The sequence below is a fragment of the Pan paniscus genome, chromosome 1 (assembly GCF_029289425.2).
Source record: "Pan paniscus chromosome 1, NHGRI_mPanPan1-v2.0_pri, whole genome shotgun sequence".
NCBI lineage: Eukaryota > Metazoa > Chordata > Mammalia > Primates > Hominidae > Pan > Pan paniscus.
In genome coordinates this window covers 120288958-120361046 of record NC_073249.2, presented here as the reverse complement: position 1 = coordinate 120361046, position 72089 = coordinate 120288958, and the positions used below count along the sequence as shown (strand labels likewise).

The following is a 72089-nucleotide window of genomic DNA, read 5'->3' as shown; positions in this document are numbered from 1 at the left end:
TGGAGAATGAAACAAATCAAGTGACAGCAAGTGTAGGGGAAATAAGAGACCAACCCTTTGGAATATAAGATTTATCTCCTTTTTGTGGGATGTTGGAATGAACTAAAAGATAAAAGTGCCAAGGTTAGCCAGCAGCTCCAGGGGTTCTTTCCCAGGTTGGCCAGCCTAGGATAATTACCCTCACACAGGAAAATTACCTATTTTGTCCCTCGGGCACAGAGACAAAATAAATCAAAGCAGTTGCAAGGCTTAGGTTTGTCATGCTGCCACTTTTTTTTTTCAGTGTTTCATATTCTCTGAGTGGTTTATTTATCTGTGTAAATTTTGAAAGTAATTCATTAATTACTTGACCTTTAGTGGGAGAGGGCTTTGGAATACAGAGGACTGCTCATTAATGTATTCAGTATTTCCTCTCCACCCTCCCAAAAGCTTCATTATATTCTGATCCGAATTTCTCAGATCTGGGGCGGTGAGGGGGGTGGGTCACTGAGATGTTATGAAATTTAATCTCCAATCCTCAGTGAAATTTGAGAACTACATATGAGAGAAATGCTTATACAGAGTATTAGACTTAATTTTTCATAAGTTATTTTGTATCTTGAAAAACTTCAAAGAACATAAAAATGAAGGCAGAGAAACTATCAGAAGAGGCTAGAGGGCTAAGGAACTGACTGGAATACAACCTCCAGGTTTCCATCTCTGACCCTGACATCCAATTTACTCCAAGTCAAATTGTTTAATCCTTATTGTTCCAGAAATTTTTTCTATATACTGAAAACAAAGTTAAACTTACATTATTGAAACACGGAATTTTGGAACTAAAACAAAGGATGCAGTTAACCCCACAAGGTCATCATTTTATGAAAGAAACACTAGACACCCTGGGCTTTTGTAAAGTCATATGACTAATTTTTGAATGATGGAGTGCAAAAGTCCAGGTATCTGGCATTCCTACGTGAGGTGCTTTTCTGTTACCCTATATTGGCCATCAGCCCAAACAGCCCATGAGGAATTTATGATGACAAAAAATAAATGTAGGCCGGGTGTGGTGGCTCATGCCTATAATCCCAGCACTTTGGGAGGCCAAGGTGGGTGGATCATGAGGTCAAGAGATCGAGATCATCCTGGCAATCATGGTGAAGCCCTGTCTCTACTAAAAATACAAAAAATTATCTGGGCGTGGTGGCACGCACCTGTAGTCCCAGCTACTCGGGAGGCTGACGCAAGAGAATCGCTTGAATCCAGGAGCCAGAGGTTGCAGTGAGCCAAGGTCATGCCACTGAACTCCAGCCTGGAGACAGAGTGAGAGTCCGTCTCAAAAATAAATAAATAAAAATAAAAATAAATAAATGTAGCTTTTTTATGAAAAATTGGGGGCTCTTTTCTTCATATTTCAGAGCTTCTATTTCCCTAACTAGAAAATCAGGAGGCTAAATTAGCAGTAATGATATAAAAACTAACATCTATCCAGCTCTGACTGTATATTAAGCCCATTGTTTTTGTCTTTTACATATATTATCATACATTATTATTATGAGAAATCCAGTGACAGGGACACTCATTGCTCTCATTGGATAGATGAAGAACTGAAGCATAGAAATGTTGGATAATCTTCATTGGCCTTTCTCAATTCCCAAGCTCCATGAGCACCCTCATTGGTGAAGCCCAGGCAATTCTGCTTCCTATGGATGAGCTCATTAAAATTGACAATGACTCAGCAAGATAAGTACTTTGTCATCCACATTCTACAGAAAGAAAACATACATGGCACCTATTATGTGGCAGAAACTGCTCGCAGCACTGTCCACATATACTTAACCTTCTCTGCCACCCTATGAGGGGGAGTTCATTCTACTATGCTTAATTTGTAGCTTAAAAAACAAAAACTGAGGCACAACGAGGTTTTATAACTTGTCCAATGTCGCATAGCCAGGGGGTGGTGGAGTTTGAACCCAGGCACTCTGGCTACAGAGTCAGTGTTCTTCACCACCCTACTGTATTACCTCTTTAGTAGAAAGAGACAATTATGCTATGAATTCTTCATACAAATATTTTTCAAATCCAGTGACCATTCAGAAAAACCAGCAATGCAACAGCAACAAAATATATGTGACAGCCGAGTGGGAAGCCCAGTTGGAAAGTCCAATAATTTTACTAAGGACACCCGGCAAATTATGAAAGAAAAGTTCATCTTCTCTAAAGGAAGCAACATATGGAGTTCAGGACCTAAAGCCGGGTTTTCTAAAATTAGTGCTTGTCTTATGAAATGTTCTGTAAAAAAGAGGGCTCCATAATTAAATATCTAAGGCTGGACACACAGCATAATATATATAGCACTTTACAGAGGTTGCATGATAGCTGAATACTTTAAAGGCAATAAGAAATCCAGAGTAAAGAAGTCTGTTTATCCATGCTTAATACAGCATTTATTGAGCAGAAATAAACCCAAAATTCTTTTAATTCATGAACTATTAATATGTTGTAGAATGGTTCCTTATAACATATATTGGGAAACCCTGGCCCAAAGCCAGGCCGCAGAAGATCCAACATTGCCCATAACCTCAGCCCTTTGCTCAGTTCAAGGCATCTCCTTATCCCTAGACCTATACTCCACAACCATTCTTCTTCAGGTCTCTGTCAGTTCTTGCCTTAGGGTTTCAGGGTTGAGGGCTGTGTCCTGAACTCCTTTCCTCTTTGTGAGTTAGGGTAAAACTTAGAGCCAGACAGAAAGAGATGGGAGAACTCTTGGTACCAAGGGGCAAAGGAGCTGTAGGTAACCAGTTGTCCAGTCTGCACAATGAAAGGGGGCTGGATTAACAATTACACCAGTACAAAAGTTATAAACCAGAAGCATCCTCAGGCGAGACAGTATGTGTGATCAAATTATGAGGGAGAGTTTCTTATTGCTCCAGTGGTGACTTTGAGACTGCCACAATCCCACCAGTCACCACAGGGCACTTTGAATACCAATTATCTCATTACTTCAATAGGCTTCACCTTTTTTTTTTTTTTTTTTTTTGAGAAAGAGTCTCACTCTGTCACCCAGGCTGGAGTGCAGTGGTGTGATCTCAGCTCACTGCAACCTCTGCCTCCTGGGTTCAAGCGGTTTTTATGCCTCATTCTCATGCCTCAGCCTCCCCGAGTAGCTGGGACTACAAGTGTGCTCCACCACACTCAGCTATTATTTTAATTTATTTATTTTTGGTAGAGATGGGGTTTCACTATGTTGGCCAGGCTGGTCTCAAACTCCTGACGTCAGGTGATCCACCTGCCTTGGCCTCCCGAAGTGCTGGGATTACAGGCATGAGCCACCAGGCCCCCAGCTGCTTCTTTCTTTCTCCTGATATAAAGCTATCAGTGTTTCTAGTGAGAATTCATTGCTTCTTTTTCGAGGTTTCCTCAGATCTTTGTTTATACGTATTTTATGTATGTAAGTATATATCTATATATACACACACAAATATATATATATGTATCTCCCTGTTTTATAGCAGTAATTTGCATATCTTCCTTTCCAGTGAGACTGAAAACTGCTGTAAGGTAGAGTTTCTATCTTATTAATCACTGTTTCCTCCTTAGAACTCTGCACATAGTAGGAGCTCACCAAATGTTTATTGAATGAACAGATGAATAATAAATGAAAGAATGATTAAAGCACAGCTTCTAGATTAACCAGCAATTGTGACTCTCTGAATTTTTGGTTTTCACCATTTAGGTTTCAGGGCTATAAACTTAGCAACAATTATTTAATATCCCCTTGCAGATCCTGTTTCTAACCTTCACTCTTCAAACCGCTTTATTCTAATCCACACCCAAACCTTTTCTTTGAGCTCTGTGATCCCTTGATGCTCAAGAAAACCCTGAGATATCACTTTGAAATTTTTAAAAAATAGAATACTTGCACAAAAGGAAAGAAAAGTGCTTTAGCTCCAAGCACTTTAGTAACAGAGGTGATGAGAATTCACAGGAAAACTGACCCACAAATGATATACACAGCTGAGTTGTGTTGATCAAGAGGAGGAAAGAGACACATCTCCCCTTCTGAGGACAAACACGCCTAGCTCTTTAACATCAAGGACAAACAAGGTGGAGGAGAGCAAAAAGCAAAGGCCAAGATGGTTAAGTGACAAGATTAATGATATTCATGAAATTGATGGAGGCCTGTGGGCTTGAAGTGATTGTAATAGCTCACATGAAGCCCAAGGACGTAAATATTTAACAAATAATTACTTCTTGGTCTCATATCCACCACGGGGCCAGAAAGTATAAGTAGAGACTATTTTCTCTTTGAGGACTCAGTTATTTAACAATTAGAGGAAGGGGGAAACAAAGCCAAAAAGATTTTCCCTTTACCTTATTTCTCTCCAAAACTACACTCAGTCCATTCAAGGCTTGGGAAATAAAGATTCTCATCACTTTGCTTTTCTGTATGCCATAGGCTTTAGGATATTTCTGGTAACTAGTTCCTCCTGTTTAAATTAGACTCTATACGATCTTCCCTCCCTTGACTGAGACTTTTTGGTAAATTGGCTTGCAACCTCAGGCTCACATCTCTCATTGCATTTAATTGCTATTGTCAAACCTATTTGGTTTTTCTTCCTTTTTTGGGACAAGTTTCAGCAAGGAGGGCATTTCCTCAGTGTCAACCTGGGTAATCTTCACAGATCTCACCTATCCATTGTTAATACTGTGCTCTCAGCCAATTTGGTCAACTTTCCTTCATCCTCATTCTAGTCGCTCCACTTGTAATCACCTGACAATTTCTTTCTGTCCGTTCCACAGACAAAACCAATTCACTGAGATCATGGTATTGCAGTAAAGAAAGAGTTTAATTAACACAGAACTACCCAAGCAGTTGGACTGCAGTTATTACTCAAATCAGCCACCCTAAGAACTCAGAGGCTAGGGTTTTACGGATAATTTTGTGGGCAGGGGGCCAGGGAATGGTGCTGTCGATCGATTGGGGGAGGAAATCATAGGGATGTGGAAAATGATCCTCGTGCACTGAGTTTACCTCTAGATGGAGACTCCAGTACTGGCTGAGTCATAAGTCCCGGGTCTGGCAATCAGTTGATTGCCAGACTGCCAAAGTCTGAAAAACATCTCAAAAGACCAATCTTAGTTTCTACAATAATGATGTTACCTATAGGTCCAATTAGGGAAGTCACAAATCTTGTAACCTCTGGCCACGTGACTCCCAAACAGCAAGGGATTATAGAAAGGCAAGCCAGGGACAATGGCTGGGTTTGTTTACTCCTACATTTTAGCAGAATTCAGATTTATCCCATAATCCTAAGCTTGTGGCCTTTCATTAGTCTTACAAAGGCAGTTTTGGTCTCTGAGCAAAGAGGGGCTTCGTTTTAGGGAGGAACTATTATCATTGTTGCTTCAAAGTTAAACTATACACTAAATTTCTCCCATGGATAGCTTGGCCTATGCCTAGGAATGAGCAAGGACAGCCAGCCTGTGAGGCTAAAGGCAAGATACAGTCAGCCATGTTAGACTTATTTTGCTGTTGTAATCTTTCAAAGGCTGTTCCACACTTAGGCCAAAGCAACAGTGGCACTGTTAGAAATATTGTTAAGTTTATTCCTGCTAGGAAGAAGAGAGAGTGACATTGCTCACTTTGGAAAGGTAAATCAACTTCACAAAATGTACCATCAGTTTAATAAGAGTCTATATTTATTGAACACTAATTATGGGCCAAGCACTGCACTGAGTGATTTACAAACATTATTTCATTAAACTATCACTACAGCTTTATGAAGTAGGTATTTTTATTATTCCCCAGGTTACAAATGATGTAACTAAGATTTAGAGAGGTTATGTAACTTGTTCAAGGTCACAAAGCTAGGAAGTGGATGAGCAAAGATTATATTCCATATCTGTCTAGCTCCCAGAGCTTGTCCTTTAATTAATATATTACAATGCCTCACATATTAGTGCATTAAAAGAGACAAAGCACTAAATAAATGACAGTCAATTTTTAAAAGATGAACAAGGTACTTTCAAAATTGCATGATGATTGAATGTTTAAAAGGACTCTGAAATCTCCAGAGGAGAAACGTATTACTATAATAGTGATCTTGATTTTGTGAGTTTTTCTTAAGGATCGCACTGTGCGGACATCTTCATGGGAATATGGAATGGGATAATAGCCAAAGCCAATAAAAGTCAGTTGAAGTAACTAACATTCAAGTTGGTTTTGAAGGGGCACTCTCCTACAGGATAGTTAATGCACTCAATATTTGTCCCTGTCTATATTTGCTTGGCTTCTCTGTTCCCATCTACCCAGTCCTTAATAAGATCTGGGCATACAGGATCCCTCTCCCTCCAGTCTTGTTAGCACCATATGTCATCCACTCCTTCTGCTGACTCTTCTGGCATCTGGGGTCTCTCAGGAATTCTCTATACTGTATCTCTTTTCCTTAGGATCTCTTAACTCAGTATCTCTTTTCTTCTGAACGTAAGCCCTTCCCCTCATATTCCTCCTCTAGACCCCATTTAAATACCTCTCCTTCTGTTAGAACTTGTTATTAAATGTGAGTCTCCAAACTTCATTGAAACAAGAATCTGTGTTATGAAAGATGTATTAAAAACAAAATTAAATGTAATTGTCTGGATCAAAAGTCAACATTCAATACTTTAAAAATTCCACCCTAGGTAGTTAATTATGATAGTAAGTTTTAAATTAAATATCATTTATTCAGTTGAATAAATAATTATCAATTAGGTAAATATTAACACATGTTAAGAGACACGATATCACGATGTTTAAGAATGTAGGCTCTGGAGGCAGACAGGATCCAATGGCTGTCTCTGCCACTTGTAGCCATGTGAACTTGAGAAAACTGCTTCATTGTGTTGTGTCTTAGTTTTCTTATCTGTAAAATGGGAATAATTAGGTCAACTAATTAATAGGATTGTGGTGAATAGAAAATATATTAATGTATGAAAAACATTTAGAGAATAGTTGGTATATGGTTAAACACTCAAAGATGTAATAATTATTACTATATATCTTCACAATGTCAACAGAACTGCTCTAATAAACTCCCAAAAAATGACTGATAGATTTGTTTAGGCCGAGCCAGCAAACTTATGCCTAGAGCCATAAAAAAAATATGTGCTTAAGATTTGTACCCCACTCTATGCAGTATGTCTGGTCTTATCTAGGAAAAAAAAAAAGAAAACATAGAAGCATATTTGCAAATACCTGCCCAAGAATAGAAGAGAAAAAAGAGAAACTATATATTTTAAGATTTTATTGTGGTAGGAGGATCATGGGATTTGACATCAGAAGAATTATTTTCCACCTCTAAGGTTCTCATTTATGAGCTTCAAGAACTTCTAAGCCTCTATATTTCTGATTTCAAAAATAATACTGCTAACCATAGTGACTTCCCGAAGTTATTATGACAATAAATGAGATAAAATTATGAATATACCATTTTTATATTCTATTGGTTATATTTAGTCATAGGATCACAACTGCGGCAAGATGAGCTAGAAAGTGTAATGGCTAGATGATCACTCACTCTCAGGAACACATTTTCCCACTATAGTAAGCAGGGAAGCAAATATTAGCCTTAGTTACCAGAGTATGCTACATATCATAAGTGATAGGGATTTAGTAATTCCCTAAAAAAAAACCTTTGGAGCCAGCTGGGTTTTAGATTATAGGAAGATAATAAAAAAAAATTTTAGATAGAAGATTTAAAAAAAAATTTAGATTGTAGGAAGATAATACAGTCCCTGCACCATGTTATATATAACACCCACATTAGAGTCTAGAAAAGATCCCTATATTCAAACATAGCAATATTTCTGCAGTGAAACAAATTAATTTTCACAATAATGTGATACAGAAATAATTAATATATATAATAAATGAAAATATAAGTAGTGTCACATCAATTGAAGCTACAAAAGGGGCTTTCCAAAGACATACAGTGATGAACAAACTTTCAGTTTGAACTGCTAATAAGAAATTGTGAACCTACATCAAGACACAAACATCATTCAACAAAATCATAAGAGAAGGACTTGGATGCTGCTAGCAGCATGTAGAAGAGCTCTCACTCAAGTGAAAGGAGGTCAAATGTGCCTGGTCAGTAACTATGTGCTTTAACTCCTTAACAACTTAAATGTTTTGATCTTTTTGTATTTCTAAATGCAAAGGTTTATTAGGCCAAGTGATAGAATAAGTACTAAATCATTTGTTACTCATATAAGAACAGCTGTTTCATAGCATTTTCTCTCCATTTACAAAACTAAATAGATGAACTGACACTTTGAAAATGATAATCAAAATGTCCTTCCCACTAAGCTCTAGTCATTGCCAACAGGCACTTTTAAATGAGCCATAAACCTTTTAGCCCGGAAGCAGAGCAGCTTAGCCTAGCTTTGGGGTATAGCCATTCCATTTTTGTCTCTTTTTCACATTCAAAATGAGATAGAGTTAAAGGTGATAGAGTTAAAGTGAAATCACATGGCCGGGCCAGATGTTATTAGGAGAGCTGAGAGAGCTCCTGTCAGTGGTCTGGGGCTGGGTTTAACTATATGGTAGACACGTGTTTGGTGGATCATTATGTGTTGTCATATAGGTAAAGGCTTACTAGTAGTGTAAAGACAGAGGCCTGAATAAGGGCTATGGTGAATTTGAGGATGGTCATTATGGTTAGAATAATGAGAGCAATTGAATCTGTGAGAAGACTGATAGTTGATAGTACTCATGTTCCTCCAATTAAATGCATTCGTAGGTGTCTGGCTGTAGTGGTGGCTGTTAATCATACAGCTAATGCCATTGGTTGAATGAATAGGCTAATAGTTTCAAGGATCACTGGTATAGGGATAAGTGGTATAGGTGTGTCTTGTGGTAAAAAATGAGCTAAGGAGGTTTTTGTCTCAAAGTGGAAGCCTATATTTACTGCTCCTGCTCATAGGGGGATTGCTATACCTAGGTTTATTGACAATTGGGTAGTTGGTGTAAATGAATGGGGTAGAAGCCCGAGGAGATTGGTTGAGGCAATGAAGAGAATTAGGGAGATCAGTATAAGGGATCGAGTTCATCCTTTAATGTTACAGGTAACTATTGTTTTACTACAAGATGAATTAGTCATTGTTGAATGGAAATCAATTGGTTACTAATTAGATGACTGGAGGTTGGAAATAGTATCGTGGGGAAATAAAATGACTAATACTACTGCAGGTAGAAATAGAATTGTTGGGGTATTAAAGAGGTGAATAGATTTTCGTTCATTTTAATTCTCAGGGGGTTTTATGGTTTTGCGTTTTGATTATTTTTGGTGTAGGGGCGTATAATAAATGAAATTTGATAATTTTAACTGGATGATGGAGAATAAAGTTATGATTATTGACAGAATGACAATGGATCATGTGGAAGTATCTAGTTGAGGCATTCATTGTGCAGAGATGCAGATCCCCTCAGTCTTTAACTTAAAAAGTTAATGCTGGATGGCTTTGCAGTGATATTATAGATCAGACATGGATCAAGTTTTGAAGCATTTTAAAAGGATTAATTCTAGGACAATAGGTATAAAACTGTGGTTAGACCCACACATTTCTGAGCACCATCCATAATAAAGGCCTGCTTGTGTAGCGGTTAAGGTAGTTTAAGAGTCCGGGGATTGCATCTGTTTTGAGGCCCAGTGAGGGGATAGTTCATGAGTTCAGGACATCTTCGGATGAGATTAATATACAGATGGGGATCTCTATTGGGAGAATTGTTCGGTTATCAACTCTGAGGAGTCAAAGTTCTCCTACGTTTAAGTTTGCTGTTGGGACTAAATAGGAATCGAAGTCTAATTCTTCATAATCTGTATATTCGTAGTTTCAATATCATTGGTGGCCAATTGTTTTGATGGTAAGAGAAGGGTTGTTAAGCTCATATGTTATGTACAGAATACGTAGGGGTGGGGGGGAATTAAGATAATGGCAGGTAAGACAGTTCAGACAGTCTCGATTTCTTGAGCATGTTTGGTGCTAGTATGAGTTAATTTTGTTGTGAGTATTAAGGAAATAATGTATAGGACCAGGGAACTAATTAGGAAAATAATTATAAGAGCATGGTCATGGAAAGTGAGTAGTTCTTCTATAATAGAGATGTAGCATCTTGAAGGCCTAATTGAACTACATCAGCCATTAAGACATATAGAGTTTAACCTATAAATTAACTTTGACAAAGTTATGTAATAATTTCACTAACATCTTATCAAGAGAGAGTCGTACAGGTTATGGGATTGGCTTGAAACCAGTTTCTGGAGGTTCAATTCCTTCCTTTGTCATTTAGGTTTTCACGTAGGTTGGCTCTTGGAATGTGTGGTAAGGTGGTGGACAGCCATAAAGCCACTCTAAATTAGTAGATGATTGTTCGATTGTTAGTACTTTTCGTTTTGAAGCAAAAGCTTCTCAGGTTATAAAGATTGTTAGTATAACTGCTGTTGGTGAGATAAATGAGCCTACAGATGAAATAACATTTCATCCGGCATACACATCAGGATAATCAGAGTAACATTGAGGCATACTGGATAGGCCAAGGAAGTGCTATGGAAAAAAAGGTTAAATTAACACCTATGAATATAATGGTGAAGTGGATTTGATCAAGTGGATTTGATCAGCGTAGGTCTGATTAAGTGTATAACCTGAAAATAGAGGGAATAAGTGGACAAAGCCTCCTATAATGGCGAATACTGCTCCTATTGATAGGACGTAGTGGAAATGGGCTACAACATAATATGTGTCATGTAAGACAACGTCTAGTGATGAGTTAGCTAGTACGATGCCGTTTAAACTTCCTACTTTGAAAAGAAAAATGAATCCTAGGGCTCAGAATATTGCAGGAGGTCATTTGATATTACCACCATGCAGTGTAGCTAATTAGCTGTAGACCTTGACGCCAGTAGGGATAGCAATAATTATGGTAGTGGAGGTGAAGTATGATCGTGTGTCTACACCTATTCCTACTGTAAATATATGGTGGGTTCATATTATAAATCCCAAGAAGCCAATTGATATTATGACTACTACTATACCCATGTACCCAAATGGTTACTTTTGTTTCCAGAATAATATGTTATGATGTGGAAGATTATCCTGAAGCCTGGTAGGATAAGGATATAGACTTCAGGGTGACCAAAGAATCAGAATAAATGTTGGTACAAGATTGGTACCAGACAAAGTCACCCCCACCAGCAGGGTCAAAAAAAGTAGTGTTGAGGTTACAGTCAGTTAATAGTATAGTAATGACGGTAGCTAGGACTGGGGGGAAAAGAAGTAGAAGGACTGTGGTAATGAGGATTGATCAGACAAAAAGGGATGCTTGATACTGGGATATGGCTGGGGGTTTTATGTTAATAATTGTGGCAATAAAGTTAATGGCCCCTAAAATAGAAGAAACACCTGCTAAGTGGAGCAAGAAGATGATCAGATCCACAGAGGCTCCTGCATGTGCTAGGTTTCCTGCTAAAGGGGGATAAACTGTTTAGCTGATTCAAGCGCCAGCTTCTACTATTGAGGACGCAAGTAGGAGTAGAAAAGATGGGGGGGAGAACTCAGAAGCTCATATTATTTATCCAGGGAATGCCATATCGGGTGCACCAATTATCAGAGGGACTAGGCAGTTGCCAAAACCCCAATCGTGATTGGTATTACTATAAAGAAGATTATAATGAATGTGTGGGCAGCAACAATAACATTGTAGATCTGATCATCTTCTAGCAGAGTCGCTGGTTGGCCCAATTCTGCTCGAATTAGAAGGCTTAAGGTGATGGCCTACTATCCCCGCTCATGAGCCAAATAGCAGGTATAGTGTTCCGATATCTTTGTGGTTAGTTGAAAACAATCAACTATTGATGAACCTAAGTGGGGAGAAAGGTTAAATGGCTGAGTAAGCATTAGACTGTAAATCTGTGTATTTATGCGCTTCATTTATTCTTTTTTTAAACTGCCTTTAAAGCTAAGCAATCCCAACACTCTCTGTGACCCAGGACATTTCCAAAGCCAAATTTTTTGAGCCAGGTGCTAAATGCAGATGACCACACAGATACATTATATTGTGTCAAAATTATGAATTTTAATCTTTAGTGACTGAAGTCTGATAATGGCTAAATCTGGTGATATGACCTTGATGTTAATATTTTTAAATTATATGTATCTTTTCAAATATATGCCAGTTAACATCCTCATGATGTAAGCTATGTTTTCCAATCTCCTGGGTTCTAGCAAAGGCACTAACCTCAGGCAATTTGCAAAAAGATTTGTTGCATGATAATGAGAAATTGAATAGCACATACAAAAACCTGGTATTGTTTAAATAGCATCATGAATTTAAAAACCTGATAGACTGTAATATTCATCTCATGACAACAGACTACTTGAAAATGCTGCAAAATCTAAAAATAATGCATTTTAATTTTCCTAACAGCTTGAAGCAAAATTGGATGTTTTAAAATTAAAAACATATAGGGCATTGACTGGTAGGTCTTAATTCAAATAATGAGGATTTATGTGATATAGTATTTCATATTAAATCCAATTCATGAGCCCAGATATTTTGTGGAATAAAAAGTGGATTATGACAACTTATGTAGTCCTCCCTCAATGGTTATCAAACCCTTTGCTAGAGAAGTGACAATATCTTACATAGATGAGATGCATTTTTTTTTTTTTTACTGGTAGCCTGAAGATTCTTGACTGCATCTGAAGCAGATATAAAACACAAGACTGCCCAAAACTGGCTGAGATGTCTCTTGGAAGATAGGTCTTATAATACCAATGCTGACCATATGGGTGACTTTGGGCAAATGACCTCTTTTCTCACTGGTAACCCATAGGGATTGAAGTTACTGATATCAAGTATCCATCTCAAATCTAACATTCTCTAGTTTCAAATAAAATTATTTTAAGAATAGAAATGTATTTTACTAGAAGGGGTATAAACAGGATTTTCTGGCTTCCAACTTAAGTCACGCACATGCTGTGAACCCTTTCTTCCTGAGTGTCTTCATTACAGTTGTCATGTCCTGGTTTTTCTGATTCCACCATACCTGTGGCATATGGGCCAAAGTAAAATTGCACCAGATAGGTTAAACATTGAAGAATATTTTACTTAAGGCTATTGCAATAGATGAGAGAGATTAACCTCACTCTGCTAAAACAAAGAACAGAAGGATTTTTAATTACTGGGATTAATGGAAAAGCAGTAGAGGATGTTAGGAAGAAGTTGGTCAAAGTGATTAGGCCATCTGCATTTGCTAATTGTAACTTATCAAAGTTAGGATTTTGCCGTTCCACAGAGACTGAAAGATAGGGACCCTATCTTTCTTGATTGTATTTCAAAGAGATGGCTCCAGGTCCTTAAGAAAGACATTCCTGAGTTATAGAAGATTCACATCTCAAATAGGTAGAGAAAGAATTACAACTGCAAGTTTTCTAAAGCAAGTGCTTTAAGAAAGATAAGGTCAGGATACTATAGTCCTAAAGAAACCTGTTGAAAATTTGGTTAAGCTGAGGAAAATGTTAAGGCCATCTTGATGATTGTGTCTTTGTAAACAAAACATTTTGGTTTAGAGGAGGCCAAACAGTATCCTCAGAGGAAAATAAGACCTGAAATTGAAGTTTAACAATGTCCAAATGCTCAAAGATACTATGGAGCACTTGACTTAAGCACCTTACAAGCAGATTATTTACCACCATTTCTCTAGCGCCCATCAGGTGCCAGTCACACAGTCATAATTCCATAAAAGCAGTATTTAACATGCAAAACCTGTTCCTTCATCTTCTGACCTCCACCAACAGATAATTCCTTACTGTATACAAGTATGTCAGGCTGCCACCAAGACATTCATCTCCAAACCACAATCGTCTCAAAAGCAACAATTTATTACCTTTTTCTCCAGAATCTATGGCTAAGATCATGAGCTATAGAGTCAGAGAGCTTAGTATAAGTTTCAGCTCTGTTGTACAGTGACTGGTTGATCTTGAGTAAGTTTCATAACCTTCAGGAAGCTCAGCTTTCAAATCGTTACAAAAGAAATAATACCAGCACCTACCTCATGGGACTGTGAGAAAGAAAACACTTAGCAAAGTACCTCACACAGAGTAAGCCTCTAATAATTACTGGCTTGCTTTACATTGTTAGTGTTTTTCATATAAGAAGCTTGCTAATAGCATGTTGAATTAATAAGTGAAAAAATTAATAGTTACCAAAACAGCTAGGTGATATTTTAACTATATTATTGCTTCTATCCTGAATATTTAAACTATAGACAGAAAATCAGAAATTTCTGCTATATTAGTCTGTTCTCCCACTGCTATGAAGAAATACCCAATACTGTGTAATTTATAAAGCAAAGAGGTTTAACTGACTCACATTTCTGAATGGATGTGGAGGCCTCAGAAAACTTACAATCATGGCAGAAGACACCTCTTCACAGGGTGGCAAGAGAGAGAATGAAGGCCAAGCAAAGGAGAAAGCCCCTTATAAGACCATCAGATCATGTGAGAATTCATTCACTATCATGAGGGCAGCAGCATGGGGGTAACTGCCCCTATGATTCAATTATCTCCACCTCATCTCACCCTTGATATGTAGGAATTATTACAATTCAAGGTGAGATTTGGGCAGGGACACAGAGCTAAACCATATCATTCCAAATCAGCCCCTCTCAATCTTATTCCAGATCAGCCCCTCTCAAATCTTATGTCCTCACATTTCAAAACACGATCATGCCCTTCCGACATCCCCAAGACTTAACTCATTCCAGCATTAACCCAGAAGTACAAGTTCAAAGTCTCATCAAGACAAGGCGAGTCTCTTTTGCCTATGAAACCATAAAATCAAAAGCAAGTTAGTTACTTCTTACATAAATTGGAGGTACAGACATTGGGTAAATACAACCATTCCAAATGTGAGAAACTGGCCAAAATAAAGGGGCTACAGGCCCCATGAAAGTCCCAAATCCAGTAGGGCAGTCACTAAACATTAAAGTTCCAAAATGATCTCCTTTGACTCCATGTCTCACAACCAGGTCACACTGATGCAAGAGGTAGACTCCCATAGCCTTGGGAAGCTCCATCTCTGTGGCTTTGCAGGGTACAGCCCCCCTCCCAGCTTCCTTCATGGGCTGATGTTGAGTGTCTGTGGCTTCCCCAGGGGCATGGTGCAAACTGTCAGTAGATCTACTATTCTGGGGTCTGGAGGATAGTGGCCTTCTTCTCACAACTCCACTAGGCAATGTCCCAGTGTAGACTCTGTCTGGGGGTTCCAACCCCACATTTTCCTTCTGCACTGCCCTAGCAGCGGTTCTCCATGAGGGCCTTGTCCCTGCAGCAAACTTCTGCCTGGACATCCAGGCATTTCCATACATCCTCTGAAATCTAGGCAGAAGTTCTCAAACCTCAATTATTGACTTCTGTGCACCTGTAGGCTCAACACTACATGGAAGCTGCCAAGGCTTGGGGTTTGCACCCTCTGAAGCCATGGCCCCAGCTGTACCTTGGCCCCTTTTAGCTATGGCTGGGACACAGGGGACCAAGTCCTGAGAATGCACAAAGCAGCAAGGCCCTGGGCCCAGCCCATGGAATCATTTTTCCCTCCTAGTCCTCCATGCCTGTGATGGGAGGAGCTGCCATGGAGATCTCTGATATGCCCTGGAGACATTTTCCCCATTGTCTTGGCAATTAACATTTGGATCCTGATATGGTTTGGCTCTGTGTCCCCACCAAAATCTCATCTTGTAGCTCCCCTAATTCCCATGTGTTGTGGGAGGAACCAGGTGGAAAATGATTGAATCATCAGGGTGGTCTTTCCCATGCTGTCCTCATGATAGTAAATGGGTCTCATGATATCTGATGGTTTTAAAAATGGGAGTTTCTCTGCACAAACTCTCTTTTTGCCTGCTGCCATCCACATGTGACTTGCTCTTCCTTGCCTTCCACCATGATTGTGAGGCCTCCCAGCCATGTGGAACTGTAACTCCAATTAAACCTCTTTTTTTTTTTTGTAAATTGCCTAGTCCCAGGTATGTCTTTATCAGCAGCATGTAAACCGACTAATACAGCTCCTCGTTATTTATGCAAATTTCTGCATCAGGCTTGAATTTCTCCTCAGAACATGGATTTTTCTTTTCTAACAAATTGTCAAGCTGCAAATTTTCTAAACTTTTATGCTCTACTTCCTATTAAATGCTTTGCCACTTATAAGTGTCTCCCACCAGATACACTAAATTATCTCTCTCAAGTTTTAAAATTCCACAGATCTCTAGAGCAGGGGCAATATGCTGCCAGTCTCTTTGCTAAAGCATAACAAGAGTCATCTTTTCTCCAGTTTCCAACAAGTTCCTTATCTCCATCTGAAACCACCTCAGCCTGGACTTCATCTTCCATGTCACTATCAGCATTTTGGTCAAAGTCATTCAACAAGTCTCCAGGAAGTTCCAACTTTCCCACATCCTCCTGTCTTCTGAGCTTTTTAAGTCACTAGGAAGTTTCAAACTTTTGCACATCCTCCTGTTTTCTCCTGGGCCCTCCAAACTGTTCCAATCTCTACCTTTTACCCAATTCCAAAGTCGCTTTCACATTTTCATATATCCTTCCTTATAGCAGCACCCTGTTCCTTTGGTACCAATTTACAGTATTATTTCATTCTCATGGTAATATGAAAAAATGCCCAAGACTGGGTAATTTATAAAGGAAAGAGGTTTAACTGACTAACAGTTCCACATGGTTTTGGAGGCCTCGGGAAACTTACAATCATGGCAGATGGCACCTCTTCATAGGGTGGCAGGAGAGAGAATAAGTGTTAAGAGGGAAGAGCCCCTTATAAAACCATCAGATCTCATGAGAACTCACTCGCTATCATGAGAACAGCATGGTGGAAACCACCCCCATGATTCAATTATCTCCACTTGGTCCCGCTGTTGACATGTGGGGATTACTACAATTCAAGGTGAGATTTGGGTGGGAACACAGAACCAAACCATATCATCTGCCTTCACTAAACAGGCATAATATAGTCAAATATGTCAAGGAGTTCATCTCTAATTAATTAATTCTTCCAATTAAAAATAAAGTACATGGAATAAATATTTATTTTCAAAGGAGAAACATAAAAAGAAACAACAAATACAATTTCTCACCTTTATGAAATAATTACATGAACATAAAGCAATTCTATTTAATTGAAAAATTTCCCACTTTTAAGCATTTTTTTTTGCTTAGTTGTTTGAAATATGACACTACTAAAATTTACATTACTTTTCTGTTTCCATCTACCAAATAAGAATAATGAAACTCGGTAAGGTACATTGACCTCCTCTCAGTTGAAAGGCATTTGTTAGTAATAAGCAGGGTTCATTGACCTTGTAAACATGAGGTACCAGATCCTTCCCATCGTCCAATGTGTCTTTGGCAAGATCTCCAAAAAGACAACCATTCACTTGGATGATAATTTTGGGGTGGGGATGATACAGTAATTTATGGTAATTGCTCCATTCAAAAAAAGAATCTGAATGAAAAAATAGAAGGCATCTCTATTTAGCAGGCATTCTACCTCAACAATCCAATAAGCCTGACTATGGAAATGTGTTAATGAATCAAAAAAGGAAAAAGAACAGTAATTTGTTTGAGCAAGCATGACAACTATAGTTCTGTCTATATTTTATTCAGAGAAACTGAATGTCCCACACCTTATGTTCAGTTTTTCTTACTTAATGATGTATGGCTTCTCAATAAGTTATACATTATTCCCATGAATAAGTTAGAAAAAGATATATATTCTGATTGAGACTACAATTGACTAAAAATGACATGATGGTTCGGAAGATCAATCCAAAAATAAGCAATCATGTCAACCTTGTGAGAAGGCAACATATTCAAGCTTGTCTTAGATTGGAATTACTTGCATTTGTATCTTTCTCAATCTTGAGAATACTGGACTTCCTTCTGAAAAAAACATTTTAGTTTCTCTCTGAAGGTATAAAGGAGATTCATACACTGGAGAATATTTTTAACTAGGAATGTATGCTTTTTATGAATATATTTACATGAATAAGTGCTGTGAACATACAAAAAAATAAACATATGGTGTCTGTTCTTGAGAGATTTAAATTGCTGCCCATTTCTCTACTTCAGTCTATGGAAAAAAATTGAAGAGTAGTCTATGACAACAGTCTCCAGTTCAGTTTATTTTTTTCTGCCTATTCTTTCTCGAACCCAATTCAACTAGGCTTTTACTCCAACAACCACAAAAACTGCTCTTATCACGATCACTAAAGGCATCTATGTTCTTAAATCCCATGATCAGTTCTCAAATAATTTGACCTATTCGCAACATCTGTCTCTCCACCTTAAAATGCGTTCTTTGTGTGACTTCCAGGATATCAACTTTACATTTTCCCCCTACCTCTATGAACATGTCTTATTCTCCTTACCTGGTTCTCCTTTATTTCCTAAACCTCTCAATGTTAGAGAGACAATGGGCTAAGTCTTTGTGTGTCTTCCCTTTTCTAACTATATGCATTATTTTGACATTGAGAATTGCAAAAAAAAACTTCAACTTTTATCTTGATAGTGGTATAGATGTATCAATTCTAAAACTATTTTGTGTGTATTTAATTTTGAGCCAATGAGTAAATATGTTGATCTTCATCAATAAGTGAATGAATAAAGACAATTTGTTGTATATACACAATGGAATGCTATTCAGTCTTAAGAAAGAAATTTTGTCATATGCAATGACATGAATGAAACTTGAGAACATTGTGTTAAGCAAAATAAACCAGGGACAGAAAAACAAATACTGTATCATCTCACTTATATGTATAATCTAAAAATAGATGAACTCATAGAAGTAGAGAGTAGAATGTTGGTTACCAGAGGCTGGGAAGATTTGGGGTTTGGAGAGATAAAGTCAAGGGATACAAAATTTCAGTTAGAACTTATTCTGAGGAGTAAGTTCAAGAGATCTATTGTACAACATGGTGGCAGTAGTTAATAATAGTGTATTGCATTTTGAAAATCACTAAGATAATAGATTTCGACTGTTCTCACCGCAAATAAAAGATGTGAGATAATGCATACATTAATTAGCTTGATAGAGCCATTCCACAATATATACATATTTGAAAACATCAAATGTACACAATAAATGTTTAGTTTTTATTTGTCAATTAAATAAAAATTAAAAACCTATACTTTATCATTTGACCAAGAAATCTTACTACTAGGAATTTTTCTGAAGATATAGCTCTAATATGAGAAATATATATGCAGAAGGTTTTTCATTGTTGCATTTTTTTGTTACTACAAAATATTAAGAACAAAAAAACTAAACATAAAAATTAATTGAGTAAGCTATGAGTCATGCACCCAATGGAGTACCTGAATCTCTACAGAAGAATGGAGAGAAGCTCTATAAAGGGATATAGAATGATTTTCAGTGTGTATTATTAAGTTATAAAGCAATGTACAATGGTGTGTGTATAATTTACTGTGTCTTGGATAAGAAAAAGTAGGAGGAGGCATATACATGTATTAGCTTATTTTTGCAAAAAGAAATACGGGATAATACACTCAACATTAATTTAATTGGCTACCTCTAGGGAGTAAATGGGAATTAGATGGTAGGAAGCAGCACTTCTCTTAGAATGGTCCTTTGTGTACGTTTGACTTTAAATATCACATTATCATTTTATATATTCAAAAAACAAATCAAAATTAACTGACACAAACTAAATTTAAATACAAATAAACAAAAATAAGTTACACTGTGTATGAAATGGATTATATAACCACATCAGAAAAAATATAATCCAAATAATATTTTGTAAACATTACTTTGATTATATACCTTTAGTCTAAAGACAATGAGAATTGCAAAAAAAATCTTCAACTTTTATCTTGATAGTGGCATAGATGTATCAATTCTAAAACTATTTTGTGTGTATTTAATTTTGAGCCAATGAGTAAATATGCTGATCTTTTTGGGGGCCCTTACTTCTCACTATGGGAGAAGGAAACACAAACTGAGAATGTGAAAAGGCAAAAAAACCTCTGTGGTTGGAATTTTTAAAAAAAGTTTCAGTAGGTACTCATGACATTTTTAAAAAGGTAATAATAATCTGTTTCTTGTTCATTGAAATAGCTCAGTAGCAATAAGTATGCCTAGTGTCCAGATCTTGATTTCTACATACCCTTCTCCATTAACAGAAGCCAAGGATCCTGGTTCTAGGATCTGATCATTGATCCCAGGGCTCAGACAAAGAAAGTACTAATGAATTAATATACAGTTTTACCTTCTAGGCTCAGACTACTTCTTTCCTCTTTAACTACTTGGATAATTAGAGTAGTTTTCTGAGTTGTTTCCCTGCTTCTACTCATGCCCCATACATTCCATTCTCAACAGAGCAGTCACAGTAATCCTATTAAAATGCAAGTTCAATCATGTCAATCATAAAGCCCCCATGTATTTCCAGATCTGTTAGAGTAAAAGCCAAACTCTTTGAGAACCTATAAATCTCTGCAGAATCAGGTACCCCATTATTTCTCTAGCTCAATTACTTCCAGACACATTGACAACCCTTTGCTTCTTAAACACACGAAGAGCACTCTAAACTTAAGTCCTTTGCACATACTGCTTTAGTTAACTTAGAATGCCCTTCCTGCAGATATCCACATGGCTCTCCCCTCTTTTCCATCATTTCTTTACTCAACCATCATTTTCTTAATGAAGTCCTTTTCGGTCACTCTATCTAAAACCTCTAACCCCTAACACTCCTTCCCATCCTTCTTCATCATTATATTTCTTCTCTTCTTTAGGTATCATTTTCTAAGGAATCATTTAACTTATATTTATTTTTAAACTACTACTTCATTAAGCAAGTAACAGAGTAACCAAACACAAAAGCAAGTGTAAGCAAAACAAACCAAAAAAGCAAAATCAAATGCCATGTAAATGTACTTTATTATACAATACACATTATATAATACCATATATATAAATGGTATTAAAATAAAATGAATTCATGAGTTTGTATAAAGAAAATAATATTACATAGATAAGGTGACAATGGAAGTATAAAATTTAGCTTGCGCTTGACTAAGAGGAACTAGGAGAAAAATAAAGAAGGTTGACGGTAAAGGAATACTATATTGAAGATTCACTTTCGCATCTTCAAAAAATTTGATTATTTTCAAAATGTGATCCTTAAAAGATATTAATTTTCAAATAGATTGAAAATGATCCTATCAATATCCTTCTCACCCTTGAATCATCCAAACCATCATTACTATACCTTATGAACAATGAGAACACATGGACACAGGAAGGGGAACATCACACTCTGGGGACTGTTGTGGGGTGGGGGGAGGGGGAGGGATAGCATTAGGAGATATACCTAATGCTAAATGACGAGTTAATGGGTGCAGCACACCAGCATGGCACATGTATACATATGTAACAAACCTGCACATTGTGCACATGTACCCTAAAACTTAAAGTATAATAATAATAAAATAAAAAAAGAAAAATAAAATAAAATAAAATAAACAAGGAAAAACAGAAAATACTCACTTAGGCCAAAGACATTGAATGATCACTACTTTTTTGTAAGTATCCAACCTGGAAAATTAATTTAAATCAAAAATCTATAATTTCATAAGTATTCTCTACATGGTTGATAAATTTTGTCAAAGCAAAAGGCATTTTCTGATGTCATGTCATTTTTTTTTTCTCTTTGTAGGTCTGATCAATGCATTCTTTTTCTCACAACATTGATAAAAAATTAGGAATCATGTCACTACCTCCTCTGCACTTCTGTAGAATTTTAAACACTGATCTGGGAGAACTTTGGTAAAATACCTTTTGAAGGATATGAGAGCACCTTATCACTCACTATGCAATTAATAATTTTTTTCTCTTTCAAGAAAAAAATGAAATTAAGGAAGTGTGATTATTACATACTATTATTAAGAGAGTTACTGTGTACGTCTGCAAAACAGATTATACATATTGCAGATAACATTTGAACAATTCTAAGAATTCCCTTTTATTAAACAGTGAAGGAACTCCTGGGTAAAGCTCACTCAGTAGCTGTTATGAAGATGTGATGAGCTTGCATTATGGTGCACTATCTCTGTCTCAGAAGTGATAAAATCAGGGCATATTTCTACCTATCCAGAAGTCATCCAGTCATGCACAGAGCTTGGCTGTGGTTGTGATAAAATACCTCTGTATCACTCCTCTACCTTCAAGTAAACTCTGCCAGCAAGAAATCTTGAATTGCTCGGATATATAACTCTGGCATAGGGCTGAAAATCAATGGCTGATATCTAAAGTTGTTAACATCGTCTTATAGATAGAGAATGAGCATACAATACACTAACTTTTTTAACTGGCTTATTTCTCTTAGTAGCCTAAAACGTCAAGTTTTTCTTTCAACAAAGAATAAGAATGATGGGTTTTTTTTTTTTGTTTTTTTGGTTTTTTTTTTTTTTTTGAGACGGAGTCTTGCTCTGTCGCCCAGGCTGGAGTGCAGTGGCGCGATCTCGGCTCACTGCAAGTTCTGCCTCCCGGGTTCACGACATTCTCTTGCCCCAGCCTCTGGAGTAGCTGGGACTACAGGCACCCGCCACCACGCCTGGCTAATTTTTTTTTTTTTTTTTTTTTTTACTAGAGACGGGGTTTCACCGGGTTAGCCAAGTTGGTCTTGATCTCCTGACCTTGTGATCTGCCTGTCTCGGCCTCCCAAAGTGCTGGGATTACAGGTGTGAGCCACGGCACTCGGCCTAGAATGAGGTTTTGTCCAAAGAAGGGAGTCATCTCTAATTTCAGCAGTTCTAAAACAATGAAAACTTGCATCATTATTATGGTTTATATCACACAGCATTACAATTATTTGGTTACTTAACCTGATTTCCACCAGCCTGTTATCAACTCCAAGAGAAGAATTTTATTTTACGAGCCTTTGCACTGTGCTTGACAAAATATTTAGCTCATGCATGGCCCACAATAAATATTTTTAAGAGAATATACAAAATTAAGCTCATAAAATCTGTGAATGACATAAAGCTAGGAAGATGGGCAGCTCATACATTGGATGAGTACAAAATCAATAATCCAAGTTATCTCTAAAATCAAGCTAAAATCTAATAAGTGGCATTTTCAAATCCTTTATTCAGACTTTTTAATAAAATATCCAAATACAGATCTGAAAGGAAATTGACAAAACTGCAATTCATAAAAAATACTCTCAGGAATTATAGTTCACAACATCAAAATGAACCAGTGTGAAACAGCCTCTTTGGAAACTAATGCAGGTTTGTGACTGTGGCCTAAAGACCCGGGGGGCCTGGTAACCCCAGGAACCAGCCCACCGTCACCATTAGAACTCATATACCAGGACACAAGAAGTGTGAAGCTGTTCCTCCACTTTAAAAGGAAGATAATATTTTTAGTTCTACAGGAGGAAGAAGCTTGCTATTGAAAAGATCTAGCTATGTCAAAGAAGCAAAGGTCAAAGAATATGCAGAGAAATTGCAAAAAAGCCCCAGAGGGAAGCAAAAAAAAATGACAGGGAGGCACAGCTGCAACACATTAAAAATAGGAACAGGGATTCTCTGGTCAGAAAATAACCACCTCCTGATGGAGTTAGAATCTTTCCAAAAAGCAACATTCTGGAATCATCCAGGAGATTTCTGCAGTACAGAATGGCCTAGTAAAAACTAAAAGAATTGCAGATGAATTACAAAAATATATCAGAGAGCTGGGCAAGCAAGTGATTCCATGGAACAAGCAGAATGAGCCTCTGTTATGTCTCTGCAAGAGTCTGAACTGTATCTGAATTAAACCAATAAAAGAACCACCTTCTTGGAAGAGGAAAAAAAAAAAAACTTGCCATGAAAGAAAATCTCCTGAAATCTGTTCAGAAGATGGAAGATTAAGCTAATGATCTGTGTGTGTGTGTATGTGTGTGTGCGTGTGTGTGGTAGAAATCCACAGAACAGTAACTGCAAGAGAATTCCAGAACCCCCAAGCTCAGCTCAGTGGAAGCTAAGCAACTGGACAAAGCCATCTAAACCCAAAGCAATGGCTCGATGGAGTTCACCAAGGAGGATCTTGCTCTGATCTAAATATACAGTGGAAATCTGATGTGATCTAGTAAGTCACTCAACCCCTATCTTCAATGCCTGTGACTCCAATAACTTCACTCAATCTTGGAACGAACTTACTATGGTCGATAGGGCATCCTCTTAGACTCTCATGTCTGACTGATTAGTCTCCAAACTGAGCAAGTGTTCTGACGTTATGGAGGGGGAGCAGGGACGAGATATAGCAGTGACCAATAGCCGGGTAGTACCCATGTGACTTTGAGCCACAAAAGGTTGGAAAATGCTTGAAATTTGGGGTGCTACCTTCACAACTTTTCTCACCATCACTGCAGAGTGTAGTCAAGACGTTGTTTTGATAAAATCAGAAAGCCTTTGATGGGTCATATAAAGGTTTATGCATGTCCTTTATATGACTTAAAACTTAATCAACTGGATTTGCAGACTGCCATCCATGTCTACCAGAACAAAAACCTCCAATGCTTTATGGCACATTAAGGATTGACATTTTAAACTATTTCTAGAATTTGAGTGGCAATTTACCAGATTTTTTTCCCACAATAATACCTTCTACCACGATGCCTAGCTAAAGACTGATTAATTTGCCTCTTACTGGGCTTTTGGAGATGTGCTTGTCTCCAACTTCTGAGGTTGAAGGTAAATTTCATCTTGACCAGTGTCAGTTTAGTAATTTTTATTCTTCAGGTCTTTTCTGACCATTAGACTGTCTGACTCTCCAGTGTGAGATTGACCTCATTTTTTGGTTCTAAGAGGGTCTTCCATCAGGGCGGACTGGCCTCGGTAACATAGCCCCTGATAATGGGGCTTTATTCAAAACCTTATTGAATTAATAGAGGCATCCTTCAAAGGAAATTCACATATGAAAATTGTTGCTAGAAGCTTACTTATCAAAGAAGTAAAATAACACAGGATATCAAATAATCTACAGTGGGTTTACTCATCACTGATTATTATGATCTGATGTCTCACATTTGTTAGATTAAAGAACACACTAATTTCAGGAACACTATTCTCTGCTTAATAATTTTCTTTTTGTTATTATTTTCTAGGAAAAAAGCAAATGTATCTTTGAGTCAAGAATACAACTTTTTATACTACTGAAATTCAGTAGAAGAAATAAGTGCCAGGCTTCCTAAACTAAATGTTTTCTTAATCTGCATAAAAAAGATAGGCTTTTATTTTTTTACAACAATAAAAGAAGCGAAAGAAAGTAATGTTCAATTTGTTTCCAGCTGAGTGATAACCTCATGATGGTGTTTAATCCTGCCATATATGCTGATACTTCTTTATTGTCTCACATGGTGGTGAAAACTATTTTGGCTTCTGTTTGTTTTTATTGAACTAAGTAAATATGAAAAACCAAATCCACCATTAAAACTTTTTAATTTTAATTTTTAGTAACATAGTTTATATAAGTGTATGTACTGCTAAAAATATTTTAACATTTGATCATTTAATTGAATCTTTTACATTTCCATTATAAATGGTAACAGTCCATATTTCTATTCTCTCAAATCTGTTTTATACCATGGAATTGGTATGTGGAATGAAGTTTGTTTTGAAAGGTAGAGGGGAAAAACAAAAATTATTGGAAACTTAGGGGCTACAGTAGATTCATTTCAACAGTGGAACTAGTCCTACTCTGCCTTGCACAGGACACTCTAATCAGTGATAATGGTGTTCCCCTGAGAACCAGGTACTATTTACTTAACTAACAAACAAAGGCACAGAAAATTTCTAAAGAGCATTGGCAAACTAGGGTAATTGAATGATGATCAACATAATGAGCAATGATTAAAGATGCTGAGAACATTATGTAGAAAAAGAAGAAAGAGAGATTATGCTTAATGAGATGATCTTCAAAATCCCCCTTTTTTCCCCAGGGCTGCTGCACCTCATCCACTAAAATCAAATCCTGGAAAAGATTTCTATGAGATGGTTTCTGTCATTCTTCCTAAACTGGGAGCTAAGTGATTAATATAGAGGAAAACTCACAGATAAACATATCTCTGCAAATGCAAATAAGTACTAAAGTGCTGGTAACCAACATCCCCACCCCGGTTCCTCTTAGCACTTCAGTCAAAGGCACACTTCGAACAGAAGAATCTGAACCACAAATTAAGCCAGTCTCTACTACCTTCAGAAAGGCTTCCAGAAGTCATTTTCCTCCCAGACCTCCTAGATTTCTAATTTCTCTATTCCTGCTAGGAGGGACACTACTACCCAATCTAGGAGTATCTTGGAAGATTCAAGTGGGAAACCATTCAGATCTGTCTCTTCCCCTCATCGCATCAACATTTTAATCTGTCTCTACACAATGCAGGATTCACAAGGAAAGTCTCAAATCCCATAGCGTTGCTTACAAGCAGCGTGACAACAAGGATGAAGCCAGAGAGGCACCTATGGTACAAAATTTTAAAAGGTACTTATTCTCAAGTTCATACTATGAGGCTTTTCATGTTCTGATCCTTCCCAGTCTCATCTCTTAGAATCCAGGCCTCACATACTATACCCCAAGTTTACTTAACAGCTTGGTGGTTCCTAAATGACTATCAGAAACACCCTCCTCCCTTTATCTAAATCCTACTCTTCCTACAGCTGGCAAATTTGGGAAGAATTTCTGGAACACACTGCCTACACACAAAATTGAATTAGGAATCCTTACCCTCAGTATAACATTTATCACACTATATGTATATATGTATATATATATATATATATATATAAAAGCAAATTTACTGAATCATAACTTACATTAAAATATGAGCCATGCATTTTAAGCAAACATAGTTTATCTCTTCATTAATTTAGATATTTAATTTCTTTCAGCCATTTTATGTCATTTCCAATATATAGTTCTTATATATATTTAATTAAATTTATTACTAGATGTTACACATTTTATGTCAATTTTATAACACATTCACATAGTACTTTTTAATTTAATTTAATATTTTGCTTTTTCTTATATGCTTATTTATCCTTTTTTAATTGACAAGAAATAATTGTACATATTCATGGAGTATATTGTGATATTTCAATACATATAATGTGTAGTGATTAGATCAAAATAATTACCATATTCATCATCTCAAATATTTATCATTTCTTTGTGTTGGGAATGTTCACTATCCTCCTAGCTATTTGAAAGTATATGTTATTGTTAACTATAGACATCCTACAGTGGTATAGAACATCAGAATTTATTCCTCCTACCTAGCTGTAATTTTGTATCTTTCAACAAATCTCTTTTTATCCCTCTCTTCCCCCACCCTTCCAAGCCTCTGGTATCTTCTGTTCTACTTTTTACTTCTATGAGATCAACCTTTTTTAGCTTCCACATATGAGTGAGAACATGCAGTGTTTAACTTTATGTTACTGGATACTTTTACTTAACATATGTCCTCCAGTTTCATCCACACTGCCATAAATGAAAAGATTTTATTCTTTTTTTATGGCTGGATAGTATTCCATGTGTACATATACAAAATTTTCTTTACCCATTCATCTGTTTTTGGACACCCAGGTTAATTCCATATCTTGGCTATAGTGAAAAGTGCTGTAATAAACATGGGGGTACAGATGTCTCTTCAATGTAATGATTTCCTTTCCTTTGGATAAATTTCCAATGGTAGGATTTCTAGATCACCTGGTAGTTACATGTGCAGTTTTTTTGAGGAACTTCCATGCTGTTCTTTGTAGTGGCAATACTGGTTTACATTCCCACCAACAGTGTGTAAGAGTTCCCTTTTCTCCACATCCTCCTCAGTATTTTTTATTTTTGTATCTTGATAGTAGCCATCCTAACTGGGGTAAGACAATAGCTCATTATACTTTTGATTTGCATTTTGCTGATGATTAGTAATGCTAAAATTTTTTCTTGTATTTATTGTTCATTTGTATGTCTTCTTTTGAGAAATGTCTGTTCAGATTATTTGGCCATTTTTAAATTAATTTGTTTACTTTTTGCTATTGAGATGTGTCAGTTCCTTGTATATTCTGGATATTAGTCCCTTGTTGGATGAGTAGTTTGTAAATATTTTATCCCATTCTGCAGGTTGTCTTGAAATGTTTTTTGTTTTCTTTGCTGCATAGACCATTTCAGTTAGACATAACCATTTTTCTTTATTTTGGCTTTTGTTGCCTGAGCTTTTGAGGTCTTATTTATAAAATCTTTTCCCAGACCAATGTTCTGAACTATTTCTCTTTTTTATTTTAGTATTTCTACTGTTTCAAGTATTACATTTAGGTCTTTGATACATTTTGAGTTGATTTCTGTATAGGGTGAGAGATGGGGGTCTAGTTTCATTTTTCTGCATATGGATATCCAGTTTTCCCAGCACCATTTATTGAAGAGATTGTCCTTCCCCAGTGAAAGTTCTTATAACTTTCATAAAAAAAATCAGTTGACTGTAAATATGTGGATTCATTTCTGGGTTCTCTATTTTGTTCCACTGGTCTATGTATCTGTTGTTATGCCAGTAACATGCTGTTTGGTTATTATAGCTTTGTAGTATATTTTGAGGTCAGGTAGTATGATACCTGCAGCTCTGTTCTTTCTGCTCAGGATTGTTTTGGTTATTTGGGGTATTTTGTTGTTCAATATAAATTTTGGGATTATTTTCTGTTTCTATAAAGAATGCTATTGGTATTTTGATAAGGATTGCATTGAATCTGTGGATTGTTTCAGGTAGTATTGTTATTTTAACAATATTAATTCATTGTTTCAGGTAGTATTGTTATTTTAACAATATTAATTCTTTCAATTCATGAGCATGGGATGTCTTTCCATTTGTTAGTTCCCTCTTCAATGTCTCTCTTTTTTTTTTTTTTTTTTGAGACAGAGTCTCCCTCTGTCACCCAGGCTGGAGTGCAGTGGCGTGATCTCAGCAAACTGCAATCTCCGCCTCCCAAGTTCAAATGATTCTCCTGCCTTAGCCTCCCGAGTAGCTGGAATTACCACCATCACACCTGGCTAATATATATATATATATATATATATATATATATATTTTTTGTGTGTGTGTGTAATTTTAGTAGAGACAGGGTTTTACCGGGTTGGCCAGGCTGGTGAACTGCTGACCTCAAGTGATCCACCTGCCTCAGCCTCCCAAAGTGCTGGGATTACAGGTGTGAGCCACTGCTCCCAGCCTCTTCAATTTCTTTCATCAGTGTTCTGTAGTTTTCCTTGTAAAGGTCTTTCACCTCCTCGATTAAATTTATTCCTAGGTACTATACTTTTATAGCTGCTATGACTGTGATTGCCTTCTTGATTCTTTTTCAGCTAGTTTGTTGTTACTGTATTAAAAACACTACTGATTTTGTATATTAATTTCATGTACTGCAACTTTACTGAATTCATGTATCAGTTCTAACAGTTTTTTGGTAGAGTCTTCAGGTTTTTCTATACATACTATCATGTTGTCTTCAGGGAAAATATAATTTCCTCCTTTCCAATTTGGATGTGTTTTATTTTTTCTCTTGCCTAATTTCTCTAGCTAGGACTTCCAGTACTATGATGTTGAAAAGGACTGGTGAGAGTGGGGATCCTTGTTTTATTTTTTCTTCCAGTTGGAGGAAAACCTGAAAACTTTCCATTCAGTAGGATGTTAGCTGAACAGAATGTGTCATATATGGTCTTTATTATGTTAAGTTATTTTCCTTCTATGCCTAATTCATTTAGAATTTTTATCATGAAGAGATGTTGAATTTTATCAAAAGCTTTTTCTTCACATATTGAGAAAATTATATGATTTTTGTCCCTCATTCTATTGATGTAATGTATGATGTTAATGGATCTATGGGTCTAATTGATCTATATACATCCCAATTGATCATAGTGTATTATTTTTTGATGTGTTGTTGGATTCAGTTTGCTAGTATTTTGTTGAGAATTTTTGTGTTTATATTCATCACTGATATTAGCCTGTAGTTTCTTTTTTTAAATTGTATCCTTGTCTGGCTTTGGTATCAGGGTTATGCTGGCTTTGTAGATGGCAATTTTATTTTTTAAATTATTTATTGCTAATATAGAGAAATATAATAGCTTTTTCTATATTGATTTAGTATCTTGTGATCTTGTTAAATTCACTTTTTAGTCCTACTTGCTTTTTTATAGATTCTTAGGAGCTTCTATATGCATGATCATGTCATTGACAAACAAAGATACATTTACCTATTTATTTCCAAAGCATATGTCTTTTATTTCTCTTACTTTTCTTATTACACTGGCTTGAACTTCCACTAAAATGTGGAAGAGGAACATGAGAGAAATTGTAATCTTTTTTCCCAACCTTAGAGCTATTAAATACGATGTCAGATGAAGGTTTTGGATATACTCTTTTTCAGTTTGCATAAGTTTTTATTTATTCCCGTCCTCTTAATAGCTTTTTAAATTATTTAGTATTGAGTTTTGTTAAATTAGTTTTCTTCACATATTGAAATTATTATATAGTTTAACTCCTTTGTTGTATTAATGTGACAAAATACATTGATTGATACTCAAATTATAAGCCAACTTTGCATTCCAGAGATAAATTTTATTTACTCATGGTGTGTTATATTTTGTGTTTATTGCTGGATTTAATTATGATAATATTTTGTTAGGGATTTTGCATTTGTATTCATAAAGTATATTCATGTGTAATTTTACATGCATTCTGTAATGCCAGTACCATAAATGAGTTTCGAATTATTTCTCCTTTCAGTATTTGTGAATTTTCAAACAATAGCTAGTATTTCTTTTCTTAAATGATTGTCTAGAGTTCACAAACAAAGCTATTCTGGATTGTATTTTTCTTCATGGGGAAGTTTTTAATTGTATATTTAATTTCTTTCATATATATATGGCTATAAAAATTTTCCTTCTTATTAATTCAATTTTTGTGATTTGTACCATTTATGAAATGTATCTATGCTATCTAAAGTAATCAATTTCTTGGCATTTATCCATATCATATTATAACATTCCCCCTTTTAATGCCTTTAGAGTCTGCAGCAATACTTCTGTCATTTTTGAAATTGGTAACTTGTGTCTTTTTTTTTCCTGTTCAATGTAGCTTGATTGCCATTTTTTGATAATTTCAAGGAAAAATATTTTTATTTAAGTTTTTCTACCACATTTTGATCTCTCTTTTTATTGCTTTCTGCCTTATTAATACCTTGTACTTATTACCATCTAATTATTTTATTGTACTTATTTATCTTTATTGTTTTTATTATTACTTTCTCCTTTCCTTGAGTATAATTTTTTGGTAGCATTTAAGAAAGAAGCTTAGACTTAATTTTAGACACTTTTTCTAAAATATGCATGTAAGAGAATAAATTTCTCTTCATGTACACCTAAATTTTGATATGTTATGTTTTTTTCATTGTCACTCAATTAGAAACATTTTCTAAATCTTCATGTAATTTCTACTTGACCTGTGGGCACTTTGACCTATCTAGTCTAGTTGGCTGATGTTTGTTGATATGTGTTTTTCTTCTACCAGTTACTGAGAGAAGATTCTAGAAATTTATAGCTATAATTGTAAATTTGTCTATATCTCTTTCAGTTTTGCTAGTTTTACTTTCATGTATATTAGACTACTTGATATTTGTCCCACATATCAATGAGACCTTTTATGACAGTTTGGTTTCTTTTTCTATGTGTTTCAATTCAAGTAATTTCTATTAATATATCGTTAAGATTTGTGTTAGTCTGTTCTCACTCTGCTACAAAGAAATACCTGAAACTAACTAATTTATTTTTAAAAAAGGTTTTTAATTTGCTCACAGTTCTGCCAGCTATACAGGAAGCATGGCTGGGAAGGCCTCAGGAAACTGTCAATCATAACAGAAGGGAAATCAGGCCTGTCTTACATGGGCAAAGCAGGAGAAAAGAGAGAGAAGGGGAGGTGCTACACACTCTTAAACAACCAGATCTTGTAAGAACTCACTCACTATAATGAGAAAAGCAAGGGGGAAATTCACCCCCCCCCCCATCATGCAATCACCTCCCATCAGGTCCCTCCTCCAACACTGAGGATTACAATTTGACATGAGATTTGGGGGGAGACACGAATCCAAACCATATCAAGATTATTAATTATTTTCTCCACAGTTTCTAATCTACTATTAACCAACTCATTAAAATTTCCACTTCATTTATTGCATTTACAACTCTTAATCATTTCATTATGCTTCAGAGTTTCAGTTTGCAGCTTAATTATGTTTATGTTTTCCTTTAAATCTTTACATACATTTTTAATCACTATCTTAAAGTCATTGTCTGATAATTCTATCATTTGCCATTTTTGGATCTGTTTCCATTGACAGATTTTTCTCCTTGTAATGGGACACATTTTTCTGCTTTTTCTCTTGTTTTTAAATCAAATTCTGGATAATGTAAATTTTGTGTTTTTCAATTGTTGAAATTTTTTTAAAATATAAAGAATGTTGGACTTCCAATGTTGGGTGCATTTATATTTATAATTATTATGTTCTTTTAATGAACATCATATCACCTAAATATGTAAAGCAAATATTAAAAGAATTAACAGGAGAACTAGACAGTAATACAATAACAGTTAATGACTTTAATACTCCAATTTCAATACCAGAGATATCATTCATAGAAAATCAATAAATAGTGGACTTGAATAACAGTATAAGCCAAATAGATCTAACTGATATATATATGCACATACATATATATATACACACATATATACATAAATATATATACACATATATACATACACACACACACACACACACATATATATATAGAACATCCCATCCAATAACAGTGAAATACGCATTTTTTTAAAGCATACAAAAAACATTCTTCAGGATAGATCATATGTTAGGCCACAAAACAAGTCTTCACAAATGTAACAGTCATCTCAAATATCTTTACTAATCATATTGGTAAAATCTAGAAATCAGTAACAGGAGAAATTTTGGAAAATAGACTAATATGTGAAAATTAAAAACAACACACTTCTGAACAACCATTGCATCAAAGAAAAAAATGTTGTTGCTGTTGTTGTTGTTGTTGTTGTTGTTGAGACAGAGTGTCCCTCTGTCGCCCAGGCTGGAGTGCAGTGGCTCTATCTCTGCTCACTGCAACTTCCACCTCCTGGGTTCAAGCAATTCTCCTCCCTCAGCCTCTTGAGTAGCTGGAATTACAGGCGTGCGCCACCTCGCCCAGCTAATTTATTTTTTTGTATTTTTAGTAGAGACGGGATTTCAACATGTTGGTCAGGCTGGTCTCAAACTCTTGACCTCGAGATCCATCCATCTCAGCCTCCCGAAGTGCTGCGATTACAGGCGTGAGCCACTGCTCCCAGCCAAAAAAAAAAAAAAAAAAAAAATCTAAAAAGAAGTTAAAAAGAAGTATCTTGAGAAAAACAAAAGTGGAAATTACAACATATCGAAACTTAGGGAATGCAACTAAAGCAGTACTAACATGGAAGTTTCTAGCAATAAAAGCCTACATTAAGAAAAAAATACTTCAAATAACTCAACTTCACACTTCAAGGAACTAGAAAAAGAAAAGTAAATATTCCAAGGGCAGAAGAAAAGAGGAAATAATAAAAATAAGAGTAAACATAGATAAAATAATAGACTAGAAAAACAATAGAAAAGGTCAATGAACCTAAAAATTTGGTTGAAAATATAAATACAATTGGCAGGCATTCAGTTATGCTAGCCAAAAAAAAAAAGAGGGAACTCCAATAAAATTATAAATGAAAGGTAAACCATTACAATTAATATCACAGAAATGCAAAGGATCAAAAGAGATTATTATGGACAATTATAATAATTATACACCAACAAATTGGATAACCTAGAGAAAAATAATAAATTCCTGGAGATACACAGTCTACCAAGATTGAATCATAAAGAAAATAAAAATCTGAACAGACCAATAACAAATAGAGTTATTGAATCAGTAATCAAAAGCCTCCCAACAACAACAACAAAGCTCAGGACTAGATGACTTCACTGGTGAATTCTACTAAGCATTTAAAGAAGAATTAATGCCAATCCTTCAAACCTTTCCAAAAAGTTGAAGAGAACAGAACACTGCCAAACTAATTTTAGGAGTCCAGAATTACCCTCATACCGAATCCAGATAAGGACACCAAGAAAAGAAAGAATAATTCAGTATGTGCAAATTAATAAATGTGATACACCACATTAACAAAATGAATAATAAAACTTATTATGTTAATAGATGCAGAAAAAGCATTTGACAAAATTCAACATCTTTTCATAATAAAACCTCACAACAAATTAAATATAGAAGAAATATACCTCAACACAGTAAATGCCATATTTAACAAACCTATAGTGAACTTCTACTCAATGTTGAAAAGTTAAAAACTTTTACTTATAACATCAGAACGTAGAAAAGGATTCTCACTTTCGCCACTTGTATTTAAAGTAGTACTAGAAGTCTTGGCCAGAGCAATTAGACAATAAAAATAAATAAAAGGTATTCAAATTGCAAGGGAACAAGTAAAATTGTCTGTACAGATGACTTAATCTTATATATAGAAAACCCTAAAGACTTCACCAAAAAAATTTTAGAACGAATAAAGTAGTTTGGTAAATTTTTAGGATACAAAATCAACACACAAAAATTACCTGGGTTTCTATACATGAAAAAATATGTGCTCAAAAAAGAAATTAAGAAAACAATTCAATTAACAGTAACATCAAAAAAAACTTAGAAATAAATTTAAACAAAGAGGTGAAAGATCTGTACACTGAAAAGACATTGAGGAAAGAAATTAAAGACACAAATAAATGAAAATATATCTTCTTTTCACGGATTGGAAGAATAATTTTGTAAAAATGTATATATTACCCAAAGTGATCTACAGATTCAATGCAATCTCTATAAAAATTCCAATGACATTTTTCATAGAAATAGAAAAAAAAATATTAAAATTTATATGGAACCACAAAAGACCCTGAATAGCCAAAGCAAACATGAGCAAGAACAAAGCTGAAGGCATCATACTCCCTGATTTCAAACTATATTACAAAGCTGTAGTAATCAAAACAACATGGTACTGACATAAAAACAGATACATAGACCAATGGAGCAGAGCAAAGAATCCAGACATATACCCATACATACATGTTCAACTAATCTTTGACATGAGTGCCAAGATTGCTATGGGAAGATAGTCTCTTTAATAAATGTTGTTGGGAAAACTGGGTATTAACATGAAAAAGAATGAAATTGGAGCCTTGTCTTACACCATATACAAAAATTAGCTCCAAAAGGATTAAAGACTTAAATGTAAGATTCAAAATATAAAACTTCTTGAAGAAAACAGTAATAGCTCCTTGAATTTTTAATGCATTGATTTTTTATATATGACAACAAAAGCAAAAATAAACAAGTGGAAATATATCAAACTAAAATGCGCCTGTATAGCAAAGAATAAAATTCAAAAAAATGAAAAGACAACCTATGAAATGAACTAAAATATTTCAAAATTGTATATTTGATAAGGGTTAAATGAGGAATTGACACAATTGCCAAAAAACAAACAAACAAACAAAAAACCTATTCTTAAAAATAGGCAAAGAACCTGAACAAACTTTTTTTTCAAAGAAGACATAAAAATGTTGAGCATGTACATGAAAAGGTGCTCAGTATCAACTGACCATCAGGAAAATGCAAATCAAAACCCCAACGAGATATCACCTCGCATCTGTTAGGAAGGTTATTATCAAAAACATAACAGATAACAAGTGTTAATAAAAATGTAGAGTAAAGGTAAATCTTGTACACTGTTGGTGGAAATGTAAACTAGTAGAAGAATTATAGAAGACAGTATGAAGTTTCTGCAAAACTTTAAAAATAAAACTACTGTATGATCTAGCAATTCTACTTCTAGGTATATATCCAAAGGAAATGAAATCAGTAACTTGAAAAGATAAATGCACATTCAAATTCATTGTAGTATTATTCACAATAGCCAAGATATTGAAACAATCTAAGTTTCCATTAATGGGTGAATAGATAAAGAAAATACAGTATGTATTTATGTATGTATAAATAAATAAATACACACATATACAAACAATGGAATATCATCCAGCCATAAAAAAGAAGGAAATCCTGACATTTGTGACCTGGAGGATATTATGCTAAATGAAATAAGCCAGACACAGAAAGAGAAATACTGCACAGTCTCACTTATATGTGGAATTAAACAAACTCAGAATCATAGAAGCAGAGAGTAGAATGGTGATTGCCAAAGGCTGGTGGGGTTGGTGGGGGAGTTGGGAGAAATGGGGAGATATTGGTCAAAGTGTTAATATATTGTAAGATAAATACATTCTGAAGATATAAGACACAGAATGAGTGACAATGAAGGTGTTCATTAATTTTTTTAAAATAATGTTGGGCTTTGTTCTAACAGACACTTACATAACTTGCAGGTTGGCTTAATTATTTACAGACCCCTTCATAAGCTTTTTAAAGGTGGGACTAGACTAGATTTTCCTCTAAGCCTGCTTTAACCCTACTGCCATTCTGGGGTATCTACTAAGTGCTCTGTGGTTCACCTTCCACTTTGCATGATTGGGACTCAAATGTCTCACAGAAATACATAAGCTCTGCAAATTGCTAAGCTTACAACCTCAAGTTTTTCTTTGTTCTACATCATTGAGTTTTACTCTATGCATATGCAGGTTAGTGGTCAGCTAAAAACTCAAAGGTCTATGCACATATTTCTATGACTATTTTTCTATGTAGATTCCAGATTTCGACCACCTCAGATTCCTCAAACTCTAATCTGTCTCTTCAAGTCAGAGAGTCTACTATACTTTGCTTAGATTCCCCTTTCTCTGCCACAGCACAGAAAATGCCTACAAAAAGAAAGCTGGGACAAACATAGGACTCACCTCATTTGTTTCCCTTCTCCAAAGGATCACATTGCTCAGATGCCAGCTGTCCAATGCCTGAAAAGAGCTGTTTAATATATCTGGTCCATTTTTCCAGTTATTTATGGCTGGAAGGCAAGTCTGGTACCAGTTGGCTAGAAGTGGGAGTCTATCACACTGTATTTTAATTGCTCATTTTTGTGTAGTAGGAATCTCAGTTTGAGCACAGGCTACATGCAGGGCTGAACTTCAGGCATGTTTGATGTATTAGTTTTTCTTGTTGTACTGTAACAAATTAACACAAATTTAGTAACTCTAAACAACACAAATTTATTCTCTTAGAATTCTGGAAGTCAGAAGTCTGAAATGAGTCTTGCAGGGCTAAAATCAAAGTGTTGGCAGCACAGTTCCTTCTGGAGGCTCTAGACAGAATCCTTTCCTTGTCTCTCCCAGCTTCTCAAGGCTGCCCACATTCCTTGGCTCACAGCCATGTCACTCCAATCTCTGCTTCTGTTGTGACATCACATTCTTCATACTTTCAAACTCCTACCTCCCTTTTATAAGGACACTGTGTTTACACTGGAACCACCTAGATAATGCAGGATAATTTACCCATCTCAAGAACCTAATTGCACATGCAAAGTCCTTTTGCCATGTAAAATAACATATTCACCTGGCAGTCAGGGCTTGGACATCTTTGAGGAACAATTTTTCAGCCTATTACATTTGGCAATCTGTGTAAAAATCACACAAGAATCTATTTATGTGAAGATTTTGGATTTTAAATTAAGCAGGAAGGGAGAAATTGTATGAATTGGCCATGGGAGTGGGCTAACAGAGAAGACTGTATTTGTCAGGTTCTCCACAGAAACAGAAACAATAGGATGGAGACAGAAGAATATGGGAGAAGAAAGTGAGCAAGAGAAAAAGATTTATTTTAAAAAATTAGTGCACACAATTTTAGAGGCTGGCAAGTTCAAAATATGCAGAGCAGCCTGGCAGGCTGGGAATTCCAGCAGGAGTCAATGCTGCAGGCTTAAGTAGAAGGCAGTTGGGAGGCAGAATGCTTTCCTCTTCTGAGGACCTCAGTCCTCAGTCTTTTAAGGTCTTCATCTGATTGGATGAGGCCAACCCACATTATGGAGAGTAATGTGATTTATTCAGTCTACTGATTTAAATCTAAAAAATACATTCAAATACATTGACAGTAACTTCTGGACTGCTGCTTGAACAGCATCTGAGCACCATACACTGAATTGTCTGTCCATCCACCCAATTACCTAAGGAGAGGAGTTGCTATAGAAGAAAGTAGAGTTATCTACATAAGAAATTTAAGACATATTTTCATAAAGTATAACACTGACATGAGGAGTCTGAAGTGAATATAAAATCATTTTGGCACCTTAAGCATTTGGAGGCCTTGAGAACATTGGGACATAAATTTTGGTGTGGACTTTCACATTCTTTTAGTAAGATGAATCTCTTTTAAATAGCTTATCTAACTAAGAATATCAATGAAAAGTAGCCCAGGTATGAGATAAAGCCAGTGCTGAGAGGATGATTCCTGAACACATGTGAAACAGCCCCTGAAAACTCTCAATTACTTGAGGGAGATTCTGAAAGTTCCTAGGTGTCCTTTGCAGATTGCAGGAAATAACAAAAAAAATTATTAATATACTGTAAATATTAAAGTGATCCAATCTATATCTGTACGGTGAAAATGCCTAAGAAAATTCAAGTTACTATTATTTGTCCCACCATTAAGCAGGAAGCTATTTGATTATTGTCTGTTCTTACTCACCACTGTATCTTAGTGGTAATTCATAAATATGTGTTGAATGAATGAGTTAGTCAGTGAATTAGTAAGAAGAGAATAAGGTAAGAGAGAAGAAAATGAAAGCAACTGAAGTCATTATAAATGGTGAGAAGTTTGATGGTAAGTTATATTCAGCTTTTGGTATACTCTCATATTTCCCAGGCTCACAATTATTGTCATGCAAGATGCCAAGGAACGCATGGAAAATGGCACCACACACAAAGTGATATGCATCAGAGTTCTTGCATTTAAATATTAAAGCATAGAAAATCACTGTCAAATTCTAGCATGTCGGTGTGTCTGGTTGAAAGGGTTAGCAGACTGAATCTTGTCATTATCTCCTGCTGTGCATCAGAAGCTACATACCCATTGTAGAGTCCAGTCACCTCTCAAGCTTGTGGTTCTGGGAGCTTCCTTTAAGATAATAGCAGGTGTTTTGTTTTTAAGCACAGGGAAAAAAGACAACTTTAAATAGTTAAGTTGATGATACTTTTAAGAGAGAAACTGCATAGAAGAAAGTAAAGTGGTCCAATATCTTTGTTTGTGGGGATTATATATATTCAGGGGATTGAAAAATACAAGAAGACACAAAATGCATGTGACAGATAAGAGAGGAACCAGGAGAGTTCGTATAAGAAAAAATAGGAAGAGAAATGGTTTTAAGAAGAAGGAGGAAGAAATGAAAAGGGTTGAATGCTGCAGAAAGATTAGAGAGGATGATAAATTAGAAATGTGTTTACCATTTAATTAACAAAATATACTAATAGATAAAGTAATGTCACTGAGGAGATGGAAGGAGAATGATGTAAAGCAGGTAGAAAGGTTATCTTTGGACAAATCATAGGCAGGAGGAAGTGATGGAAGTCCGGGAATTCAATGTATGAAGATCCCATTGAAGCAGGAAATTGATAGAGAAGGTAAAAGAACTTCACACTGGTAACTTGAAATAAAAGAAATAATGAGAGAATATGCTGGAAGTGAAGAAGTTGCAAAAAAATCTATTGAATCAGCTGTCATAATATGAAATGCTGTTATTAGAGCATGTCTTCTCCGATTCCAAGTCTGCTAATGAGAGTAGGCTGTGGCATAGTTTTGACTATGGGGTAGAGGTAAAGGAATACAAATTTCTAAAATATATCAGTAGGAGAAATTAATCGTAGGAGGTTCCACAGTGACATTTCAGGTTTTGGGATTGCCATCAAATGTATTCATTCATCCATCAATCCAATTCAGTAGGTATTCATTGACTTGTTGAGTAGTTACTTCAAACCTAATGATATGTTAGAATGATGAGTGAAAGTAGACATAACCTCTAATCTTATAAGCCTTTTTTATGTGAAAGGGGAATGGGGGAACAGGATATTAATAATAATGGCATAAATGAATGTAAAACATTAACATTTATAAGTTCTTTAAGGAAATATGAGAGTGATGTATGGGAAGATAAAGCCAGGGGTTTTGAAGAGTCAGGGAAATCATTTAATAAAAAGATTATATCAATTCTCTGCCATTTCTTTCAGAAGATAGAAGCAGAGGAAATACTTTCTAATGAATTCTTTGAGACTAGTATTTCCATAATATCAAAACCAGACTAAGACAATGCAAGAAATAAAAGTAGATACCAGTATCTCTCATGATAGACACATAGATAGATCCAAAAATCTTCACAAATTATTAGCAAATCAAATTCAATAATATGTAAACAGAATTATATATCATAATGAAGTGGAACTGATCCCAGGTATGCAAACCTGGTTCAACATTCAAAAATTAGTTAATGTAATTTTATCACTTCAACAGGCTGAAGAAGTAAAACACAGGATCATATCAATAGATACAGAAAAAGAATCAGGTGACAAAATCCAACATCCATTCACAGTAAAAATTATCAGTAAATTAGGAAGAGAGGAAAACACCTTCAAATTGATTGAGAACATCTGTAAAAAATAAAACCTACAGCTAACATCACACTTAATGGTAGCAAACTCAAAGCTTTCCCACTAAAATCAGGAACAAGGAAAGGATGTCCCATTTCACTCTGATTCTTCAATATGCTATTGGAAGTTCTAGATAATTCAAAGAGTCAACAAGAAAAGAAAAGAGAAACAAGAAATAAAATTGTTCACAGATGACATGGTTATCCATGTAGAAAATCTGAAGGAATTTACAAAAATACTAAATAAACCTAGAATCAATAAATGATTACAAAAAGGTTGCAGGACGTAAGGTCAGTATGCAAAAGTCAACCACTTCCCTGTATACCAGCAATTAAAAAGTAGAATTTGAAATTAGGAAACAATGCTATTTATATTAATAGTATCTAAAAAATAACATATAAGAAGCACATGAAAAAACTCTAAATCTCTTACTTAAAAAACTAAATAAATGGAGAGAGAGCTCATATTTATAGATAGAAGACAATATTATCAACATGTCAGTTCTTCCCAGCTTATTTCTAGATTAAATGAATCCCAATCAAAATTCACAGAAAGTTATTTTGTGGATATTGACAAATGCCTCTTAAGTTTATGTGGAGAGGCAAAAGACCCTCCATAGCTAACAAAATATTGAAGGAGAACAAATTTGTAGGACTAATACAACCAGATTTCAAGACTTCCTATAGAGCTACAGTAATCAAGGCAGTGTGATATTGGAGAATTGATTAATTGATCTATGGAATAAAAAAAGAAAGCCCAGAAATGGACTCAAATAAATATAATCAGCTAATCTTTGACAAAGAGTTAAAGGCAATACAATGGAGAAAAAAAGTATTTTCAACAAATGGAAATGGAACAATTAAGCATCCACATGCAAAAAAAAAAAAAAAAGAGAGAGAGAATTTAGACACAGATCTTATGACCTTCTCAAAAACTCAAAATGGATTGCAGATCTTAATATAATATGCAGAACTATAAACTCCAAGAAGATAACATAGGAGAAAATGTTGATGTCACTGATTTTGATGATGACTTTGTAGATACAATGCCAAAGGCACAATCTATGGAAGAATGGTAAACTGGACTTCATTAAAATTAAAATGTTCTGCTCTGTGAGAGGCAGTCAAGATAATAAAAAATTCAAAAAAATGAGCTACAGACTAGGAAAAATATTGCAGAAGACACATCTATTGGACAAAGGACTTGTCAAAAATATTCAAAGAACTCTTAAAACTCAACAAGAAGGAAAAAAAAAAAAACCCTGATTTAAAAAAAAAGACTTAACAGTCTAGGTTCAGTAGCTCATGTTTGTAATCCCAGGACTTTGAGAGGCCAAGGAAGCAAAATCTCTTGAGCTCAGAAGTTTGAGACCCACCTGGGCAAAATAGTGCATCCTTGTCTCTACTAAAAATCAAAAAATTAGCCAGGCATGGTGGCATGCGCTTGTAGTCCCAGCTACTGAGGAGGCTGTGGTAGGACGATCACTTGAGCCTAGGAAGATCGCTTGATACCAGGAGGTAAAGGGTGGTAAGCTGTGATTACACCACTGCACTCCAGCCTGGGCAGTAGAGCAAAATTCTGTCTCAAAAAAATCATATATATATTATATATATATAAATTATATATATAATATATAAAAAATTATATAAATATATAATATATATAAAATTCTGCTTTGTGAGAGCAGAATTATATAAAAATTATATATTTATAAAATATATATAACCTATATATGGTGGGTATATATATATATGTACCTTAACAGACATCACCAGAGCAGCTATGCAGATGGCAAATAAGCATATGAAAAGATGTTCCACATCATTTGTCATCAGGAAAATGCAAATTGAAACAAGAATAAGATACCACTACATATCTATTAGAATGACCAAAACCGAGAAACACTGACAACACCAAATGCTAGTGAGGATGAGAAGCATAAGGAACTGTCATTCATTGCTGGTAAGAATGCAAACGGTACAGCCACTTGGGAAGGCAGGTTGGCAGTTTCTTATAAAACTAAACATATTCTTACCACATAATCCAGCAATCACACTACTTGATATGTACTTGAAGGAGTTGAAAAATTATTTCCACACAAAAACCTGCACTTTATAGCAGGTTTATTTATAATTGCCAAAACTTAGAAGCAACCCCAAATATCCTTCATTAATCCAACCAGTGAAATATAAGTTAGGACTAAAAATTGATCTATCTAGCTGTAGAAAGACAAGAAGGAAACTTTAAATATATATTACCACATGAAAGAAGCCAATCTGAAAGGCTACATATGTATGATTCCAACTACACAACATGCTGAAAAAGGCAAAACTATGAAGGTAGCAAAAAGATCAGTGGTTTATAGGATTTTAGGGAATGTAGGGAGGTTACTTCAGGCAGTGAAACTACTCTGTATGATACATTTGTGCAGACCCATAGGATATACAACACCAAGAATGAATCCTAATGGAAAATATGTGTGCTGGGTGATAATGATGTGTCAATGTTGGTCATCAGTTGTAACAAATGCACCACTCTGATTGGGAATGTTGATAACAGGGGAGGCTATGTATGTGTAGGGACAGAGGACATATGGAAAATGTCTCAATTTTGTTATGAACCTAAAACTATTCTAAAAAAATAAAATATATCAAATAAATTTTCTAAAAATGTTATTGGGGACTTCTTCCATGATGAGGCTATAGAGGTAGATAGGGGTCAAATCAGTCCAGGTCATAGGGAAATTTTGTCATAAATCAGAAGATAATAAATAGAAACTACCTTGATCAGGTTTACATTTTTGAAAAGGTCATTCTGTCTGCAATGTGAAGATTAATGTGGAGGGGGTGCCAAAATAAATGGAATTTAGACCAATAGAAAAGTTATTGCAGGATAGAGGTGATTGTAAATTAGAAAAGGTAGTGATGACGAGAACAGTAAGTGCATAAGAGATATTTAGAAGCAAAGTCAAAAATCTTGTTGATGCATTGAACATTTCATATGTGACCCTCACTTGATTAGTAGACACGTTGATGATTATTGCATCTGTGTGTGTATGGATGCTGTAGTCATATTTACACGCTAACAAACTACTACCAATAAATTACAGCATGAATTTCCCTCAACGTTAAGAAGAGATGGAATGTTCATAATGAGGAAGAAGTCTTCTGATTTTCTAAATAGGTATGTATCAGGGTATTATTTGAATTTGACAACAAAATTCACAGATTATGTAACTTGCTTTGCACTGTCATTGAGTCTGCAAGCTAGTGAACAATGTGATCATTTATTCTAAAAGGAATAAGCACCCAACCAAATCAGAGAGCTGAGTAATGGCTCCAGTAATATTCTCATCAGAACTCATTCTGGCATCAAACTAAGTTCCCCAGACAAATTACTGTTTTACACATAAATTTTTCTTCTCCATATTTCTCTCAGCCAAAGCTTTATTCCAACTTACTTTAAATTTCTTTCCTGTTTTTCTTTTCTTCCATAAAGTAAATGCCAGTACCTTCACCTCGAAGTGACTTCTCCATTTTATTGTCTTTTAAGAAATTCTTCTCATCTCCAATAGTCTATTTTGGTACTGAAAACGAAGTTAGGAAAAAAAATCATTTTAGATTTTAAGCTCTCCGAGAGAACTTTGCCTACCTTTTTTCTCCACAATATCCCTAAAACATATTCTAATGCTGGGGATATTATCAGTATTTAATAAATTATTGTTGAATAAATAATAAATACATTACTGAATGAAGTTAACATAAGTATCATTTTCTCATATCAACCTTCCCCAATCCCTTATAATAGGTCATGTCCCCTATTAATCACCTTTAAGTCCCCATTCTTCTCCTTCATGGCACCACTCACCATTGTAATTAAGTTAGAAACTGGGTAATTGGTTGTTTAATTTATATTTTCTAGCATACTTTGAGCTCCATGAGAGCAGGTACCACTCTGCCCCTATTCACTGATATCTGCTCTGTGCTTAAAACTGACTGAAACACAGAAATCGTGAAATGAATATTTGTTGTAAATTAATACATAGTAAACAATGTAATTAAGGAATATGAAAAATCTTAGATGAGAGAAGAAATTTGCAGCTTCAGATTCATGTCTATTTTTCAGTTGAGGAAATGGAGACCCAGAGAAGTTAAGTGACTTGCTCAGTGTTTCATAGATAATAAGTTGTCAGAGCTGTATTTTAATCCCAGTTCCCTCCAACTCCATAGCCTGTGCTTTGAAATGGAAACATTGTGCCACGCTGCACCATTTAAGCAATGATATATTCATTTAAAGCACCAGAGATCACATTTTAGGGAGAGAAAAAGTTTGTAGTATGAGATGAATCAATCAGCCATATGGAAGGAGGAAAAAAAGAGCAGGCTAAAAAGCTTCCTTTCACTTTGTACAATATGAATTGTCACAGGAATCAAATTTGGCACATACTGTAAAGCCAAGAAAAAAATTATCCCACATTGGATGTAAAATGTGACTTGCATTTTATCTATGTTTCTGAAATTCAGAAAGGATACCAGAAGACTTGTGGAGCTGAGGGCATGATGTTTTGATGATAGGCTTTTTATGCACTTATCCCCAGGCAGCTAGAGGAGGACCTGAAAAATTGAAGCCGACCTCAGACATAATGAATACATTAAATGATGAAGCGTCTGGTCAGGGTCAGGCAGCCTCCTTGAAGACAGTAGATGTGTCCCAGGACATTGAGTCTCCAGACAGAGGCAGGGGCAAGGAAATGGCCTATCAGGGCATAAAACATTTACATCTGTTCTTCTTCTGTCACTTCTCTTTGAGGTTGTTTCCCTTGCCTTCAGCAACATCGCAGGTTCACAACCAGATTCTTATGCCTGCTAATTAGAAGAGAGGTCTAACAGCAGCGATCAAGTCTCCATCTGCAACTGGCACCTAATTCTAACACTATCAAATAGATAATGGAAATTATGGATCATTAATTATTAACTCTATCTAACCTGCCACATTCAAGTTCCACAGATTGTCACTTCCCATATGGCTGTGCAGTCAAGGCTTTGCACTGTGGAATCCTTAGTACCCAACCTTCTAACAGGTCCTTATCACAGAATTTCACATATCAAAGGCATTTTCGATTTCCAAGTGGAACACACACTAATCCTCTTTAAAAAAAATCTGTCTCAAAATCTCATCCAGCCTGTGTTACAATCCCGTGATTGGGAGTCACCACCTCAAGAGGCAACCTCATTCTGTTTTTAGGATAGGTAAAATCGCTAGAAAAATCTTCTGTGGTTAAATCAAAATCGAGTTCTTTGTGGCTTCTGCTGCCGTGGCTTCCTCTGCTCTACAGAATTTCATCAATTCTTCATCTACATTGTATGCCATGTTGTAAAAAACATGGCATCCTAAAAAGAGTTCTGGAATCTTACAAACATGAGCTCAAATGTTAATTCTGGAAGTAAGAAACATTTTTTATTTCTCAAACTCAATTCCCTCACCTGTACAATGAGGATAACACCTCATGGAATTGCTGCTATACTTAAAAAGAGTTAAATGCTACCTAGTGCCAATGGGTAGACTTGAATGGTAAAGAGCATGAACTCTGGAACCAGGCTGCTTGGTTTGAACTTTGGCCCCTAAGACTTACTAGCTGTGTGACCTTGGGAAAGCTACTTAAGCTCTCTGGTCTCCTTTTTATCATATTTACTCTAGTCTCCTTTTTATCATATTTACAATAGCTATAAGGAAAGTAACATGTCTTATCTCAGAGGGTTGTTTGGAAGATTCATAAGTTAATATGTTAGGTCCAGTTTCAGTCAGGGTAAGCTAACTGCTGTATCAAAGGAAAAGCCCCAAATCCTAGAGCCCTATGACAAAAAAAGACTTATTTCTTGCTGTTGTCACTATAAAACTGGACAATTCAAGGATACAGTCTTCTTCTACCTGGGAGCATCATTGTCCCACAGGACCTTGGCATCTTCCACTGTATTCTCTGTTTTCAATACAGGTAATCACAACACAGAAGAGTGAAGAAGGACACAGGCTCTTAGCCACCATGGCCTAAAACTGTCCCACACCTCTTCAACTCACATCCTACTGTCCACAACCAGTCATCAGTCATGTGCAACGCTCACACATAAAAGCCCTGGAAAATGAAGGCCAGTGATTTGCCTAGGAAAAGTAGTAAGTAGATTTGGTGCCAGTCACAGGTGGAGACTCAATTGCTGCTATTAGACCTCTGTTCTAAATAGCAGGCATAAGGAACAGTAAGTGGGTTTGGTTTGGTGGTTCCTCATACATCATGGTTGAGGGTCTTTCATCAGTTCTTAGACTTGATAATGTCACCAACATTTTGGATCCTAACCAGTGCAAAGTATATTGCTTTTAGTTTTTGGTATGCACACAACATAGATACATATCAATTGGTTCATTTTTCAATATCTTTATTGTTCTTTATCTTATGTTTTAAAAATGGAGAAAGCCTTATAAAGGAAGGAAATTCTGACACATGCTACAACATATATGAATGTAAAAGACATTATATTAAGTGAAATATATATATGTCTTTGCCACAAGGACTGAGAAGAGTGCCTAACACTTTAACACACACTGTTAAGTGTGGGTTATTATTATTACCATGCCATGTGTTAATAGTAACTAGAGCAATTATAATTAAAATAGTTCTTGATACTTAAAATGTCATATTTGCTGGACTAGGCATTCTTTTTGTCATTTTTTCATACATCATGGTTCAGAGTCTTTCATCAGTTCTCAGACTTTATAGTGTCACCATCATCTTGGATCCTAACCAATGCAAACTGTATTGCTTTTCGTTTTTAGTATGCACACAATATAGACTCATATCAGTTGGTTGCTTTTTTAATATCTTTATTTTTCTTCATCTTATGTTGTCCCTGAATCCATGCCTTGCATTTAACTAAGACTTAGCTTCAGGACATGCCATTGATCAGAGATTTCAAAATATGAGTTTTGACTCATGGGTGAGACAAGGATATTTCAGTGAATCTAAAATGTGTTTCTATAATGGAATAGAAAAAAATATATATATATATGTATAGCTTGTTGTTAGGTTTAAATGAGTTTGTATATGTAAATCATTAGAACACTAAATTTTCAAAATGAAGAAAACCTTATAAAGGAATGAAATTCTGACATATGTTACAACATGTATGAATCTAGAAGACATTATATTAAGTGAAATAAACCAATCACAAGAGAATAAATATTATATGATTCCACTTATATGAGGTCAAGAGCAGTCAAGTTCACAGAGACAGCAAGTAAAATGGTGGTTGCCAGGGAATGGAGTCATGGGGAATTATTGTTGAATGGGTACAAAGTTTCAATTTAGGAAAATTAAAAATATTCTATGGATGGGGTGGTAGCTGCTCAATATATGAATATACTTAATGCTACTGAACTGTGTGTTTAAACATGGTTAAAATGGTCAATTTTATGTTATTTTAACAAAAGAAGAAAAAATGGAAAAAAATCAGAATACGTTAAAAATATGAGTGCCTCACACTAGAGTAAGGTAGGTATTATTTTACGAAACATTTATTTCATATATATGTGTACTTACCAATGAAGTAAATGAATTTCTTAGTATAGGTCAAAGTTAAATAAAAGCTACTTTTCCAGAGAACAATTATCACAACAACACGATAAAGCATATGCATTATTTTTTGAGCAGAGTTGTCCTTGCTGAATCTAAAATTCATAACAATTGTTGTTTTTGAAATTCCAAAAATTGTTGTAGCAGTGCACACACACACAACCCCCACTGCCGCTACCACCACTTTCCACTTATAGCAATAACTCCATGCTCTCACATTTTTAAAGATTTGACTATGCTATCTGTCCCTCCCTTCCCTCCTGATCATTCTTCCCTTCCTTTATGGATCAACTTAAATGTTGTTCACATGCAAGCTTTTTTTGACTTGACCTCTGTCTGTGATAAGAGAAAAACATACTCCTCTAAGATAGCATTTATTATTTTATTTGTAAAACTTGTTTAATTTTTTCCCCACTGAGTTATAATCTCAGAAGAAAGTGTTTATCTTGCTCACCACAAAATCTCCAGGATTTATCAGAGTGTCCAGAAGACACTATTGTATGTTTAAAAATTGTTAATGGATGAATGAATGATGACTGAATAAAGACACAGAGCTACCTCAGTAACAACTTCAAATTAAAAGATATATAGCATATACTGTTAGATAGCCTAGAATAAATATTAATTTCATATTTATCCTGTGCCTTTTTACTTCTCTGTGGTCTTTCCTTAATAATGTAGATACTTATTTCATAGTTATTGATGGTCCCTTCTTTCAATATGAGAGTAAGGAACTTAGAGTAAAAAGAATGTATGCAATGAAACTGTTAAAGCCTTTTTTAGAGAAATGAAACACAAACATAAGAATGACAGCTCATACACAGAGTGAAATTGAGCTTCCCTTTTACCTCTATGTTTTATGGCAGCCGCAGATGCCTGAAATTACAGATGTGCCTATAAACCCCCAACACCCTAAAACCTTTAGTTGCTCCTTTGAAGGTGTCATTTGTATAGCCACATCTTTAAAAGGTGGCAATTTTTCCCATATCCTGAAAACACTCACCCATTAAGCCCTGTTGTATTGCTCTTACCTTCTTGCTATTATCATATTACTCTTTATTCTTGACATCCAATCTATCGAAAGTGAGAGACTTGCTGTGCTGTTTCCATTCACGTGCTGCCAGGTTGCTGGGGACGAGGATAATCTGTCATTTTGGGTCAGGAGGGAGGCTGGAAACAGTTAGATGAATAGTGAGTCATGGTCTTTGCTTTTATGATTTTTTCCATTTTGAACTAACTTTCAGACTTTTTATTACCGTTGTTAGTCCACTGTTACTTCTACAGGATATTCTATAAAGAACAAAAAAGAATAAACTTTGGATTATTCATTTTCACTATCAAATAAACCTATCATGGTTATTTAAAGTGCAATTTGGTTCTCTGAAGACATTTTCCACATCACATTTAGGATCTTCTGCTAACATAGGAAGTTAATTTGCTTTTCCTTCACTCAAGGTATTGATGAATATTAATGAAAACTAGCTCTTGGACCACCCCTGCAGCATATCATCAATAAACAGCTAACTATTGACAAGTTTGCCATTGAAGCAAAATTCGGAATATATGTCCCCTCACCCAGGAAATTCCAGCTTTGAGGAGTTAGAGTAGGAACCAGAAGCTACTAGTAGCTTTTATAATTAGCAAGTCACTATCACATACTCTAATTAAATCGCATGTTCCCCAGGACCCTTAGAAGCAAACGATTTACTCCAAAACTAAAGGCTCTTTTCTATCCAGAATTGTATATCTATATTCCAGCCTTGAAAAGACACCACAATTAGATGTAAAAATTACTTGCGAAAATTACTTACTGTGTACATTATTAGGCAAACTGTTTATAGAAATAAAAAATACATATTCCTATGAATCTGTAGAAGTATTGTCTGGCTAGAATAATGAGAACATAGTTCAAACAAGAAGAATTTAGTTTTGATTAGGAAAAGAACAAAGTCCAAATAAGAATGTCATACCCATTGATATAAGTGGACAGTGATATTCTGGTACCAAAGACGCAATAAGTGAGCAAGAGGTCAAGTCCGGAAGAACCTAGGACTAGGTAACCAGAACTGTGAACTTCAGGAGAGCTGAAGCGATACTGGGGCTAAGCCAGGAAGGATAAGGAGCTTTTGCACTTCTGTTCCTCTGCCTGGAATGTTCTTCCTTACACCATTGCATGAATCTCCTTTTTATTCTTCAGTTCTCAGTTCAAATACTTCCTCAGAAAGACCTTTTCCGACAACCCTGTTACTATACTGTCAGTATAGAAGACTTGCTTTATATCATTGCCAGTTCCTTTTTTCATAGCTACAACACATCTTCAATTATCTTATTTTGAATTGTACTTGTTTTATTTACCTCTTTTTGAATGGTTTATAAGTTTTATAAGATCAAGGACCTTCTATATCATCCCCACAGACCAGAATATAATATGACAATGCACAAAGGAGGTGCCCAGGAAATATTGTGGCATGAAAGAAGGAAGGAAGGAAGACATTCATACGTCCCTTGTATAGACATCAGCATGCTCACTACATATATAATCGAATTCTTCTCAAATTTGTCTTGATTCGACACAGTTCCTCTCAATAGAAGATAATGCAATGCATCAATTCCATCCTCAACTATCTGGAATCCCTTGCCATATAAAGGATGCTCTATTGCTGCAAAAAGCCTCATTTAGTCTTCATGATATTCTGTGGCAGTGGTGTTATTACTTATCCTGGAGATGAGGAAAGTTACAAACAGGACATGAACTGAGATTTTCTATCTCTAAATCTCTTGCTCTTTCCTCCAAACTAAATTCTTAGCTTCTCAGTATCTGTGGTACTGAAATAAAAGAAACACAAATGTTGGTTGTACGCTAATCTCCTTTTGCCTTTGTTTTTCTTTCTCCTGGCTTTTATGTATCTAGGAGTATATCTGAGAGATAAAGAGGGAGAGAGAAAGAGCCATAGCATGTGCATGTATGTGAGAGAGAGCGACGGAGAGACAGATACAGAGAGACAGAAAGACGCACACACACAGAGTAAGAGAAAGAGACAGAGAGCAGAGAGGGAGAGAGAAAAAGTAGTCTCTGTGGCAGTTTCCAAAATTTGCTACATTTTCTGGAGGTAATCAGCTAAAACTTTCTCCAACTCCTTATGTGTTACCTGGGGTCAGGGCAGTTTATTATGATAAACATTGATATGAACATAGAAAATGTGAATTCCAATATTGACATCAACATGCATCAGCTTTGTGTCTTTGGGCAAGTTACTTCCTCTTTCTAGACCTCAGATTTCCCATCTCTAAAATGAGAATAATATCATTTACCTTATATAGGTGTTGGAAAACCTAAATGAGAGTTTGTACTTTGAAATGCTAATGTGTTGGGCACCTTTAAAATCGTCACAAAAGTGTGGAGCCCTCTCCCTTAGGTTATATTTTTCCTTCTCAGTATTCTAAATATAGCATATATATATATAAAGATTGTGCATATAAAAAGATTGTGTATATTGTGTATATATAAAGATTGTGTATTGCTTAGGCATTTCTATATTTACTCAAGCAATCCTTTTTTTGTGTGTACTTCATAAATCTAGTTTAGGCTATTGCGATGTTAGGTATCTATTTAGTTGTTTTTATACTTTTATTAGTCTTCCTGATAATCCACAAATATGGAATTAGATACTATCTGTGATTGTGAATATTTTTTCTTGTTATAACTCTAACTAAATTTAAAAAGAATTACAGAAACAAAATTTGGAAAGATCCTTAGAGGACATTACTTTCAAAGCCAGCTGAATAAAACTTGCCTGGGGAGCTTGGTAAAAATACAGACATCACAATCCAACTCCATAGATTTGGATTTAGTAGGTATGGAAAAGTACCCAGAAACTAGTGCTTTTATGAATCTCTCCAGGGGATTCTGATGCACAGCCAAGTTTGAGAAGCAATGTAATATAGACAAGCAGTTTTCAAAAGTTGTTCAATCAGTGGAACACTCCTTTAATTCTTTACTTGAAACCCCAACATATAAAACTAATAAAAGCACAACTGTTCTAATTGAAGGGAATGATAAACACCTCATCAGCTCCCCTTCTCTCAAAACCTGAGAACTACTGAGGAACTCCAGTAAGGACCAGAGGCTGGAAATGATTGACCTAGACCAAGCCTTTCATAATATTACTCATAGTCATTCGGCTCCAGTTTAAATGCTACCAGTGACATGAGATCTCTCATTTATAAATAGCCTTTGCTACTGAGATGTATTTATTTATTTACTAGTAATATGTTGCTCCCTTAGAGTTCTGTAGGTTTGTGTATTGACATAATTAAATAATTGTTGGATTAAGTATAAAACTAACAAACCCACACACCTACAGTGAACTCATTTTTGACACAGGTGCTAAGAACATACATTAAGGAAAAGACAGTCTTTTCAATAAATGGTACTGGGAAAACTTGATATCCATAAGAAGAAGAATAAAATTAGACCCCTATCTCTTGCCACATACAAAAATCAAATCAAAATGGATTAAAGCCTTAAATCTAATACCTCAAACTATGAAACCACTACAAGAAAACATTGGGGAAAATCTCTAGGATATTGGTTTGGGCAAAAATTTCTTGAGCAATACCCCACAAGCACAAGAAACCAAAGCAAAAATGGACAAATGAGATCACATCAAGTTAAAAAGCTTCTGTGACGCAAAAGATACCATCAAAAAAGTGAAGAAACAACCAACAGAATAGGAGAAAACATTTGTAAACTACCCATCCGACAAGGGATAGAATGTATAAGGAGTTCAAACAACTCTATAGAAAAAAGTCTAATATACTGATCAAAAAACAGGCAAAAGATTCAAATAGACATTTCTTAAAAGAAGACATACAAATGGCAAATAAGAATATGAAAATGTACTCAACATCATCACTCAAAATCAGAGAAATGCAAATCAAAACTACAATGAGATAGCGTCTCACCCCAGTTAAAATGGCTTATATCCAAAACAGAGGCAATAACAAATGCTGGTGAGGATGTGGAGAAAAGGGAACAACTGTACACTGTTGGTGGGTATGTAAATTAGTACAACCACTATGGATAACAGTTTGGAGGTTCCTCAAAAGAATAAACACTGAGCTACCACATGATCCAGCAATCCCACTTCTTGGTATATACCCAAAAGAAAGGAAATCAATATATTAAAGAGATGGCTGCTCTCCTATATTTGTTGCAGCTCTGTTTACAATAGCTAAAATTTGTAAGCAACCTAACTGTCCATCAACACATGAATTAATGATGAAAATGTGGTACATACACACAATGGAGTAGTATTCAGCCGTAAGAAAGAACGAGGCTGGGTGCGGTGGCTCACGCCTGTAATCTCAGCACTTTGGGAGGCCAAGGTGGGCGGATCATGAGGTCAGGAGTTCGAGACCAGCCTGACCAACATGGTGAAACCCCATCTCTACTAAAAATACAAAAATTAGCTGGGCGTGGTGGCAGGCACCTGTAATCCCAGCTACTCAGGAGGTTGAGGCAGGAGAATCAGTTGAACCCGGGAGGCAGAGGTTGCAGTGAGCTGAGATTGCACCACTGCACTCCAGCCTCACTGACAGAGTGAGACTGTGTCAAAAAAAAAAAAAAAAAAAAGAGAGAGAGAGAGAAAGAAAGAATGAGATCCAGTCGTTTGCAACAACGTGGATGGAATTGGAGATCATTATGCTAATGAAAATAAGCCAGGCGCAAAAAGACAAACATCACATGTTCTCACTCATTTGTGGGATCTAAAAATCAAAACAATTGAACTCATGGACATAGAGAGTAGAAGGATGGTTACCAGAGGCTGGAAAGGGTAGTAGAAGGGTATGGGGGAGGTGGGAATAGTTAATGGGTACAAAAATTATATATAGTTAGAAAGAATGAATAAGACCTACCCATCTGACAAGGGATAGAATGTATAAGGAGTTCAAACAACTCTATAGAAAAAATTATAATAATCTGATGAAAAAATGGGCAAAAGATTCAAATAGACATTTCTTAAAAGAAGACATACAAATGGCAAATATATAGTTAGAAAGAATGAATAAAACCTACCCATTTGACAAAGGATAGAATGTATAAGGAGTTTAAACAACACTATAGAAAAACACACAACTATAGTCACAATGGGGTGACTATAGTCAATAATAACGTAATCTTATATTTTGAAATAAATTAAAGAGAATAATTGGGTTGTTTGTAACTCAAAGGATAAATGCTTGTGGGGATGGATACCCCATTCTCCATGATATGTTTATCTCACATTGTATGCCTGTATCAAACCATCTCATGTACCCAATATATAATATATATATATATTCACCTAATATGTACCCACAAAAATTAAAAATTAAAAAGTATAAAACTAAAATTCTTCCTAGTGTGAACACAATCCTTAGTCCTTCTTCTCACCCCTGACTCTCAGTATTCTAATCACTCTCTTTTCCATCTCCTTAAATATTTTCTAAGTGTCTCTTTTTTCTTTCCCAGTAGCCATGTAACTAAATAACAACATACAGAAGTAGAAAACGTTTTGTCATTGCTTAAAAAAAATATAATATGGAGATCCTATTTCTGTGACAAAGATAAAAAAGTAAACTGGCTTCCATGTGTCATTTCTTGATATAGTTTATAAATATCACAAGTTTTTTTTTTTTTTATTTCTGCTTATTCTACAGCACTTACATACAAAATTGTCTTTGAGGACTTTTTCTGTGCTCAGCCATGTATTAGTGTTGTACGTACAAAAGTCAGTCAGATTCAGCTTCTGTCCTTCGTGAATTCACAAGGTAGAAGAGGAGACAAATACATAAACAGTTGTAACATAATGAAGTAAGTGCCAAATGAGACCAAAAAAGGGAAGGTGACTAGCTACAGGAAGAGGTGCTATTTGAATTGCACCAAGAAGAGTTAACAGAAGAAACAGAAAAGGAAAGGAGAGAAAGAATCGGCCAGTAAAATTCAAGAAAGCAGTTTCTTTTAGAAACAAAACAAACAAACAATAACAACAACAACCCAGAAAAAGAAAAGGAATATTTGGAATGTTTACCAAAATAATCATGAGGAACACAACATCCCTAAGAAATTCCTACAATTCTCATTTGTGAATTCTAAATAAATCTAAGCTTTGGAAGAAAAATTATTTCAACTGCATCATTATTCAAAAAATCATTCGATTAATATTGGCAATATGGACTTTACTTTGTTAAAGAATCTATGGATCAAAGGTGTGTTGCGACGAGGTAGGAATCATTATTTTCATTATTAACCTTATAGAACTATTTGACTTTTTAAACTATGTATGTAAAACTTAAAAGTTAAAGTTAAGTTAGAAAAAAGTATACAGGATGTTATGTCATCATTTATTAAAAATTTAGAGAATGAGTAAAAGAGGGCTTTGTGATAATTACAGGAAGAGCATTATATCAACAAAACAGAGAAATTTATTTTACATTAAAGGAAAAAAATTGCTATGGATCAGCAGGCAAGGTTGTACATCGTCAATTCAGCATTACTGACAGCTTCCTGTAAGTCAGTTTAACAAAAAATCCTGCTAAGCCAACTTAGCAAGAATCCCCTGCCCTTGATATTCAATCAAACTTCTCTTCCTCCATCATCGATACCTAACCAAGTTCCTCTTAGTAATTTTCCATCCACTCCCTCATCCTGCAGTTGGCGTTAAATCCCTATTTGTTCTTTTGTATTAGGAGCTAAGTTCAATCTCTCTTTATTACAATAGTTTTGACCCTTACTGCAAGTCTTGAATAAAATATTCCTTGCAATTTTTACTAAGTGTCCAGGGCAAAAATTTTTTTCTTTAACAGTGGCAAGAAAAAAATCCAATTTTAGTCAAATTCTTTTACACTAATTATAATGTAACAATTTAAATATTCTCTTTGGTGAATCTTTTTGTTTATTCCCTTCTTCCTATGTTCCCTTAGAATGGTGCCTGAGTGTGTAGGAGAGCCTTACTTGACCTTGTGCTAATCTCTGTATGTGTGCCAACTTGAGTCCACCAGTGTTTTGCAGGCTTTATCCTATCTTTGATTGTTAGGAACCTCTCTTTGACTGATAAAATTGTGGTCTATTATTTTTCAGCTTGATTCAGACCTGGTGGCCCCTCTCTGCTGGGTAAGCCTTTGCTAGGCTCTCAGTAGTTCTGAAGACATTTTGAGTTTCTACGAAACACTTCATCTGGCACCTGGTTTATCTCTGCCTCTGAAAAATATCTGCATGACCAAGAACTATTGTATAATGACACCTGGCTTCCACTATGGCTCCATAGGATTCTTACCAGTTCTCATATCTGTGTCCATGCCACACACCAGCAAAGGGACCCGCTGAATTACAAAATAGACCCTCTTTGTGGTTGACCATGATTCCCATGTTAGCATGGATTTGTTCTGTATGGTGACCTCTTCAGATCACTAATGGGGACTATAGCTAGAGTCCTCCCCATCTATGATTTTCAAGCTATCAAGTTCTCATGAATCTGTATCTTCAATCCAATATCTCACTAACTTCACTCTCATCTTTAGTTGTCTCTACTCATAATTATCCCAGGATGAAAAAGGAGTAAAGTTCCCTTTTATTGCTTCTATGTTATATCCTGAGGTAGCTTCCTTTCGTTATGGAATAAATTCTATGATGTGATCCAAAAGCCCAGTGCTTTATATTTCGAATAGGAGGTAAAGGATTAAAAAACAAATAGAAATATAAAACAAACCAACTTTTTACTTTTAAAATACTGTTTAACCTGCTATAACATAATATTAAATTTTTATTTCTCTAGGAACTTCTTTTATAGCAATCCTAATGCCCATTTCAAGCCCCTCAAACATACAACAAAAAGGAACAAAAAGCAGAAACAAAATTCTTCAGTAAGAGAACAGTAAGATTAAGAAGATTGGTAAGGAGGACAAATGCAAGATATAATACAGAAATCAATGGCTTTTTTATACTAGCAATGTGGCTTGAAATTGAAATGGTATGAAATTATACATTTACAATAACAACAAAAACTATCAGATACTAAGGTGTTAATTTAACAAGAAAATTCAAGATCTAAGTGAAGAACAACATGAAAAGCTTATTATTAAAGGGCACAAAACCAAAACAAGCAAATGAAGATCTATACTATATTCTTAGATGGGAAATCTTAGTATCATTAAAATGTAAGTTTCCCCAAAAATTAATATATATTTTTTAGTTCCAACACTACAGATTTTTTAAAGGGATATGGATAAAGTATCTTCAAGTTAGTATAGCAGAATTATAGGAACTCATAAAGAAACAGGTAATGGAAGAATATTCATTCCACCTGATATTAAAAATTATTATATATTTTCTGCAATTCAATTGTATTGTCATAGGAAGAAAAAATAGATCAATGGAACAAAACTAGTAGTTTAGAAATATAACACAGCATAAGTGGAGATCCACTATTTGACAAAGGTGGTTTTAATTAATCAGCAAATATATAATTTATTTAATAAACAATGTTGGAACAACTGGCCATCCATCTGGCAATACATAAAGCTGAACTGGTACCTCATACATGAAGAGATACAAAAATAAATCCAGATGTGTTAAGAAACTAAATATAAAATGAAATACATGAAGAAAGATAGATATGCAAATATAACTTTGGATAGGGAAAACTTCTTAAACAAAATGAAAAATCCAGAAGTTTTAAAAGATAAGATAGCTATATTTAACTATGTAGAAATTAAACGTTTTTTGTATGGAAAATAATACCACAAAACAGTAAAAACCAGATTAAAAATATTTTCAACATATTTAACAGAAAAAAAAATTGCTAACCATAGTACAAAAAGAACTTTTTCCAAATTCATAAGAAAAAGTCAAACCACTTAATAGAGAAATAATCAAATAATACGAACACATAAATAACTGGAGAACAAATCCAAACGTAATTAATATACAGTCAGTAGACATATAACCTCATCAGTAGGCAAGGAAATATAAGCTAATATCATTAAGACATTTCTGGTAATTACCAGACTGGCAAAATTAAAACCAAAGGAGAGCTAAAGACCTTTCTGGTGAGAATGGACACAGAATAGAATAAAAGAAAAATAATTTTTCCCTGTGGTAAATAATGTCTATATATTAAAAATACAAATAACCTTTGTATCAGTCAGCATTCTGGGCTGTAATAAGAGAAATGGGTCCTGAAATTTAAATAGGAAAGCAACTTATTGACAGAATATCAATCATTTACAGAATTTACAAAAAGACTAAAGAATGAAACAATGAAAATGGGCAAGGAAGAGACCTGGGCAAGATGGCCAAATAGGACCAGCTCCGTTCTGCAGCTCCCAAGGAGATCAATGCAGGAGGCGGGTGATTTCTGCATTTCCAACTGAGGTACTTGGCTCATCTCACTGGGACTGGTTAGACAGTGGGTGCAGCCCACAGAGGGCAAGCAGAAGCAGGGTAAGGCATCGCCTCACCCAGGAAGCACAAAGGGTTGGGGAACTCCCTCTCCTAACCAAAGGAAGCTGTGAGGGACTGTGCCCCAAGGAATGGTGTATTCCAGCCCAGATACTACATTTTTCCCACAGTCTTTGCAACCCACAGACCAGAAGATTCCCTCCGGTGCCTACACCACTAGGGCCCTGGGTTTCAAGCACAAAACTGGGCGGCCATTTGAGCAGACACTGAGCTAGCTGCAGGAGTTTTTTTTCATACCCCAGTGGCACCTGGAATGCCAGCGAGACAGAACCATTCGCTCCCCTGGAAAGGGGACTGAAGCCAGGGAGCCAAGTAGTCTAGCTCAGCAGATCCCACCCCCATGGAGCCCAGCAAGCTAAGATCCACTGGCTTGAAATTCTCACTGCCAGCACAGCAGTCTGAAGTCCATCTGGGATGCTCAAGCTAGGTTGGGGGAGGGGTGTCTGCCATTATTGAGGCTTGAGTAGGCAGTTTTCCCCTCACAGTGTAAACAAAGCCACTGGGAAGTTCAGACTGGGCAGAGCCCACCACAACACCTCAAAGCCCCTGTAGCCAGACTGCCTCTCTAGATTCCTCCTCTTTGAGAAGGACATCTCTGGAAGAAAGGCAGCAGCCCCAGTCAGGTGATAATAAATAAAACTCCCATCTCCCTGTACAGAAACCTGGGAGAAGGGGCAGCTGTGGGTGCAGCTTCAGCAGACCTAAACATTGCTGCCTGCCAGCTCTGAAGAGAGCAGCAGATCTCCCAGCACAGTGCTCCAGCTCTGCTAAGGGACAGACTGCCTCCTCAAGTGGGTCCCTGACCCCTGTGCCTCCTGACTGGGAGACACCTCCCAGCAGGGGTCAACAGACACCTCATAGAGGAGAGCTCTGGCTGTCATCTGGCATATTCCCCTCTGGGATGAAGCTTCCTTAGTAAGGAACAGGCAGCAATATTTGCTGTTCTGCAGCCTCTGCTGGTGATACCCAGGCAAACAGGGTCTGGAGTGGAACTCCAACACACTCCAGCAGACCTGCAGCAGAGGGGCCTAATTGTTAGAAAGAAAACTAACAAACAGAAAGGAATAACATCAACATCAACAAAAAGGACGTCCATATAAAAATCTCATCTGAAGGTCACCAACATCAAAGACCAAAGGTAGATAAATCCACAAAGATGAGAAAAAAACAGTGCAAAATGGCTGAAAATTCCAAAAACCAGAACAGCTCTTCTCCTCCAAAGGAACAGAACTCCTCGTCAGCAAGGGAGCAAAAGTGGACAGAGAATGAGTTTGACAAATTGACAGAAGTAGGCTTCAGAAGGTGTGTAATAACAAACTCCTCCAAGCTAAAAAAGGGTGCTCTAACCGAATGCAAGGAAGCAAATAACCTTGAAAAAAGGTAGAGGAATTGCTAACTAGAATAACCAGTTTAGAGAAGAACATAAATGACCTGATGGAGCTGAAAAACACAGCATAAGAACTTAGTAAAGCATACACAAGTATCAATAGCTGAATCAATCAAGAAGAAAAAAGGATATCAGAGATTGAAGATCAACTTAATGAAATAAAGCATGAAGACAAGATTAGAGAAAAAAGAAAAGGAATGAACAAAACTTCCAAGATATGTGGGATTGTTTGAAAAGACCAAACCTACGTTTGATTAGTGTACCTGAAAGTAACAGGGAAAATGGAACCAAATTGGAAAACACTCTTCAGGATATTATCCAGGAGAAATTCCCCAACCTAGCAAGACAGGCCAATATTCAAATTCAGGAAATACAGAGAACGCCACAAAGATACTCCTTGAGAAGAGCAACCCCAAGACACATAATCGTCAGATTGAACAAGGTTGAAATGAAGGAAAAAATGTTAAGGGCAGCCAGGGAGAAAGGTCCGGTTACCCACAAAGGGAAGCCCGTCTCTCTGCAGATCTCTCTGCAGAAACCCTGCAAGCCAGAGGATAGTGGGGGCCAATAGGCCCAGAATTTCATATCCAGCCAAACTGAGGTTCATAAGTGAAGGAGAAATAAAATCCTTTACAGACAAGCAAATACTGAGAGATTTTGTCACCACCAGTCCTCCCTTACAAGAGCTCCTGAAGGAAGCACTAAGCATGGAAAAGAAAAACTGGTACCAGCCACTGCAAAAATATACCAAATTGTAAAGACATCGACACTATGAAGAAACTGCATCAACTAATGGGCAAAATAACCAGCTAACATCATAATGACAGGATCAAATTCACACATAACAATACTAATCTTAAATGTAAATGGGTTAAATGCCCCAATTAAGAGACACAGACTGGCAAATTGGATAAAGAGTCAAGACTCATCAGTGTGCTGTATTCAGGAGACCCATCTCACGTGCAAAGACACACGTAGGCTCAAAATGAAGGGACGGAGGTATATTTACCAAGCAAGGGGAAAGCAAAAAAAGCAGGAGTTGCAATGCTAGTCTCTGATAAAACCGACTTTAAACCAACAAAGATCAAAAAAGACAAAGAAAAACATTACATAATGGTAAAGGGATTAATGAAACAAGAAGAGCTAACTAACCTACATATATATGCACCCAATGCAGGAGCACCCAAATTCATAAAGCAAGCTCTTAGAGATCTACAAAGAGACTTAGACTCCCACACAATAATAGTGGGAGGCTTTAACACCCCACTGTCAATATTAGATTAATGAGACAGAAAACTAACAAGGATATTCAGGACTTGAACACAGCTCTGGACCATGTGGACCTAATAGACAACTACAGAACTCTCCACCCCAAATCAACAGAATATACATTCTTCTTAGCACCACATCACACTTATTCTAAAATTGACCACATGATTGGAAGTAAAACACTCCCCAGCAAATGCAAAAGAACAGAATTCATAACAAACAGTCTCTCAGGCCACAGTGCAATCAAATTAGAGCTCAGGATTAAGAAACTCACTCAAAACTGCACAACCACATAAAAACTGAACAACCTGCTCCTGAATGACTACTGGGTAAATAACGAAATTAAGGCAGAAATAAATAAGTTCTTTGAAACCAATGAGAACAAAGATACAATGTACCAGAATCTCTGAGACAAGGCTAAACCAGTGTGTTTACAGGGAAATTTGTAGCACTAAACGCCCACAAGAGAAAGTGAGAAAGATCTAAACTCAACACCTTAACATCACAATTAAAATAATTAAAATCAAAAGCTAACAAATTCAAAAGCTAGCAGAATACAAGAAATAACTAAGATCAGAGCAGAAGTGAATGAGATAGAGACATGAAAAAACCTTCAAAAAATCAGTGAATCCAGGAGCTGGTTTTTCGGAAAGATTAACAGAATAGATAGACTGGGAGCAAGACTAATAAAGAAGAAAAGAGACAAGAATCAAATAGAAATAATAAAAACCGATAAAGGGGATATCACCACTGATCCCACAGAAATACAAACTACCATCAGAGAATACTATAAACACCTCTACGCAAATAAACTAGAAAATCTAGAAGAAATTGATAAATTCCTGGACACATATACCTTCCCAAGACTAAACCAGGAAGAAGCTGAATCCCCGAATAGAACAATGAGTTCTGAAATTGAGGCAGTAATTAACAGCCTACCAACCAAAAAAACGCCCAGGACCAGACTGATTCACACCCAAATTCTACCAGAGGTACAAAGAGGAGCTGATACCATTCCTTCTGAAACTTTTCCAAACAATAGAGAAAGAAGGACTCCTCTCTAACTGATTTTTTAAGGCCAGCATCATCCTGATACCAAAACCTGGCAGAGACACAACAAAAAAAGAAATTTCAGGCCAATATCCCTGATGAACATCAATGTGAAAATTCTTAATAAAATACTGGCAAACCGAATCCAGCAGCACATCAAAAAGCTTATCCACCACGATCAAGTCATCTTCATCCCTAGGATGCAAGGCTGGTTCAACATATGCAAATCAGTAAACATAATCCATCACATAAACAGAACCAGTGACAACAACCACATGATTATCTCAATAGATGCAGAAAATGACTTTGATAAAATTCAACACCACTTCATGCTAAAAACTCTCAATAAACTAGGTATTGATGGAATGTATCTCGAAATTAATAAGAGCTATTTATGACAAACCCACAGCCAATAACATACTGAATGGGCAAAACCTGGAAGCATTCCCTTTGAAAACCAGCACAAGACAAGGATGCCCTCTCTCACCACTCCTATTCAACATAGTATTGGAAGTTCTGGCCAGGGCAATCAGGTAAGAGAAAGAAATAAAGGTTATTCAAATAGGAAGAAAGGAAGTCAAATTGTCACTGTTTGCAGATGACATGATTGCATATTTAGAAAACCCCATCATCTCAACCCCAAATCTCCTTAAGCTAATAAGCAACTTCAGCAAAGTCTCAGGATACAAAAATCAAATGTGTGAAAATCACAAGCATTCCTACACACCAATAATAGACAGAGATCCAAATAATGAGTGGACTCCCATTCACAATTGCTACAAAGAGAATAAAATACCTAGGAATACAACTTACAAGGGATGTAAAGGACCTCTTCAGGGAGAGCTACAAACCACTGCTCAACAAAATAAAAGAGGACACAAATAAATGGAAAAGTATTCCATGGTCATGGATAGGAGGAATCAATATCATGAAAACTGCCATACTGTCCAAAGTAATTTATAGATTCAGTGCCATCCCCATCAAGCTACCATTGACTTTCTTCACAGAATTAGAAAAAATTGCTTTAAATTTCATATGGAACCAAAAAGGAGCCTGTATAGCCAAGACAATCCTGGGCAAAAAGAACAAAGCTGGAGGCATCTCGCTACCTGACTTCAAACTAAACTACAAGGCTGCAGTAACAAAAACAGCATGGTACTGGTACCAAAATAGATATGTGGGCCAAGGAGAAAGAACAGAGGCCTCAGAAATAATCTCACACATCTACAACCATCTGATCTTTGACAAACCTGACAAAAACAAGCAATGGGGAAAGTATTCCCTATTTAATAAATGGGGTTGAGAAAACTGGCTAGCCATTCGCAGAAAACTGAAACTGGACCCCTTCCTTATACCTTATACAAACAATAACTTGAGATGGATTAAAGACTTAAACATAAGATCTAAAACCATAAAAACCCTAGAAGAAAACCTAGGCAATACCATTCAGGACATAATTATGGACAAAGAATTCATGGCTAAGACACCAAAAGCAATGGCAACAAAAAACAAAATTGACAAATGGAATCTAATTAAACTAAAGAGCTTCTGCAGAGCAAAAAGAAACTATCATCAGAGTGAACAGGCAACCTATGGAAAGGGAGAACATTTTTGCAATCTATCCATCTGATAAAGGGCTAATATCCAGAATCTACAAGAAACTTAAACAAATTTACAAGAAAAAAAAACCCATTAAAAAGTGGGCAAAGGACATGAACAGACACTTCTCAAAAGGAGACATTTATGCAGCCAATAAACATATGAAAAAAAGCTCATCATCACTGGTCATTAGAGAAATGCAAATCAAAACCAAAAAGAGATACCACCTCATGCCAGTTAGAATGGCGATCATTAAAACGTCAGGAAACAGATGCTGGAGAGGATGTGGAGAAATAGGAACACCTTTACGCTGTTGGTGGGAGTGTAAATTAGTTCAACCATTGTGGAAGGCAGTGTGGTGATTCCTCAAGGATCTAGAACCAGAAATACCATTTGACCCAGCAATTCCATTACTGGGTATATACCCAAGGGTTGTAAATCATTCTACTATAAAGACTCATGCACACGTATGTTTATTGAAGCACTGTTCACAATAGCAAAGACTTGGAACCAACCAAAATGCTCATCAGTGATAGACTGGATAAAGAAAATGTGGCACATATATACCATGGAATACTATGCAGCCATAAAAAAGGATGAGTTCATGTCCTTTGCAGGGACATGGATGAAGCTAGAAACCATCATTCTCAGCAAACTAACACGGGAACAGTAAACCAAACACTGCATGTTCTCACTTATAAGTGGGAGTTGAACAGTGAGAACATATGGACACAGAGAGGGGAACATCACACACCGGGGCCTGTTGGGGGGTAGGGAACTAGGGGAGGGATAGCATTAGGAGAAATACCTAATGTAGATGACTGGTTGATGGGTGCAGCAAACCAGCATGACACATGTATACCTATGTAACAAACCTGCATGTTCTGTATATATATCCCAGAACTTAAAGTATAATAAATAATAGTAACAATAAAGAAAATGGGCAAGGATCATTGAAATCTAAACAGCTGGAAACACAGCCAAGGGAAAGCCCAGGAGCACTCTGTTCAGAGAATCTCTGTCCTTGCCAGTGGCTTTATTAAAATGATAATATCATTATTTTAGTTAAAATAAGAATGAATCATTGATTTATTTTTGAGAAAGAATAGTGTTACTTTAAATACGGACTAGTAAATAGCGGACTAGTTTTTCCCATAATAAAATATTTGTAGAGAGAGGGTCAGTTCCAAGTTTGGTTCCAAAGTTCAGCCCAGTCAGGGTCCTGAGTTGGATTTTTACAATTTTCCATTTTGGCCTCAAGGAGACTACAGTAGCACCAAGAATCTTGGACTACATAACTATTTTCAAAGGTAGGAAACACAGGGCATTGCCTCTCCCTTCTCAGAGACACCCATCAGCTTTCTCCTTTATCTCATTTTCACCCCTACATTATGCCTGACTCTCCTGACATCAGGAGACCTCTGGATGATAGCAGAACAAAATCAGGACCCTGTTAACCAGGAAAGGGGAGAAAGAAGTGATGGCTTTTGGAAAAGCAATCTACACTGTCTACTATATCCATTTGTTTAAATTTCCATATAGGAAGAAATAGAGATGAGAGAGAATAAGGCAAAAGAGGAAAGAAGGAAAGGAAAGGAGAGGAGAGGAGGGACGGAGGGAGGGAGGGAGGGAGGAAGGAAGAAAAAGAAAGAAAGAAAGAGAAAGAAAGAAAGAAAGGAAAGAAAGAAAGAAAGAAAGAAAGAAAGAAAGAAAGAAAGAAAGAAAGGAAGGAAAGAAAGAAAGAAAGAAAGAAAGAAAGAAAGAAAGAAAGAAAGAAAGAAAGAAAGAAAGAAAGAAAGAAAAGAGAGGGCGAGCATTAGGACAAATAACTAATGTATGTGAGGCTTAAAACCTAGACGACGGGTTGATAGGTGCAGCAAACCAACATGGCACATGTATACCTATGTAACAAACCTGCATGTCCTGCACATGTATCCCAGAACTTAAAGTAAAAGAAAAAAAGAAAGAAAGAAGAAGGAAGGAAGGAAGGAAGGAAGGAAGGAAGGAAGGAAGGAGGGAGGCAGGGAGGGAGGGAGGGAGGGAGGGAGGGAAATGCTTCATAAACAGCTCTAAATTTCTATATGTCTGTAACATGTTTACTTTTATATCAACTATAATTAGGAATTTAAGATCTCAACTTATCTAATCATCCAAGGAAAAAGATTGGTACTTTTATTAGATTGTTTGTTCTTTTGCTCTTCATTAATCCTTAGGAAGAGAGCTTGAATATTAATAACAGCTTCTCTTTACAATGTATTTCCTTGGCTTTTACTGTGAAGCAATGAAATTTTGGGACTTAAAAAATTTAGACAATTGGCAGAGTCATAGTCCAATGATAGACTTGTCTCGAAAATGATGAGAATAAATGATATTAAAATTAGTATTTAATATACACTTTATAATGTCTTCTATACTCTATAGAAATTATTTGCTGATAAACTTCAAAACCTGATATAGTATACTCAATTTTTCTTAAAAATCCAAATGTGACTTTTTTTCTTGTGCACTTTTGCGTTACACTTTTGTAAACAATTTGGGATTAAGAAAGAAGTACTAAATAGCAAAGATAAGATTTAAGAGAAATTGGAAGGTGGTAATCAAATAACTTCATGCAGCAATGACTATGATTTTTTTTCTTAGCTTTTGAATAAATTCTTAGCTGAACAACTGATTCATTATATTGGTGAGGCAAACAGAAGCCTTTGTAAAACCAAAAAATAAGTTATAAAATACAATTCTCACCTCAGGAAAATAAAATCAAGCAAATTGAGGGAAGCTACTTTTAATCTCTGTGCACATTTCCAATCTAGAAAGGCTTGTTTTGCTTCTACATTAAGAGAAATTGGTGAGTCTTAAAGGAGCATTCTCATCAGAGTCTAATAAGATTGAGTTTGGAATAAGTAGGTAACAATTACAGATAATGAAAATGGTATCTAATTGCACCTAGATGTTTGGGATTTTTTTTCCAGGTCTTCATTTCTTTGTATAATCTTTTAAAGATGGCTCTTAGGAATCCCAGTTAACATTTTACTGTTTTAATAAAGAGCTCCATTTTTGTACTAAATTAGAAGTAATAGTCATTTAGTTAACTCTATCTACTCCATAAAACCCAGTGTGAGACACCTATTCAAAACAATTACTCATCCAGTGACAACCCAGTAACTTTTTTTTTTTTTTTGAGATGGAGTCTCGCTCTTGCTCTGTCACCCAGGCTGGAGTGCAGTGGCACGATCTCAGCTTGCTGCAACCTCCGTCTCCCAGGTTCAAGCGATTATGCTGTCACAGTCTCCTGAGTAGCTGGGATTACAGGCATGCACCACCATGCCCGGCTAATTTTTGTATTTTTAGTAGAGACAGGGTTTCACCACGTTGGCCAGGCTGGTCTTGAACTTTTGACCTCATGATCCTCCCACCTCACCCTTCCAAAGTGCTGGGATTACAGGCGTGAGCCACCGCACTTGGCCAGTGACAACCCAATAACTTTTAAGCAAAATACACAAAAGCGATTCCAGGACCTACAAACCAAAGGAAAGACTGGGAACACTGAGTTTCCTTTCCTTTATGGAGAATTGGACCAAGACACTTAAAAGTATTAAAAGAAAGAATATTCAGGAAAACTGACAGTAAAGACAGTGCAAACAACAAAATATTAAGCTATAAAACCATATCAAAGTAAGTGAGGAGCTTGTATTTTGGCCAATAAACATGGAACCAAGTTCATTATTTTCTTTTTATCCCTCAACCTTGGTTAATTACTTGAGGTAAATATAATATTTGGGCAAAGATTAAAAACCAGATTGTAACATGTATGTCACTTAAGATCCAGTGTGGAAACAGTTTTAAACTTCATCTGGTTCTGATATGGTTTGAGCATGAACCAGTTGTTTGTTTCTTTTTTTATGATTCGTTTAACCTTAATTAAATAGTTTTGTGTCTTCTGTCATTGTTGGAATTCTTCTATTTTCAAATGTGTAGGCAACAACCTGGGGCTTTATTTGGTTGTTCTCAACTGGGCATTATAATAGGCTTTTGTTTGTGTATCTGGGAGAATGGAAATCTGGGTTGTAAGATTTAATTAAGAGAAGTCATTTTATAAAAGATTTGGTGATGTTCTTTCTCTGAGTGGTACTTCAGTAGAGCTGCTTCACAAGTAGTGAACATAGAAGACTGATTTGATTGTTGAAAAATGAATAAAATCTGCATCAAATCCCTCCAAACTAATTATGAGTTTGAGCCATTTTTTCTAACCCTATGGAATTTTAGTATCTAAAGTTCAATAAATTACAAAATGAGAGACAAAATTCCTTCTTTCTTTGGTTGGGGGGCAGTGGCAGGGGACAGAGTCTCACTTTATCACACCAGGCTGGAGTGCAGTGGCATGATCTTGGCTCATTGCAACCTCTGCATCCCAGGTTCAAGCAATTCTCCTGCCTCAGCTTCCCATGAAGCTGGGATTACAGATGCCCGCCACCACACCCAGTTTATTTTTGTATTTTTAGTAGAGACAGGGATTTACCATGTTGGCCAGGCTGGTCTCAAACTCTTGACCTCAAGTGTTCCTCCCACTTCAGCCTCCCAATCTGCTGGGATTACAGGCAAGAGCCACCATGCCCAGCCTCCTTCTTAAAGAAAATGCAAAAAGCAAGCATGTATTTGAAGAGTTTAAACTGAATTTTATTTGTGGAGTATTAGTGAAAGAATAAGAGACATATTTGAGATTCTTTCCTGCAATATGTTTGCCACTTTAAATTTATTTTGAGACATGAAAGTAAATTTGCTTAAAAGTATAGTAGGAACAGGCGAGGGAATTATGTATAGACTCTCTTTCCTTCATTGCATATACAAAAGTGAGGAGGAAAAGTTTTTCTGTCATTGCTCTTGTTTACACACATGTGCACACACACACATGCATTCCCTGAGAGCCTCTGGAATAAATGTGACATTAAGTGGTGATGCAGAATTCAGAATTCAATTTCTAGCCAGCAGTTTTATGCAGAAGCTATAGGTATATGTAAAAAAAAAAAAAAAAAAAAAAAAAATCTCAGTAAAGAGTCTCCAGCCCAGAGTTAAAGCAGTCATGTTAGTTCCTTTATTTTACTTTATTCTGCATCTAACATCAGTACACAAAGAGACCTACCAATGGGAATTAATTACCTAATCATAGAAAATACATGAAAGTGGTCAAACGCCATGGTTGTCAAGCACAACACTCAACACATTTTCATTAAAGGAGGGCATTTGCCAGATACAATAGAGCCTGGAACTCCTAGGGGACCGAAAGACAATCAACAAGGACTAATGAAAGCAGCTACAAGTTGGTAATAACCTGAAGTTTTAGAAGAATTAGGAAAAAAAAAACTTTAAAACCTGATTTTATAAACTTTGTTTTCCTTTGTCTGATTTTAACTCAATTCACAAAATCCCTGTTCATGTTTTACTATCCTGTTAGGAGCTTTTTTACCCTGATTTAAACGTTTGTATCTTAGACTAGAAAATTGAAGATGGCTTTTGAAAGGATAAGGCCTTTATAAGTAACTATCAGAAAACTTTGGGCTATATATCTCAAAACAAAAGGCTAACACCCTAAATTCATTATTATAATGTTGTGGCTTAAATGTTTCTGTCTCCCGACAATTCACACGTTAAATCTCTAACCTCCAGTGTGATGGTATTTGGAGATTGGGCCTTTGGGAGGTAATTAGGGATAGATAAGGTTGTGAAGGTAGGCTTTCATGATGGGATTAGTGCCCCTAGAAGAAGACACCAGAGAGCATGTGCTCTCAGATCTCTCCATCTGCCACGAAATGATACATCAAGACGGAGGCTTCTGCAATCCAGGAAGAGAGCCCTCACCAGGAACTGAATTGACCAGTACTTGATCTTGAGCTCCTTATTCTCTAGAAAATATATTTCTCTTGTTTTAGCCACCTCGTCTATAGTATTTTGTTATTGCAACTTCAGCAGACTAATAATATGCATAGTCAATAAGAAACTGATATAACCCACAGGCTTTCTTGTTTAGGATGAAGAGAGCAGACTGGCCTTACCTTTGAATAACCCTAAGCAAGTTATCAACCTGTCTTAACCTACTTCTTCTTCTAAAAGATGGGAATAACAACACCAGCATCCTTCCAGTGTGTGAAAGTTCAAACAATGAAGCAAAATCTTCACAGAGTATCTGGCAAGTAGCAAAATCTAAATTAAGGTTGATTATTTGAGCCCATCCCCATCACTTCCATAAGAAGTAATAGGCTGCAAGTTCCATTCCTTATTTCTACCAGTACCTCACTGCACATTGAGAAATATTTTGCATTTCTTTCTTTATGATGTGAAGAAGAATTATTTTACAATTCAAACAGATATTCTGAAATGTATTATCTCTTGGTTGGAATATGATGTTACCCTTTTAAAATCTGGTTGTTTTTCGAAACCCTTGAAACAAAACTCTAAACCTGTCTGAATAATATACAAATAATTCAATATAGTAAATATTTTTTTAATATTTGATATATGCTGGAAAAATTTTATCTTGGATGCTGTAGAGCATACATGGATGTCTTAAGACAGGGTCCTGTCCTCAAAAGGCCCAGAATAGTGAAGGAAACAGACATGCAAATTAACATTTTATAGTATAATGACTACCATCATAGTCAAAACCACAAGGCTTAGTGAAGACACAAAGGAAAGACTAGTCTGTTGTTCCTAGAGTAGACAGAAAAGGCACCTCACAGATGGTGAAACTGTTAAGCAGATGAGTTTACCAGCATTACGTGAACTTTCTACCTTACTGCAAGAACCAACAGCAGCTAAACTAAAATGAATGAATTTGTGAAGGGTTCATTATATGCAACTTGCACACTGGATAGTCCATGTATGTTCTTTGTTTCAGCATCCAACACAGGATACCACATTGCACTGAACAATATCACCAGCAAATTACAACCATTGTTACTACTGTTACCACTGTATTACTACTGTCACTACTACTATTACTAATATTAATAAAAATAATAGTCCATATCATCTGTATAGTGATTTACACATTTCATTCTAAATCTAACTTGTAGTCGTCATTCTTCATTTAGTGCAAAATGAGGAAACTGATGTTCAAACTCAACAATTTGCAAAATCAATTCTTTGTTCATTATGAATAATAAGAAAACATCAATATCATTGATATGGCTTTCTTAAAAGTGATGAAGTAATAGAAAACAGGAAGCAATTCTACACCCTCCAGATGCTTCACACAACTTTCATCCTAGCTCCCACTGTACTTGTTCTTAACTACTTGAAAAAATTAGTCAACATTCTCATTTGCATCAATTAACATTCTGAGAACTCTAACAAATGCTGTTCATAAGCTGTGTTTATACTACATTGCTTTTCCTTTTTTCCATTTTTAATTATGAAAGTAAAATATGCTCATTATAGGTAATTGAAAAATATAGACAGATATTCAGGGATAAAAAATTAATCCGTATTCTCAAAACCCAGAAATAACCACAGTTAACATTTGATGATATATTTCCTTCTAGCCCATTTTCCCTCTGTTTCTCTGCATTTGTATGTGTATTTTTCTTAGGAAATACACTTTTTATAAACAGATATGTTACCCTATATTCATATTTTAGTACACTTTTTGGAATAATTTTATATTTAAAAAACAGTTGCAAAGATAATATAGTGTTCTATAAACCCTTCACCTAGCTTCGCCTAAAATTAACATCTCACATAACTATGGTACATGTCTCCTTTGTCTCCTGATCTGTGACAGTTTCTCAGTCTTTCTTTGTTTTTTTGTGGTCTTGACATCTTTGAAGAGGACTGGTTAGGTATTACCCAGGGTGTCCCTCAGTTTGGACTTTTTT

General features: G+C 35.8%; 1 long non-coding RNA gene across 1 annotated transcript; it reads left to right on the top strand.

The window, feature by feature from the left end:
- Positions 1-23509: 23509 nt before the first annotated feature.
- On the top strand, positions 23510-55666 carry LOC130541682 (uncharacterized). The gene is made up of 6 exons (XR_008955764.2): positions 23510-24178; positions 26031-26569; positions 43904-43977; positions 46787-46962; positions 51327-51525; positions 55118-55666. It is a non-coding gene; the product is annotated as an uncharacterized LOC130541682 (long non-coding RNA).
- Positions 55667-72089: the final 16423 nt, after the last annotated feature.